This window comes from Rana temporaria, chromosome 2 (genome assembly GCF_905171775.1).
Source record: "Rana temporaria chromosome 2, aRanTem1.1, whole genome shotgun sequence".
In the NCBI taxonomy this organism is placed as follows: domain Eukaryota; kingdom Metazoa; phylum Chordata; class Amphibia; order Anura; family Ranidae; genus Rana; species Rana temporaria.
This window is the reverse complement of record NC_053490.1, coordinates 134288721-134360809: the sequence shown is the minus strand read 5'-3', so window position 1 is coordinate 134360809 and position 72089 is coordinate 134288721. Positions and strand designations below refer to the sequence as shown.

The 72089-nt window shown below is 44.1% G+C and overlaps 1 protein-coding gene across 1 annotated transcript; it reads right to left on the bottom strand.

Annotated features, from left to right (window-relative positions):
* Positions 1–33333: 33333 nt before the first annotated feature.
* On the bottom strand, positions 33334–69041 carry COQ10A (coenzyme Q10A). Its single transcript, XM_040341127.1, has 5 exons — positions 68756–69041; positions 48936–49091; positions 40228–40420; positions 36065–36166; positions 33334–33938 (listed from the first exon to the last, which is right to left on the bottom strand). Exons 1-5 carry the CDS (start codon positions 68878–68880, stop codon positions 33771–33773), a joined length of 744 nt encoding a protein of 247 aa, XP_040197061.1. The 5' UTR covers positions 68881–69041; the 3' UTR covers positions 33334–33770.
* Positions 69042–72089: the final 3048 nt, after the last annotated feature.

Genomic DNA, 72089 nt, shown 5'->3' with positions numbered 1-72089 from the left:
GCGTCACCGCTTAAGTACATGTAAAGAGGCGGTGCCAGCATTGGACACATGTCTCAGGTGACCATCCGTCCGCCATCTTAACTTAAAAAGGAAGGGCAAAATACAAAAACAACCTGGAAATGCCCAGAGACTGGAGGTCACAAAGAGGAAATTTACATACGCCAATCCAATGACCTCCTTTGCGTCCTAGAGCCTCAAAAAAGCACGGAATCCAGGTACAAACGAAAAAATTAATATAAAACAAGTGTTTTAAAACGCGGCCCGAAGCAGCAAATAAAACTCTAAACAGAATAACTGCATAATTAACTGATAAATGTTGCAGTTCCAAATATTTGCTAAACCGATTATGCGCTAGCAAAACTAGGTGAAGACCAAACTGTGGACTGCGGTGTGCATAATTGCAACACCGCAAAATCGCAAAAAACAAATGTCATTACAACATGCCACAGCAACTAACGTTGTCAAATTAATTAAATAAAGACAATGTGTCTCACACGTTGGTATAGTGTATGTGCAAATTAAATTAAAAAGAAAAAAATATAAATTAAAAGTGAATATAATTAAATATATACACAAAACATCTGTATAAAAAATCACATACATATGGTGGCTCATCTAGGCACCTGAGACCTATGTCCATAGTACAATAAAAAAAAAACATCACCAAGGCTATTGCCCCAATGAAATACATAAAATAAATATAAAAACATATACACAAAACATTACATCCTGTGTATTGCATACATCAAAAAATATTTAAAAAATATTTAGACTTGCAGTACAAAATGAGCCACTAAAAGACACCCCAATGGGTGACTGACTGAGGCCCTGATTATTTTAAAATTAGGGGAGGGTGGAACCCAGAAAGCTGGAACAGAGGCAAGTTACAATACAGGCCTTAACTAGAACTAGGAGTTATCGATGAAGCAGTTCACGTCCACTTCTATGTTCAAACCGTGCGGTTCGTAACATTTTAATGTGTGTACCCACAACATCTCGGTTCTTGAGATACTCCTCACTAGGTCACTGCCTCTCCATTGCGCCTGAAATTTGTCTATCCCCATACAAATAATGCCCTTAGGGTCTTTGTTGTGGGCCACCAAAAAATGTTTGGACACTGAGTGGTTAAGGAAGCCACTCATAATATTGGTTATATGTTCATTTAAGCGTATTTGGAGTGAACGCTTAGTCCTGCCCACATTATGGGAATTGTAGTTCCTGAACACCTGGAGGGCCATAGTTTGAAGACCCCTGTTGTAGACTATGAACCCATGGTATGGCATTTCTGTATCTAAAAATATTACTAGATGCACTTCCCTTCAAGGGTAATCGCAATTTGTGAATACTCTGCATAGTTGAGCCCCTTTCTTACCTTTCCTGGTTTTCAAGGACAAAATTGTTTTAATTGCAGACCTTAAAGGGGTTGTAAACCCTCGCTGTTTTTCATTTTGATGCATTCCATGCATTAAGGTGAAAAACCTCCTTTCCTGCAGCAGCACCCCTAAGCCCCCCCTTTACTTACCTGAGCCATGTAATTCCCAACAGGGGAATGGGCACAGCAGCTCTGGCTGATGTTGTGTCCTGAATGGATAGATTGATGGCAGTGGAGTCATTGGCTCCTGCTGCTGTCAATCAAATCCAATGCTGTGGGGGGCGGAGCCAAAGCCTGCTCTCTGTCTACAGATGCAACAGGACACAGGAGTGTGCCCAAATGGGCTGTTTTAGGCCTCATGCACACAGGATGTTTTTACAGCTGCTGTTGGGGGCGTCTGGCATTTTGTTTTCCTGCCTCTATACGCCCCTCTGTTAACCTAATGTGTCCATGCGTACGTGGCATTTTAGAGGTGGGGGGGACATCTGCCAGTGCGTCCAGAAGCAGCAGAATTTCGGCATGTGTGTTACCGCTAGGCACATTTAGCATTTGAGTGTTAATTTATTCTGGTCATTGAATTAATTTATTCTGGCTAATGAAATGTAATTGATGCCCAAGTGCTTGACGCCTGTAAACACACCTTAAGGCTTGTAAAAGCGTTAGACACTTTTACACGCATAATTTTTCCCTGCAAAAACACCTTCTAGGAGAGTTAAGAATTAAGTCTTGTGTGCATGAGACCTTAAACACAAGCTCTTTTTATACATCCAGAGACAACAGTGTTCCAAATGTAACCTATTTTTACTTTGTGCCACTTGAGAGCTGTCATGACAGGCCCAGGCCAATTTAAACATTGCTTTTAACATTGAGGCTCGATTCACACTGCTGCTACGGCAAAGTTGTACGACTTTGCCCAGTAACTTCCAACTTGGATGCGATTTATGAGCCTGTACAAGGGCTGAAATTGCCCCCAAGTTGGGCCAAAGTAGTGCAGGAACTTTTCCTGAAGTCAGAGCCACTTGTGTAGTATCAGTTAAGACAGCTATTCTAGGGAAACATTAATTTCGGCACATCATGCGACTTGGGTCTCAAAAGTCGGATCCCATGTCGCAGTAGTGTGGACCAAGCCTTAAAAGAGTTGTAAAGGTACGTTTTTTATTTTCTGAACACAGCGTCTTCCCACAGGGAAGTAGTCCCAAGGGAGGGGGTGAGCACGCTGACTAACCCCCAGCCAGAATGGCTCGGTTGGGGCAAGCTTACTGAGGAGAAACGGGAAGTGAGAAATTCAGGCAATGAAAAAAAACATTTAGAGGGAAAATCGAAGGAAAAGGTAAGTGAACCAACAATGCACTAGCTTAAAGGAACCTATTTAGAAAATAAACAAACCTTTACAACCCCTTTAAGCCGGGTACACACCAAGTGAGTTTTTTTTTTTTTTTTTTTTTTTTTTTTGCAAACTGAAAAAAAGACCCCGCCGGTCAGACATTACTAACCGTGCAAAGTTAGTTCAGCGATCTCCCCTGGTGTGCCCTTGTGCATTCTCAGTCAACAGTGCATGTTGATCAGGAGTCATCGTCTGCTTGTTTTCCAAGATGCACATCCTGACAGACCAACACACACGCGGAATGTCGGACATTTTATTTATTTTTCTAACTGGACGTGGTCTCCCGACATTCTGCCTATGTGTACCCGGCTTTAGGCCCCTTTCACACGGACGCTTCTGTGGAACGGAATCTGCTTGCTTAGCGGGGGATAGCTCCGCTGATCCCCACTGAGCAGGCAGCAGACGGGTCCGTCTTCACTCGCTGCAGAGCGAAGATGGATTCAGAACCGCTCTCCTCTATAGGGAAATGGACCGCCTGTCCTCTTAATATCCGATCTGCCAGGCAAATGGAAAATAGGACCACTATCCGCCTGGATTTTGCAGACAGGATCAGATAGCGGCAGATGTCAATTGACATGTCGTGGCTGACATCTGCTGCTCCATAGGGGGGACAGGTCTGCCTGAAAAAGTGACAGACGGACCTGATCAGACCGGCCGTGTGAAAGGGTCCCAAGTCTGCGCTGCAGAAGAGAGATGCATGTCTGCGCTGCAGAAGAGAGATGCATGTCTGCGCTGCAGAAGAGATGCATGTCTGCGCTGCAGAAGAGAGATGCATGTCTGCGCGTCAGAACTGAAAACAAAAGATACTTTTTTTTTTTTTTTTTTTAAATGTGCATTCTGCTTTCTGTGAGTGACTGTAAAAAGTGTTTTAATTAAAATTGTGAACTGGCTGCATTTTCCAGCTTGTGATCTCGCTTAATTTGAGTGCAATGCAATATAGAATTTGTATTTTTTTTTTTTTTTTCTCCTCCTGAATGTGAAGACCTTTAATCAAATGGGTGGAGCAAATGCCTTCCTTGTGCTGGTTTGCAGAGATGCACATCTACAATGTGCTTTGTGAACTATAGGCAGGCTAAAATATAAACAAAACGGGGTAAATTTGCAAAGTTGTATCTCTAGATAAATGGAGAGTAATGCGCTGATCACACTAGTGCAGTAATATGCATGTTAATTGGCACACTTTATGCATGTTGTGCTATTTTAGTCAAATAGATGACTATAGACGTCATTAGGACACAGGTTTGCATTCTGTTTGTAGTTAAACTACACTCGTGATTGAGTCCAGCCCCAGCTGTCAATGTTTTTTGGAGAGGCTGCACTTCACATACTGTATGACCTTTCATAGCGTATGATGCAATCTGTGTGAGTGAAACACTAGGCACGTGGCTGAAATTACAAACATTGTCTTGGAGCTTAAAGGATAAGTTCACTTTTCGGAACGCGTTGCATTCATATTCAGGGTGTAACCTGTTAAAGGGCCGGCCCCCGTATCTCCCTGATCTGATAACTAGCAGGGATCTCCCCCCCCCCCCCCCCCCGGAGAAGATCTAGAGTGCTGTGGTAGTTCATTCCCTCTCTTCCTGTCAGATTGTGTGTGTGTGCGTGCTTGCCTGTACTAGATGTACAGGCACACAGATGTACTGGCAAAAAGGTGCATTTATTATAATTTTTTTATTTTTCTAAAAAGTGAACTTCTCTTAAGCCAGGGGTAGGCAACCTTAAAGAGGTGGAGATCTACCTGAACAACATTGGAGATGTTGGATCACTGGGCCCAGTGTTTCCTCCTCACACTTGATTATACATCAGACAGGAGGCTCATATCTTATGCATTAATCCTTCTTTATTAATGCTCACAGCAGAAGTGTAAAACCTTTAACGAATGTAATAAAAGAAAAAACTGGTAGAACCACACCTCCCAGCAGTCCCATGGCCTAAACCACTCCCATTCCAGTCTCTATAAATGGACTGCTCTCACTAGAATCTTCCTCTTTCTTTCTGCTCACGGCGGAGCATAGATAAGTATACATGGATTATTAGATATTGATATTACTTATATTTATATTATATATATTTCTATGTCTTTGTGGTGCGATTTGAAGAGATCCCATATCTCCTTGATACCTAAGCTTTCTTCCAAGCTCTTTTATTTTTAATGTACTATACCTTACACCTACTTTATCCTTAGCACTTTTCTGTGCCTCTATATATTTTTTCCTTACCTCCGTTCCGCTGACACCGCTGATTGTCAGATCTGTCAGCGATCTGCGCACCCCTCCCTCTCTTTCCTTTCTCCCATGCGGCGCGCCATCTCGGGCAATCTTCCCCTTCTCTCCCCTCCATAGGACGAACGTGCGTCGCCAGGTAGGCGGAGCCTCCCCTCACTCCACTTCTGCAGAGCCGCCCCCGCCGTCCTATCGCTTCGCGCTCTGGACTCGGGAGACGTGCTCTCTCACACCTTCCAACCAATAGACGCCTGGGGGCCGTAGTCTCGCGAGACTTCGCCCCCAGAGCGCTCTCACTTACAGGCTCTCCTCCCGTCGCGTGTCAGTCGGCGCTGGTGACCGGAGGGAGAGCCTGGTATAGTTCTGTCACCGCATTTTCTCCTGGGAATTTAATTCCCATCCTTACCCTGTGCCCACATCCTACCGCCCCAGAACCTTTAGGTGATACCTGCCATATATATATATATATATACACATTATTTTTCAAACATCTGCAAAATTTCTGTGCATCATTAACCCTTGCACCGCTGTCTCTCTCCTTCATCACCATGACTGAAGAGGGCTCCCCCTCCCCCACAGGGCAGGAATTAATCCTGGAACCTACTCATCTTCTCAGTACTTCCCAATTACAGGACATCATTAACCAGTCTGTCCAAGCAGCACTAGCAGTAACTACCGCTTCTGGGGCTTCTCAATCCAACTATCCCCCTGTGTCCGTACCACCCGGCACAGAACCGGCCACAAAGAAGGGAAAATCTTCCTTTAAAAGGAAGAACGTGGTAACGGTTTATGACTCCCCGGCAGGGGAAGCTAACAATATGCTACGAGCAGATCCTTCCACGGACTGCCACCCCACGCATCCTACAGACCCTTTTCAACCTCTGAGCCTCAGAGAGTCAACAAAAAGGCATGGTTCCGCTAAGAGAGCCAAACCAGACTCTTACATCATAGAGTCAGACGACGATTCATCCGCCGAGTCGGATAAATCAGAGGTCTCAGGGTCTGATGATTATTATGAGGAAGAGGATGCGGGGGCTTCGGCAATCCTCCCGGATGCCAACCCTGACAAACAGGGCAAAGACGTATTAGACGCCACGGGGGAACCTCTTTTCAATCCTGACACTATCTCACATCCCCGCTCAGGGGACTGGTCTCCCCTGCCCCATGTGTCCCAGTATGTAGAGCTCTGGGCACGGAGACCATTGGATAAATCCAATCGCAACAAACTTAGAGCGGAGTGCCCCCGCCCGCATATCCCTATGAAAGCGGTTGTCACACCTACAGTGGACCCTATACTGATGAAATACCTGATTAAAACAGGAAAGATGCCTAAGAAAGGGATCGATCGGTCCTTCAATAATATCCAGGATCGTATCCTGGACCTGTTTGGCCCCCTGACAAAAATTCTGAATCTGGCGGAACAATCCGCAACAACTGGCCAAGGGGTTGACCTAAATCAACTGCGCGGTTGGGCCCAAAGAGCCATATGCCTTACGGGCAACGCCAACACCGCCTGTTCAGTCGAGCGCAGACGCTCAATTCTCATGCGCCTCGACCCGCAACTGGCCCACTTAGCAGAGTCCGAGCCAGGCCCCTCGGCAGAGGGCATGCTTTTTGGCGAGTCCTTAATAAAGGACATTAATAAATTTGTTGGAATGTTCAACAGCCTGGACAAGGCTCAAACATCTCTGAAGAAAACCAATAATACCAGAGTTTTTCCCCGGGCCGGCAGAAACAGGGGCCGTTCTGCCGGCCGATACAACACGGGCAGACCCTTCCAGAGGTCTTCTGCCCAAACACACTATAACCAGGCTCCCGCCCACTATACCACCACCGCGCAACCGGCACCATTCTTCCCCCCCCGTGGAAGACCCTGGAGAGGACGCGGCCAAAGAGGATACCCTCGTTCACGCCCGTATTCCGGTGAGTACCATTCTCATTCCCTTTCCCCTCATACCGGTGGGAGGCCGCCTAATGTTTTTTACACACGCCTGGTCTGCGATTACGGCAGATCCCTGGGTTCTGAACACGGTAACGGGTTTCCAGATAGACCTGGTCTCCCCACCGACTCTGGGGATAATACCTCCCCCTATCCATTTTTCAGAACAAAATGTGACCCTTATAGACACCGAACTTCGAGAATTGTTAGCCAAACATGCGGTCACCGAAGTCGTCACCCCTTCCCCGGGTTTCCTCAGCAACCTCTTCCTGGTCAAGAAGAAGGGGGGGGGGTTATCGCCCGGTCATAAATCTCAGAGACTTGAACCAACATGTCGCCTATCGGCATTTCAAAATGGAAGGCATCCACTGCCTCCGGGACCTACTCACCCCAGGGGACTGGTTGGTGAAGGTAGACCTGAAGGACGCCTACCTCACAGTTCCCATGCACCCAGAGTCTCAGCACCTCCTCCGCTTCAGATGGTGGGGTCGCATCTGGCAGTTTACGTGCCTACCGTTCGGCCTGTCCTCAGCCCCGTGGTGCTTTACCAAGCTCCTGAAACCGGTTGTGGCAGCTCTGAGGAGCAGGGGAGTTCGTCTGATCATTTACCTGGACGACCTTCTCATAATGACTTATTCCAGAAATCTGGCGTATCGTCACATGAACTGGACCATCGACCTGTTACAAAGCCTGGGCTTTGTAATCAACCGAGAAAAATCGGTTCTCGTCCCTGCACAGGAGATGGAATTCTTGGGTTTCTCTATAGACACCCAACTCGCTATTCTGCGACTCCCCAGCGAGAAATTGGCTCTAATCCGAAAAGAGATCAGGGCGGTTCTGCGCAAGGGTTTCTTATCCCTACGCATTCTAGCACGCATAGTCGGCCTACTAGCTGCATCCATACAGGCCATCTTCCCGGCTCTCTTACATTACAGGGCCCTACAGAGGTTAAAAATCTTACACCTGCGACGGGGCCTCCGCTACGCGGACGAAGTGTCCATATCCCCAGAAGCTCAGATCGAGTTACGCTGGTGGCTCCGCCACGCCACCGAGTGGAACGGCCGGACAATTTTCAACGCACAACCAGACGTTGTCATCGAATCGGACGCGAGCCGACATGGCTGGGGCGCCCGCTTGGGGCTACTGTCCACAGGAGGGATCTGGTCCAGGGAGGAATCCCTGTTACATATCAACGCTTTGGAACTCTCAGCGGCTCTGTTCGCCATTCAGAGTTTCCTGACAACACGGACCAACTGTTGCGTATTATTACGCATGGACAATATTTCAGCGGTTCAATACATCAACCGCCTGGGAGGTACCAGATCCAAGATTCTAGCGGACATCTCCGCGGAGATCTGGCATTTCTGTCTGTCTCGAGACATCTCTCTGCTAGCGGAATACATCCCGGGGGTCTCCAACACAGTAGCAGACTGGAACTCTCGATATCTGGTAGACTCCAGCGACTGGGGCTTGGACCGTTCGGTTTTCACCCAGATAAATTTACTTTGGGGACCTTTGGGCATAGACCTTTTCGCCTCCCGCCTCAACCACCAACTACCCCACTTCTTCAGTTGGAGACCGGACCCAGGGTCCTCGGCAGTGGACGCTTTCCGCCACTCCTGGACAGGGGGCACACATTATGCGTTTCCCCCCTTCTCAATGATCCCCAGGGTCCTTCGGCAAATCGCCAATCAGGGAGCAACGGTGGTTCTGATCACACCGTGGTGGCCAGCTCAACCTTGGTTCCCTCTGCTGCTGGACTCGATCGTCGACCACCCCAGAGTCCTTCCCCAGTTCCCTCGGATTCTGTTACACCCGACCAAGGGCATTCACCCCTTAGTGGAAGAAGGCAACCTACTGCTCCTAGCATGGCTGGTCTCTGGATGCCAGACCCGGGTGACGGCCTTTCAAGCTCGGCTAGAGACCTCCTCACCATGGCCTGGGCCCCGGGGACTCGGTCGGCATACCGATCAGCCTGGCTGCTTTGGGTACGTTGGTGTGACCAACGGCAAGCTGATCCCTTGCATGCCCCTATAACCATCATTGCGAACTACTTGGCGGAGTCTTTTGCCTCTGGCAAGGCTTACAGTTCCATCAATGTTTACAGGTCGGCCATATCGGCCTATCACTATCCAGTGGATTCCAGGCCTGTCGGCAAACACCCCCTGATCTGCAGACTCCTGCGAGGTATCAGGTTCAAACGACCCCCGCGGCCTAAGTATCAGTCCACTTGGGACGTTTCCAGGGTCCTTGCCATGCTCTCGAGCTGGGAAGACAATGAGTCACTGTCTCTTAAGATGCTGTCATTCAAACTTACCATCCTGCTTTGTCTGATTTCTATAAAGCGCGTTTCCGACGTTAGGGCCTTGGACATCTCTAGGCGACAATTTTCACCTCAAGGCGTCAAGTTCACGATAGTCCGCAGGACAAAGACCGGCCTACACTCGGTCTTTTATCCCTTCTTCCCTTCACATCCACGACTCTGTGTGGTTAGATGCCTACAAGCATACGAAGCTAGCACCGTGGATCTACGTAGTCCGGATTCCTCCCAACTATTAGTTTCTTACATCAGACCTCATCATCCGGTCACAACCGCCACTCTAGCGCGCTGGGTTAGGTCCACCATGGCGTTGGCGGGTATAGACATCACGCTATTTGGAGCACACTCGGTCAGAGGGGCCATGGCTACCAAGGTGATGGCGACCGGAGGCTCACTTTCTGAGCTATTAATGGCGGCTGACTGGTCCTCTGAATCAGTCTTCCGTTTTTTCTATTTCAGACCGGAGGATCATGTTGCCATGTCTGTTTTATGATGTTTGATTGCTATGTAATGTTTTGACCTTTTCTTGGTATATACATTTATGCTGTGTTAGCTTTGAACTTGCATAAGATATGAGCCTCCTGTCTGATGTATAATTCGAGATTTTCCTAGCTTGTGACGGAAAATATTGATTATATGAAGACAGGAGGCGAGTATCTTCCCTCCCTTCCCAACCCTTTCATGTTTTGGGTCTTCTATTTCAGGCTACTGATTTTTCGTTTACCCGGAGTCGTTCGTTCGGTTAACCTATGGTTAGGGTGATGTTCCCCTGTTCGGTTCAATCAACAAGTACTGTGGGTCGACACAGTCGGGTCCTACGACATTCCTCCTTTGAAGGTCTTCGGTTACAAATCGCGGGCTGACTGGCCGAAGAGTCGGTAATCGGAGAATAAGAAACGACACCTCCTACTCACGCAAAGAAAGAGGAAGATTCTAGTGAGAGCAGTCCATTTATAGAGACTGGAATGGGAGTGGTTTAGGCCATGGGACTGCTGGGAGGTGTGGTTCTACCAGTTTTTTCTTTTATTACATTCGTTAAAGGTTTTACACTTCTGCTGTGAGCATTAATAAAGAAGGATTAATGCATAAGATACTCGCCTCCTGTCTTCATATAATCAATATTTTCCGTCACAAGCTAGGAAAATCTCGAATTAAAACCTCTAATTGCTGTACTACCACATCACAATCGCATGCATTGCATGGCAATCAAGGGTTTAAATCAGGTGACCTATCGCCCCACACCACCTGTCAAACACACTCTGATCACTTTTCAGAGGAGGAGTACTGCTGCACTTGTGAATGAGTCCTTGCATTCAGCAGCGGCACCCTTAAGGCTTGTTTACACAAAGTTGTGGGGGGGCGAAAAACCCTGCTGAGGCAGCAGCCAAAGGTGTACACCATATGTGGGAATTAACATCCTGTTGCTTTGGCTGGGTGCTACAGCCTTCCAAAATTTGTCTTAACTATGGGGTTTTACCACCCCCACAAACTACCAATGTAAATTAACCCTTACTGTTTTGAGCCCCCTGTTAGGCTGCATTTACACTGATGTGCTGTGGTTTACCTGTGCCGTGGGGCAGTGCATCTGCACCTGTCCAACTGCTGCACTTTGCCATAGTCTTTTATGCTATCCTGCAAATGTGCACTTTCTAAAAGCGCACCAAAACGCCTGCATTCAGAAAGTACACCAAATCCACAGGATATAATAAGTCTATGGCTAAGCCCACCAAACCTGCAGGTACACTAAGCTGCACCTGCAGTGTGGATAGACCGCAGTACATCATGTGAAAGCAGCCTTATACTATTATGCCCAATGTATTGCTTCACACTGACATGAAGATATCTTCATTCCTGCTGCTGGCACCACTCTGGAGACCACTAACTGGGATAAGAGGTGGAGTATCACTGCATAGGACAGGAGCCATTGGCTTATGCTACTCTTGCTCCATACTCCAACTTTACAAGTAGTCCCTCTGCATTGCATTCTGCTGCTCTGGGATGGCGGGTGAGCAAGCCCAGATTGCGCTCTACTGGTTGCTGGCACCTGTTTTGGGCATTGTCACCCACCCATGGATTACCAGGTTGATCACTAGATTTAGCGGAGTACACCGGAAACATGGCACAGTTGGACAGATTTCAGAGTAAGGGGGAAAGGTGAGCATTCTCTCTGGGCACATAAATGACCATATTTCTGTACCTCTGGGATTTTCATCTGAACATGGGCAAAAAATAGATCTGGTGCCAGATTCCTATCATCCCTCACAGTAAACTACCACAAATGTCTTGAGGGCTTCTGCAAAAACTGTATGATAAAGCCTGACTATGGACAATTTGTTTAGGCCAGGGATCCTCAAACTATGGCCCTCCAGCTGTTGCGGAACTATACATCCCATGAGGCATTTAACACACTGACATTCACAGACATGACTAGGCATGATGGGAATTGTAGTCTCTGAACAACTGGAGGTCCATAGTTTGAAGACCCATGGTTTAGGCCCTTCAAGTGTTTGCTAATAAGTGGTCAGGGGTAGTTTTTTTTTTTCTTCATGTTGCTGCGCTACCAAAGGCCCCATTCTCATTTGGCGTGGCTTGCTTATGTACTCTTTTTTGCGTGTTTGTTGCATAACAGCACAGGGCAGCCCATTCACTTGCAACGAATGCAGCAAAGTAGTTCCGACACCTTTTTTGGGCAGTGAGCTTCATGTGTTTTTGGTACAGCAAGACAATCATCTGCTAGCCATGTATGTTGTGTCATTAATATTGTCAGACTGCCATCCTCCTGGTCTGCAGTGGCAAGGATTTGCAGACCTATAAAACTATTAGTGTTATGTTAAAAAAAAAAAATTCTCGCTAATTTAATGTGTGAATGTTCCCACAGAAGAAGGTATTTAGGCAGTGATATGTCTCCCTCTGTCTGCTGAGAGTGGAAGGGCAGCATCTTGTAGTGTTTTCAGTGAAACTGAAATTTGATGGTATAAAGACCAGTTCGAGTCAGACATTGATGAGCATACTGATGTACTAACAACCAGGATGGGGGGAGTGTGGTGAGCTGCACCCTGCTAGATGATATTCTCTGCTGTACAGGACCAACACTAAATGGACTCCACAACCTGCCCCCCCAAGACCAACTAAAAACCTGTGTAAGATATCCAGTGAGTGGCAAATGTGTGGACAAAAATGCCTGGTTGATGTCAGCGGAAAAGGGGGAAGAGTAAGGCCTGTGTACACACCGTTTTTCATGATGAGAAAAATGCTATTTTTTTTTTTAAATTGGTCGTTAAACGGTTGTGTGTAGGCTCCAGAGCATTGTTCTCGATGAGAAAAATGGACATTAAAAATGTAGAACCTGCTCCATTTTTTCACGTCGTGAAAAACGGTCGTGTGTACGCTTTAACGACGGGGGGGAAAAAAACACGCATGCTCAGAAGCAAGTTATGAGATGGGAAATTCGTATAATCAGCCCAAAGGGTGGTGCCATTCGAATGGAACTTCCCCTTTATAGTGCCATTGTACGTGTTGTATGTCACTGCGCTTTGCGCGAGCATTTTTTTTTTTATCACGATCGTGTGTATGCAAGGCAGGCTTGAGAGGAATCGCGTAGAGAAAAACGTTTTTTTCCATGACATGAAAAAGCATTACTGTTGCCTTTCTGTCATCTCGAACCAAATAACCACTTCTTACAACCAAGGTATGCAGAATGCCATCCCTGAATGCACAAGCCAGCGAACCTTAAAGCAGATGGGTTACAGCAGCAGAAGACTGGTAAGCTAAGCATAGTAAGCTGAGACTACAATTCACACAGACTTGCCAAAATTAGACCAATAGAAGATTGGAGAAATGTTGCCTGGCCTGATGTGTCTAAATTTTAGCTGCAATATTCAGATGGCAGGGTCAGAATTTGGTGTAAACAAACAGAACACATAGATCCGTTCTGGCTGGTGGTGTAATGGTGTGGGGGATATTTTCTTGGCACACTTTGGGCACCTTAGTACCAATTGAGCATTGTTTAATGCCACGGACTACCTGAATGTTGTTGCTGACCATGTTCACCCCTTTATGACTATAGTGTACCCATCTGATGGCTCCTTCCAGCAGGATAATGCACAAAGCTTAATTCATCTCACCACTGGTTTCTTGAACATGACAATGAGGTTGCTGTACTCCAATGACCTCTACAGAGCACCTTTGGGGTTTGGTGGAACAGGAGTTTGCATCATGGATGTGTAGCCAACAAATCTGCAGCACCTGTGTGATGCTACCATGACATAAACCAAAATCTCTGAGGAATGTTTCCAACACCTTTATTGAATGTATGCCACAAAGAATTAAGCAAAATGAGGTCCAACCTGGTACTGGTGCAGTGCACCTAATAAGCACTCAGAATTGGAATTAAGCACTCAGGCCCAGATTCACAACCGAGATACGACGGCGTATCTCCAGATACGCCGTTGTATCTCTGCGTTGCACCGTCGTATCTATGCGCCTGATTCTTAGAATCAGTTACGCATAGATGGCTGTTAGATCCGACAGGCGCAAGTCTCTTACGCTGTCAGATCGTAACTGCATTTTTACGCTGGCCGCTAGGTGGCGCTTCCGTCGAATTCTGTGTTGAATATGCAAATTAGGTAGATACGCGAATTCCCGAACGTACGCCCCTGGCCGACGCAGTAAAGTTACGCCGTTTACGTTAGGCTTTTCCCGGCGTATAGTTGCCCCTGCTATATGGTGGCATAAGTGTGGCGTAACAATGTTAAGTATGGCCGTTGTTCCCGCGTCGAAATTAGAAAATTTTGCGCCGTTTGCGGAACTCGTCCGTGAATGGGGCTGGACGTAATTTACGTCCACGTCAAAACCAATACGTCCTTGTGGCGAATTAGGAGCAATGCACACTGGGAGATTTCGACGGACGGCGCAAATGCGCCGTTCGTGAAAACCGTCAATCACGTCGGGTCACAGTACATTTACATAAAACACGCCCCCCTGATCCAAATTTGAATTAGGCGAGCTTACGCCGGCCGATTTACGCTACGGCGCTGCAACTTACGGAGCAAGTGCTTTGAGAATACAGCACTTGCCTGTCTAAGTTGCGGCGGCGTAACGTAAATCGGATACGTTACGCCGCCGCAGAACTACGAGAATCTGGCCCTCAATCTCAGTGTTTGATGATATCAAATTGTGCAAGAAAACAAATGCACAAGATGGAGCATCATTACAGGAAAAACTAGTTAGGCACCTACATGGCAGATAAGGTTCAATATTGAGAAGTATAAAGTTGTGTACTTGGTGCCAAAAATACACGTGCAAATTACACCTTTAGGAGGTGCGTTTGGAGAACAGGTGATGGAAAAGGATCTAGGGTTTGCCCGTAAATCAGACTTGGCAATGGCATACAATGCCAACCCGCAGCCAACAAAGCTAACAAAAATACTATCCTGGCAAATTGCCTGGGCAATCGTTTCCAAATGGCAAGATTATGGGAGGAAAATGGGGGCTTTCCCTAACACAGTGTTCTGTGCTATGGCGCATGCGCAAGATGAGGCCTATAGACATCTGCAGCCTATTGAGCTTGCATTGCACCACATTACTAAGGAAGTAAGTACTACAATAGTTTGTTTTATTATATAGATTTTGTTAATGTAGTCAGTTTAAGACCAGGTCTTTTCTGACACTTTATTTAAAAGTAAAAATTGATTTTTTTGCTAGAAAATTACTTAGGACCCCCAAACATATATTATATACAGTGCCTTGATTGTATTCATACCCCACTACTTCATAAGCCCTTCTTGGAACGAAGCAAGAACGCGCCTTGGCAACACATTTTTCCTGACGCCAGACATGGCAGCATACATATGATATAGCCCCACCCCTATATCCACCCACAAGACTCTTTTAACTCTCTATAATGACTGATCGCAACCTCCCCCCATTCTCCTTTTTGTCCTCAAAGATCAACACCTACAGACCGTTACACTTAGGATAAGCCCTTACCTGCCGACTATGTAGAAGTTCCGGCTGGGTTCAGCCTCTCCCAGTGCGAGGTCCCACATCTTAGGCACGCCAAACCCACCAACAAAGTGGGGAACCCCTTCTGGTGGTCTGGGGTCGAGGTGTTCTCTAACCAGTTCCCGACCCCCGCATGTACATATACTTCCACAATATGGCACGTACAGGCACATGGGCGTACATGTACGTCCTTGCCTATTAGCGGGTGGGGGGTCCGATCGGGACCCCCCCCCGCTACATGCGGAGGTCGGGTCCGCTCAGGGAGCGATCCGGGACCACGGCGCGGCTATTTGTTTATAGCCGCTCCGTCGCGATCGCTCCCCGGAGCTGAAGAACGGGGAGAGCCGTGTGTAAACACGGCTTCCCCGTGCTTCACTGTGTCGGCGCATCGATCGCGTCATTCCCTTTATAGGGAAGACACGATCGATGACGTCATTCCTACAGCCACACCCCCCCTACAGTTGTAAACACATACTAGGTGCACCCTAACTCCTACAGCGCCACCTGTGGTTAACTCCCAAACTGCAACTGTCATTTTCACAATAAAGAATGCAATTTAAATGCATTTTTTGCTGTGAAAATGACAATGGTCCCAAAAATGTGTCAAAATTGTCCGAAGTGTCCGCCATAATGTCGCAGTCACGAAAAAAATTGCTGATCGCCGCCATTAGTAGTAAAAAAAAAAAAATTAATAAAAATGCATTAAAACTATCCCCTATTTTGTAAACGCTATAAATTTTGCGCAAACCAATCGATAAACGCTTATTGCGATTTTTTTTACTAAAGATAGGTAGAAGAATACGTATCGGCCTAAACTGAGGAAAAAAATGTTTTTATATATGTTTTTGGGGGATATTTATTACAGCAAAAAGTAAAAAATATTGCATTTTTTTCAAAATTGTCGCTCTATTTTTGTTTATAGCGCAAAAACTAAAAACCGCAGATGTGATCAAATACCACCAAAAGAAAGCTCTATTTGTGGGGGGAAAAAAGGACACCAATTTTGTTTGGGAGCCACGTCGCACGACCGCGCAATTGTCTGTTAAAGCGACACAGTCCCGAACTGTAAAAACACCTTGGGTCTTTAGGCTGCATATTGGTCCGGGGCTTAACTGGCTAATCAGAGACGACAGTCCTGCCTGCGTTGGAGTCTGATTTAAGCAGCTGGGACTGCATGATGCCTTTTCTCCTATGAAACCCTTTCCAGGTCTGTCAATTTCTATAAAACTTTTTTTCTTTTTCTTGCTCTCATGTCTCTAAAGACCCCATACACACTGAAACTTTTGTTGGCTGATTTCCTTTAGATTTGCTGGGACCATGTGGTGCCTGCCTGATTGCATACAGATTGCATACAAGTTGATGCTTTTGAGGTTTGGCCTTATGTTGTGTGGTTTTGATAAATCTGAGGGGGGGGGGGGGGGGGGAGAATCTGCAGAAGATTGTATGGTGTGTAGCCAGCTTAAAAAAATGTCCTTTTGTGTGGATGGGCGTTGGCCCTCCTAATTGTATTAGCCCTTTTTTTTTTTTTATTAGAACAGAGGTGAGAGAGGGCTGAGTCTCTCTCAGGTGATCTAATTGCAGGGAACAAATGGCCAGGTAATGAATGCCTTTGCTATTCAAGCAACCAGACAGGCAGCATCTCCTTCTGAGGAACAGTCAATGACAGGCAGGGCCGGACTGGCCTACCGGGATAGCGGGAAAATTCCCGGTAGGCCGCCTGCTGTGTCAGTCAAATTTATCAGGTCAGCGTCAGCTGTGGGCCGCGGCCGCCATCGCGGCCGCACTTTACAATTGTACCCCTGCGTGCGATATGATTAGCCACTCCAGTGTGATATCTAAGCAGCGGCGGGCCGGCCGCCGGCGGGTTGCGGCCGCCATGCTCGCCGCTTCACTGACACTTTGCTTCCCGCGCCGCTGTGTGAAGTGACTGGAGCGATCATGCTGATGGAGGGAGGGGAGGAGCCGAGCAGGAGAACCGAACGTCCCATCGTCCCGTGCGGCGCCAGCACCGCCCACTATGTTTCTCCACGTGTGAAGGCAGAGCCGCAGAGGAGAAGAAGTGTACGGCGCGCGCCGGCCACCCTTGGAGCAGAAGGCAGAAAAGGTAGGTGCAGAGGGGGGGAGGGTGCAATGGTCAGAGAGATTATACAGGCCAGATTACAATTTGCAGGGGCAGCAAAGGTGACACAGAGAGGGGGGGGGGGTTGCATGGTGCACCCCCCTTTCTCTGTCACCTTTGCTGCCCCTGCAAATTGTAATCTGGACTGTATAATCTCTCTCTACCCTGTCACCCAGCCCCCTGTCACCCAGCCCCCTGTCACCCAGCCCCCTGTCACCCAGCCCCCTATCACCCTGTCACTCAGTCCCCTGTCACCGAGCCCTCTGTCACCCAGCCCTCTGTCCCTGTCACCCAGCCCTCTGTTACCCAGCCCCCTGCTGTCACCCAGCCCGCTGTCACCCAGACCTCTGTCACCCAGTCCTCTGTCACCCAGTCCCCTGCTGTCACCCAGCCCTCTGTCACCCAGTCCTCTGTCACCCAGTCCCCTGCTGTCGCTAAGTCCTCTGTCACCCAGTCCCCTTGCTGTCACCCAGTCCCCTTGCTGTCACCCAGTCCTCTGCTGTCAGCCAGTCCCCCTGCTGTCGCCCAGTCCAAGTCCCCCCTCTGTAACCCAGTCCCCTGCTGTCGCCAAGTCCTCTGTCGCCCAGTCCCCCTGCTGTCACCCAGTCCAAGTGACACGCTGAATCTGGTGAGGGGATGGGTGGCAAGTGACATGCTGAATCTGGTGAGGGGATGGGTGGCAAGTGACATGCTGAATCTGGTGGCAAGTGACATTTCCGAGTGTCTCCGAGGCTCTCCGGCGCCCCCCACCTCTGGCCACATGCGGTATTGCATGCAATTGAAGTCAATGCGGAACAAATTATTTTCGGTTCCATTAACTTCAATGCGGAAACTCACTTTGATATGTGAGCACTTTGGATTACGAGCTTCTCCTGGAACGGATTATGCTCGTAATCCGAGGTTCCACTGTGTAACATTATATAATCTCCCTAGCCCTATGTGCTTTCATATCTGTCTTATCTTTATATAATACACTCTTTAAATGTTTCTTTAAAATGTATGGTTTTCTCTTTTATGAACAAAAAAATAATGACGTTATGATGTTGGGCTGGTATAATAATGCTATGGGGCTGGTATGAAATGTTTTCCAGGGATGGTTTTTACTCCCAGTCCGGCCCTGATGACAGGTAAGTCTTGCTATCCCAGTAATGGGGATAGATGGGGGGGGGGGGAGAGAGAGGAGTAAGGAGCAATGTATTACTAGGGGATGGGGGGTTTTCCCAGATTTATTTTGTTTAAATTTGTTACTATTTTCCCCCCAAAAAAAGAGATGTATGTATATTTTTCTCTCTCTCACTTCCCTTATTTCTCTGTTGTCATGCAAGTCCCCCTTGCATCTTTCAGTTACTTCCATCAGCATGAGCCCACCGCCACATAATAAAGACCACCGCGCCATCAGGTAAAGGGCCAACTTTTGGTAAGTAAGAAGACACAGGAGAAAAGAGTGCATCGAGCCCTGAGGAGCGTGCCTTCTTATCTATTGCAACCCCGGCCGCTCACACCCGCTCAAGGAGGTTCAGAGGCCCTCTGGGTCTTCAGGATTTTTTCAGTGTCTACTCCAGTCCTGGCAGACCCCAGTACTAAGGGCGCAAATGTACGCTTAAGAGAACGCACACAGCTTCTCCTATGAGGGCTCAGCGCCTGAAAGGCAAATGTTGGTCATGTGGAGGCGACCCTATGCCTGGAAAGCTACTTTGCAGCAACTGCTTCAGGCAGCTTGCCAGAGACCAGGAGTTTGAGAGTCAGCAGGTGTCAACCTTGCTCAGCAAAATAGCCCCCAACCCTCTGACTGATTTTTCCGGTCATCTCGGGCAGCCAGGGACAGAAGTAGACGGACAGTATGGGCAGGTCTAAATCAAGCCATTTAACCCTCTCTAACTAGAGGGGTACCAGGGACTTCAGGGGTGACTCCAGCCCAGCAGATTAGGCAGGCTGGTTCCCCAGACCCAGTATTACAGCAAACCTTTCAGGCAGAGGGAGATGATATTGCCTCCTCCTCAACAGAGGATCCTGAAGGTTGAGGCTTTGTTTTACGCTAATATCACCATTCGATATGGCTGTAAAGCTACACTGGAATGGGAGGATCCGGAACCTCCTCCAAAGAAGGAGAAAACCTACACACACACACACACACACACACACACACACACACACACACACACACACACACACACACACACACACACACACACACACACACACACACACACACACACACACACACACACACACACACACACCATACAATCTGATTTTAAAATTGTGTGACAATCACTGTACAATATATGCATTAGGTGCCGTTATCCTTTCAGGGCACCCCAAATGCCATGCGATTCTGCTGTGATAGGTCACGTTGAAGAACGCACCTTTAAAACATTGTGCAAAGCTGGTCGCCCTTAAATAGGAGCAGGAGCTTCTTTTTGCACACGTAGGGCAACCAAGTGAATGGCCCGCACCCATGCGAGTTGCAACATTGTGTACAAATCGCTCTTTGAAAATCGTATTGCAGAAACACTGGTCCCCTCTAGGTGACCATATCAAATGCCTCTGAAAAGTGACCTAAGCACAGATTGCTTTTCAGTGCAATAGCAGATCCTGCTGCAAGTGTGAACAAGACTTTGGGTTCCATAGGAAGAATCTAAAGAAGCAGGTAAGCTACCTTTTCTCTTATGACAGAAATAAGAAGCCTGTTTCAGGAGGAATGAGAAAAGTGAGAGAGAAAATCCTCCGCAACCAATAGGTTGCAGAAGTTGTATCCACTAACGGAGAAGGATGCGACTCCTTTAGCTAACCCACCAACGGTGGATACGGTAGTCACCAGACTGGCCAAGAATGTGACACTTCCGATGGAAGACTCTTCCTCCTTTCACAATATCCTTGATTGACGCATTGCTTTAACATCCGTAGCAAGTGCTATGTGAGTGTGGGCGCAGAACATGGAGTATGCAATTAAAACCAGCTGCCAAAGAGAAGAGTCATCAAGGCTCTTGATGAGATAAAACTCTCAGTGGACTTTACAGGTGAGGCAGCTATAGACATCATTCAATGGTCATCCAGAGCCATGCTCGGCTCAGTCACAGCCAAAAGAGCACTGCGACTAAAATCCTGGACGGCTGGCCCACCCTCAAAGCAGAATTGCTGTAAATTGCCTTTTGATGGGAAGGCGCTGTTTTGCCAAAAAAACTGGAAACTATCATCTCCAGGGTTATAGGAGGAAAATCAGGTCTTCTACTCCAAGATCGAAGAGCCAGAGGGGGCAACCATACAGAGGAGCGCCAAACAGGTACTGGGATTTCAGGGGCTTTCGCCCATCCAAGGGCTTCAGAAGGCGTTGGAGGGGTACACAGTCAACCTTCGTAAGATTGCAGGGAGCCAAGACCCTTGCGGCTCCCCAAGATACCCAGAAGCCCTTTTAATGCCAGGCCTGCCCAGGAGGCAGTTGGAGCCAGGTGGCTCAAAGTGACCCAGTTCTGGCAAGAAAAATGGTGGTTTCAGTCCACAGTGGCGCAAGACCATGTAAGAAAAGAAATGGCTGCACATCCAGGAATTCCGATTGCCTTTTATTGTTCAGTGATAACACCAAAGACACCAACACAAGGTCACATAGACGCATTTCACACATTCATTTTGTGCTTAATCATTACCAATGGCATGGCTATTATTGGTTGTTCAAACGGCAGCCTCTAGAACTACCTCAAGAGGCTGAATTACTTTAAACGGATAGACTCAAGATGGAGTCTCTCCATACCATAAATCCATGTCATTCAACCGGGTTACTGGAGGATTTCAGTGGACTTGCAATATACCTATCAGCACGTCCCAATCCTTCAGTCATACCAGCAGTTCCTCAGTTTAGAGTTGAGGGGCAGGCATTGCCAGAACCAGCTGGAGCCTACACAGAATATGCTCTACCTAGGGGCCTGATTCAATACTCAGATGGCCTCAGTTTCTTTGCCACCTCAAACTCCCTAAAGCCAGAGAGACGTTTCAACAGGCGTTGGCTGCACCAGTGATGTCAGCATCCCAGTGCATGAGTCCTCTCGGGACAACGGCTTCTTGTATTCGGATGATCCTCTGGGCTCACTGTAAACTCAGTTTTCCAACAAGGCTTCCTGATGCAATGGAAGAGTTTATCTAGCCCAGCCAATCAGGATCTCCAGCCAGAGGGACGAGAGTTTCTGGTGATAAAAAAATTAAAATAGAATTGCTAAATGGCTTAGTTTATTAGGGCTGCAGCCATGGATCATTGTTGACACAGATGCCAGCACAGCAGGGTGGGTCACCACCTGTGAGCATCTCAATATCCAGGGCTGGTGGGAATTTCCCACTCAGGGCCTAGTTTCCAATATTCTGGAACTTCTACCACCATTTGTGACATTGAACACTTTACTGCCACTCATACAGGGTCTGCCAGTCCTACTCCGTCTTGACCACACGCCAGCAGTGTCCTATATACAGCAACAAGGTGACACACACACAGCCAATCCCTTTTTGGAGAGGTGGAACCAATCATGGCTTTGGCCCAGCAATATTTCTCAAATTTGAGGGCCATATATCTTCCAGGCTATCAGAATTTGGAAGCGGATTGTCTATCCGGACAATTTAAGGATCCCAACGAATGGTCCCTTCACCTTGAAGTGTTCCAAAGAATCATTCACGAGTGGGGGTTCCCGCAACTGGATCTGTTTTGCCTCATTACAAGGGGAACCGATTCCTTTCGCGCTACCCTCATCCATTAGTGGAGGGGACAGATGCCTGAAGGTTGAAGCTGTGACATTTCTTATATAGGGGATGCCCCCTCTGCTACGTCACTGGGGAAGCCCAGTCTTCCCCCTTGCGTCAGAGGGGGCGGGGTCACGTGATGGGTGGCCCCGCCTCCCCTATATAAGAAATGTCACAGCTTCAGCGGCGTCATTCGCTGGGCTGTGTCCAGCGGAGAGAGGAGTTCGGCGTGGCTGCGCTCTGGATGGATGGATCTTCTCATCGCTGGACCGGAGATCACACGTCGCTGGATACAGACAACGTTGGAGCAGGGAGCTGGGACCGAGTAGATTACCACCGCTGGATTTTTTTTCTTTTTTTTTATTAATAAAGGACTTTTTTCTACGGTGTGTGTGTGTGTGTGTTTTTTCCAACTATTTACACTTCCTTCGTGAAATGGTAGGGGTACCATGACCAATTCACATAGGGGGGGGGGGCAGGATCTGGGGGTCCCCTTTGTTAAAGGGGTCTTCCAGATTCTGATAAGCCCCCCGCCCGCAGACCCCCACAACCACCGGGCAAGGGTTGTGGGGATGAGGCCCTTGTCCCCATCAACATGGGGACATCCTCCCCATGTTGATTGCATGTGGTCTGGTACGGTTCAGGAGAGGGGGGGACCCGCACTCTGCCCCCCCCCCCTCTTTTCTGCGGCCGGCCAGGTTAACATGCTCGGATAAGGGGTCTGGTGTAAACTTTTAGGGTAACTCCACGCCATTTTTTTTTTAATTTGGGGTGGAGTGCCCCTTAAAATCCACACCAGACCTGAAGGGTCTGGAATGGATATTTGGGGGGAACCCCACGTCATTTTTTTTTAAATTGACGGTGGGGTTCCCCTTAATATCCATTCCAGACCTGAAGGGCCTGGTAATGGAATTTGGGGGGACCCCCACGCTATTTTTATTTTATTTTTTTTAAATGAATGAATTCTCTGAATTGCCAGAGCCTACAATTCATTATAGCCGCAAGTCAGTTTTAAATGTCTTTTTTTTCTTTCAGAAATTACACTTTGTGCAGAGACCGTTCTAAGTACAGGAAACATGCGCTATTTCACATGCTAACTTTACCCCCCCCCCCCCCAGGTACAAAATTAAGTAATATTTCACTTTTAGCATTATTAAATTCACTGCTCCCAAAAAAAACGTCCGTTTTTAAAACTTTTTTTGCATTGATACATGTCCCCTGGGACAGGACCCAGGTCCCCAAACACTTTTTAGGACAATAAATTGCAAATTCGCCTTTAAAATTAACACTTTAGATTTCTCCCATAGAATTTAACAGGGTGTTCCGCGGCTTTTCGAATTTTTCCGCGAACACCCCTAATTGTTCGTTGTTCGCCGAACAGGCAATGTTCGAGTCGAACATGAGTTCATCCCTAGCTGCCATGTCTGGTGTAAGGAAAAGGGAAAATTGTATCAAATACTTACCGTAATTTTCCTTTCCTGATGCCAAGACATGGCAGCATACAAACCCTCCCTCTGATCTTTGTGCTTTATACGGAGAATGGGGGGGAGGGTAGCTCTCAGTCAGACTTTTATAGAGAGTTAAACGAGTCCTGTGGGTGGAAATAGGGGCGGGGCTATATCATATGTATGCTGCCATGTCTTGGCATCAGGAAAGGAAAATACTGTATTTGATACAATTTTCCCTTTTATGGAAACTAAACAAACCATCATGAAGGCGATGCTCGCGGACACTAGGTAGACATTTTGTAAGACTTGCCCCTGACGTCTGTTCACTGTTTTGTGAGTTTGTCTTTAATCAATAAAAATATTGTGAAAGAAAAATTATTGCTACCCCTCAATTTTCCATATTTTGTCATGTTACAGCCAAAAAACGTGAATGTATTTTATTGGGATTTTGTGATTAACCAACTCAAAGTGGCACATAATTGTGAAGTGGAAGGAAAATTATAAATGTTTTTTACAAATAGCTGAAAAGTGTGACATGCATTTGTATTCTGCCCCAATACTCGGATACCTCTAACTTTAAATCCAATGCAACCAATTGTCTTCAGTAAATAGATTCCACCTGTGTGTCATTTAAGAAATTATATGTGTAATTTATGCTCCTAGAACGCCTGATGGTGCTCCCTGCATGTTGGGCCTCTGTATGTGGCTAAGCTGTGTAAAAGTCTCACACATGTGGCAACGCCATACTCAGGAGTAGTAGGATGTGTTTTGGGGTGTAATTTGTGGTATGCATATTCTACCTAATCTGACAATTTAGTGGGAAAAAAAATGACTTTGCAAAGAATTGTGGGGGGAAAAAATGACAACTTCAAAAAACTCACCATGCCTCTTACTAAATACCTTGGAATGTCTACTTTCCAAAAAGGGGTCATTTAGGGATATGTGCACTTTCCTGGCTTGTTAGGGCCTCAAGAAATGAGATAGGCCGTCAGTACTTCAGGTGTGATACATTTTCAGAGATTGGCACCATAGCTTGGGGACTCTATAGCTTTCACACCGACCAAATAATATACACCAATTTGGGGCTTTTTTTTTACCGAAGATATGTAGCAGTGTAAATTTTGTCCAAAATTTATGAGGAAATTTTTAAAATTTGCAACATTTTATAACAGAAGTGAAGAATTTTTTTTCACAGAATTTTCAGTTTATAGCGCAAAAAATGAAAAACCCAGCAGTGATTAAATACCACAAAATTAAAGCTCTATTTGTATGAAAAAAAGGGACATACCGTATTTGTCGGCGTATAAGACGACTCCCTAATTATCCAGCTAAAATGTTGGTTTTGGGATATACTCGCCTTATAAGATGACCCCCTTCCTACTAGTCATGCCTCGCCTCAATGTGCCACCATTACATGCCTCACTGTGCCCCATTACATGCCAGACTCACTGTGCCCCATTACATGCCTCACTGTGCCACTACATGCCTCACTGTGCCACTACATGCCAGACTTACTGTGCCCCATTACATGCCTCACTGTGCCACTACATGTCTCGGACGAGAGGGCCTCCGTGATAGGCGGAACACTGAACACAGTGTCTCCTGTGAAGCTGAGTATTCCGCCTATCACGGAACAGCAGAAGGAGGCACGGATTTTGAAAAATGGACGGCCGCGGTCTGCATGTTAGGTTACCGGCGTATAAGACAACCCCAAACTTTTAAGAAGAATTTCAGGGGTTAAAAAGTCGTCTTATACGCTGGAAAATACGGTAAATTTCATATGGGTACTGTGTTGCATGACTGAGTAATGGTCATTCAAAATGTGAAAGCACCGAAAGCTGAAAAATGGTCAGGTTAGGAAGAGGGTAAGTGGTTAAAGGCAAAATAAGCAAAATGAATACTAAGCAACACAAAATATAAAAAAAAAAAATAGATGTGACATGAGCCTAAAACCATGTACTGAGGAAATATGAAAGCTGACCTAGTCAAGTTTTTTTTAAAGTTTCCTTGATCATATTGATTTGATAGTTTCAGGCCTTCATTGGGAAGAAGTATAATCTGCATACTTTTTCAAGAGCAGTGACACTGCTCTTGTGCCTCTAAAGGCAAATCCACTTTGCACTACAAGTGCGCTTGGAAGTGCAGTCGCTGTAAATCTGAGGAGGACATGCAAGAAAAATAAAACAGCATTTTTGCTTGTACATGATTGGATGATAAAAATAGGCAGATCTTCCCCTCATATTTACAGCGAGTGCACTTACAGTGCAGAGTGGATTTGCCTTTAGTAAATCAACCCAATGTATGGAAACCTTTGAACCCATTTGACAACCAGATAACTAGCATTTTCAGAAGCAGGTCAGCAAAGGCATCTGCCATGTTCTCTCCGTACAGGTTTCCTTTTGCCTGTAAAGTTTGTAACCTGTGTGCAAGTGCAGTCTCGTATCGATACATGTACTTATGACAGGGCGACTATAAATAGCATCCTGGCGACTTGGTTTGGAAGGTGGGCAAAAAAATAAATAAATTGTTTTTTTTTGTGAGCTGGCGCCATCTGGTGGTAAGCCATTGGTATTACAAGTTATTACCATTAGATGTGTGAGCTGGCGCCATCTGGTGGTGGTGGCCGTTGGTATTACAAGTTAAGCATTACAAGTTAAACAGCAATTCTAATGTAATTTTTCACTGCCATCTTCTTCCCTCTAATTAGAACCCCCCAAACATTATATATATTTTTTATCCTAACACCCTAGAGCAGGGGTCTCCAAACTTTTCATACAAAGGGCCACTTTATCGTCTTTCAGACTTTAGGAGGGCCGGATTGTGGCCAAAAGGGGCAGACAATGTCACAAGCATAAAGTGAGAATAAATATGGCCTCAGGATTGATGGTTAAATGGAGGAGGAGTATTCCCCCTAATAGTAGGAGGAATAGTATCCCATCATTGGTATCCGTGGAAGATATAGTGCCCCATTGTTGGTGTCAGTGAGAGGAATAGTGCCTCATATCAGTGAAAGGAATTGTGCCCCAAGGGCCGGATTAAGGCTGGCAAAGGGCCACATCTGGCCCTCGGGCCGCAGTTTGGAGACCCCTGCCCTAGAGCATGGGTCTTCAAACTACGGCCCTCCAGCTGTTCAGGAACTACATGCCTAGTCATGTCTGTGAATGTCAGTGTGTTACAATGCCTCATGGGATGTGTAGTTCTACAGCAGCTGGAGGGCCGTTGTTTGAGGATGGCGACCGTTGCAATACTTTCTGTCACTCCGTATTTGCGCAGCGGTCTTACAAGCACACTTTTTTGGGGAAAAAAAATACTTTTTTTTAATTAAAAAATAAGACAACAGTAAAGTTATCCCCATTTTTTTTAATATTATGAAAGATAATGTTACGCCGAGTAAATTCATACCCAACATGTCACGTTTCAAAATTGCGTCCGCTCGTGGAATGCCGACAAACTTTTACCCTTTAAAATCTTCATAGGCGACGTTTAAAAAAAATCTACAGGTTGCATGTTTTGAGTTATAGAGGAGGTCTAGTGCTAGAATTATTGCTCTCGCTCTACCAATCGCGACGATACCTCACATGTGTGGTTTGAACACCGTTTACATATGCGGGCGCTGCTCACGTATGTGTTCGCTTCTGCGCGCAAGCTCGTCGGGACGGGGTGCGTTTTCTGGCTCCTAACTTTTTTAGCTGGCTCCTAGATTCCAAACAAATTTGTCGAACCCTGACTTATGAAGTTCTCCTATAATGCCAGCAGTGTGTTGTTTGTGAGACCCACCGGGTTCAACCCCCCCCCCCCCCCCAATAGGAGATGACAAATTATTCAGCCATATTTTTTTGAAGGGCTCAGACCTGGATTGCACTGCAAGGAATCGCATGTGATTTCCGTGTGTGTGTGTATATATATATATATATATATATATATATATATAAATACACAATCTTGTGGGCAGTTTAGAGCGCACACATTTTAGCAGAGGGAGCGCTCTTCCAGTAAGTAGGTAGAGACAGATTAGAAGTTAAAAACAACAATCATTTATTGGAAACTAAACAGACTGATGACATAGGTAAATAGATCACAAGCCCATGCAGGTAGTTTACTCCGCTGAGCCTAGTGGAAGGAATGGTTGCTTCTAACCCTGGAACTCCTGGGGGCAGGCAGTGAGGTCAATGGATGGAGCCGACAACGGTCGGTGCACCCAGAAATGACAGCTGTGGTCAGGGCTCATCACCGCCAGCCAGGGGAAACGCCAGGAGCATGCGGAAGTGCTCAACTATGGAGAAAGTACTATATGGGCAACTAATGAGGACGGCCATCGATCCGTCACCCATTGGGCTCACCGCCCAACCCCAGGAGCTCCAATTTTCCAATAATCAATTGCTGCTAATCTGTCTCTACCTACTTACTGGAACAGCACTCCCTCTGCTGAATTTTGTGAGTTCGAAACTGCCCAGTAGATGGCGCTTCTATACACACACACATATTCAGACAGTAATCGCACCACATTCCTATTCAAATTGCATGCAATTTCTTGCAGTGCAATTTGTGGCCATTCATTTTGTATTGACTCAAATTGCACCGCAAAGTATCAGTTTTGGTATCGGGAGCATTTGGGTGAGTACCGTTTAAATGCATGGCATCGATATCGATGCATCCCTAACAGCAATTTAAACTTCTGATCTGGAGTAATCTCAGTTCGTCATCAGTTCTGCAACATGTTTTCTTAGAATCTCTGTAGACATTTCGACTGGGGTAATGGAATTTAAGCAAAGAGAAAAGTTCAGGGAGGTTTAAACTACCGCATGACTTTCCCCTCCTTATGCCTGATATCATGTTGCTGTACAGTACGTACTTGAAGATCTAAGTATAGTCCCAATGCACCCCCCCCCAAACAGTAACTGGGCAGTCATGTCTAATAGCCAAGTGCTCTTCCGCAAATACATTACCTCTGTTCCACTGCCAACCTTTTATCTCATATCATAGAGAAGGTTTTCTAGGAGTCAGTTAGGAAACAAAATGTGAAAAAGAGGATGCATAGTTGTGTACTAGCTGGTGAGAGTGTATTTATTTGTTCACAACAATCAGCCATCATTTTATGACAACTGATAGCTTGAACTTACAACGTTGATTATGTTGTTTCAATGGCATCTGAAAGTCAGCAGGAATATATTAGGCAGCAAGTAAACATGGTCCTGATTTTGACATTTTGAAAACATAAAAAATAAAATGAACATCATAGTTTGGTGTGTATGGGGCTGCAGACTGGTCAGGGTGCCCATGCCTATCCACAAGCACCTACAATGGGCACATGAGTAACAGTGCTGGAGCATGGAACAATGGAAGAGGATGGGCTGGTCTGACTAATCACATTTTCTTTTCTGTCATGTGGATGGCCGGGTGCGCCGCTTTCCTGGAGAAGCAGCAGGATGCACTGGGCAATGTTCTGCTAGAGAACCTTAATCCCTTGGTCCTGCCATTTATGTGGATGATACTTTTCCATGTACCACCTGTCTAAACTGTGTTGCTGTCCAAGTCCATCCCGTCATGGAAACAGAATTCCCTAATGGCAGTGGCCTCTTTCAGCATGATAATATGTATGCCCTGACACAATGCAAAAATGGGTCAAGAATGGGTTGAGAATGGGTTGAGGTATCAACTTGGCCTCCAGATCTTAATCCATCGAGCATCGCTGGGACAACAAGTCCTATCTATGGAGGCCTCCTCTCACAACTTAAAGGCTACCGATGGCTTGGCAGCAAATACCACAGCATACCTCCAGAGGTCTAGTAGCATCTGTGCCTTGATGGCTCAGGGTTGTTTTGGCACTTAATCACTAGTGCGTGATCGGTCATAAAGAATGAGTGAGTTTGTTTTGATATCACACTCTCATCCCTGTAACTTTCAATAGCAATTACCAATTTCGTCATTAGGTTGACCATGCTGTCTGCTACAGCTCTGACATTATTAGGATTGGGATCCCCTTTATAGAGAGGCCTATATGTGAACTGTTTTTACGCAAAAGCTGAGCTCCAATCCATACAAATACTACCATTGAAAACTAAACATGGGAGATAAAAAAAAAAAAAAAAAAAAAAAAAAAGATTCCTGTAGCAAGGTGGATGCAGGGACACCATAGATTGATCAGCACTGTAGCCACTAATCAAATAAAAAAAAATATTCCAGTAGGTCCATTTGACAGAATCCAATCCAACAGTTGGCTTCTGTGCTACAAAGGTGGATGCAGGGACACCATAGATTGATCAGCACTGTAGCCACTAATCAAATAAAAAAAAATATTCCAGTAGGTCCATTTGACAGAATCCAATCCAACAGTTGGCTTCTGTGCTACACACAGCTGTTTCCTGCTGAGCCTGACAAAATTTAAACTGTATATCCAGGTTTACCAATTAGTGGGAATGCTTTAATAAGCATTCCCAGTATTGATATTCGTTTTTTATTATTCTTCTTAATTTTAATCCGTACGTTTTTTGGCTCTGCGTAACTTCTGCACACTTTCAGCTATTGAGACCATTCAACTATTTCAGCTATTGTTCAGCCAACGATGGAACTTCAAGTTTTTTTGTACCATTTATGACATCATTAGAGAGTGCAAAAGATTGAAAAAAAATTATCAAATTATCTATTAAAAAAAAAAAAAAAAAAGGGGGGAACAAATTGCTCTCACACCCACAAGATCTATTTGTCATACACAATTTATATATCAAAACGTAAGTATTTTTGTCTGGTTTCAGGCAATGTGGTCAGTTTTGTGATACGCATTTTACTTTTAGTTCATGGAGCTTCTAAAGGACAAGAGTCCCAAAATTCCTCCCATTGACTGTCATGTTAAAAAGTCTGCAAAACGCTCTTTTCTAAATCGCTGACATGGCCACATTTTTAAAGTTTATCAACATAAATTTCATATCGATGCGTTCACAAGGGCCGTGTCTTTCAAACGGTGAAGTTGCTGTATCGATCGCATGTACGGTTGTGGATTTATTAAGGTTTGTTTGAAGGCTTATTTCATGTATTTGGTGTGTGAATTAAAGGCGTTTGTAATGGTATTTCTTTCCCTAAATAGCTTTCTTTACCTCAGTGCAATATTCCTCCTCACTGACCGGGGGGGAGAAAACCTCTTTAGGGGGGAGGGGCGACCAGGAAGTCAGGACACTCTCTACTTTGCAGATAGAGAAAGGAGCTGTGTGTCCTAAAGATAGTGTAGTGGTTATGGTGAATGGCTTTGGTGCGGGCTCAGCTATTCCGCATTCCCACGCATTTTCCTCAGGAAATGCATTTTCTAGTATTCTCCCAAGTCCTTTACAGCTGCAGCATCCAGCCAAGCGGGGAGGTTTGTGCAGTATGTAGACCAGTGTTTCTCAACTCCAGTCCTAAAGGCACACCAACAGGTCTTGTATTCATGCTTTACATTATTTTGAACAGGTAATTTTATCAGTTTCACTGCCTTAGTAATTACCACAGCAGTTTCATCTGAGGGAAATCCTGAAAACATGACCCGTTGATGCGCCCTGAGGGCTGGAGTTGTGAAACACTGATGTAGACTACACAGAATGTTTTATAGGGATAAAGATAAGGTTACTACACAAATGCAAGAAAGAACAATGTCACCAACCATAAACTGACAAAATGAAAGTAATTTATAAACAAAACATTTATGAAATTATATATAATGTGTTGAATAATAAAGTGTGTTACTTGAAGCAATAATGTCCAAATGGCAGCTTCACAGTAGTCCATTCAGTTTTAAAATGTCCATTCTACAGTTATCAGTGCAAATCCACAAACGGGACGGTGTGTACCGGTTTATTTACCAAAAACAATTATTACTGTGGTCCTTCAGTTATTTTTTTTGATTCATATGCTATGAGCGCCTTCTATGAGAGGGCAAGGCTGTGATAACAAATTTAGGGTAGATTCACACTTGTGTGTTGTAGTCATATTGAATAAAAATTCAGAAGTGATGTAATTTCAAACTGTAGTGATTAAACAAAAAAATCGTACGATTTGGCATCGTATGAGAAAAATATTCGTGCTTGTCCGATCGGATATCATTGGATGAACTGTCGTGCCTGGTGTGTACCACCGATCAGATTATCATACAATCGCTCGGACAGCGGTATTTTTTTTGTACGATATTCTGATCTGATGTGTACGGGCCTTTAACACAAAAAGTCTCAGCGCTCAAAAGACTTGCACATGCAATGGTGTGAATAAGCTCTGGATAGTTCACGCCTGCAAGGCTTGTGCTTTCTAATATGATTGGAGCCAGGGCAGTTTTGTTAATAAAAATAAACAGGTTACCCCACCACATGTAATGTTTACAGACATTTTATTTATGCTTGTCCCTGTTGGTTTGTTTTACAGCTCTAATTTCTGATAAGCAAATGTTCCAAATGACTAAACATGACAGGAATAAAGACAATGGCACATAGGCTAGAGGCAACGACACGGCATGTCTCACAAGGACATGGCAGGACCACTGATCTATTTTTGCCATCACATTAAAAGCAGACACAACCTCTGCTATAATCCGGGAGAGGCTTGAGGCAGAATAATTGAAGACAAGTGGTCCCTGCTCTCTCCTTGCACCTAAGACAAGGCAACAGAGGGTCACCGCTTTCTAAAACGGAGTTCAAATGTTCTCCACAATGTTGCTTAGTCAGCCTTGACGATATACAGAAAGGACATTACCAAAAACCATACCAAAGCATTTATAAAGGATGATTATTTTCATTCTGCAAGTTCTAGGCTCAGGCAGCATCAGGAGCTGGATGGGCAGTATTGCACTACATTGTAAACGGTTTTGCCACAATCGCCCACAGCTTTGCATCTCCATTTGTGCCTATTGGGTCCAAGGTGAAGGTTTGCTTTGTTTCCATTAATCCAATGTGATCATTGTACCTCAGCAATCATACTCTAACTTTTATCAACATTAAAACTAAACCTCACACTCAAGACACCAGGAACCAAACCCTTTATTTATATTCACTTTGCAGCAAGTTTGGAGTCTCGGAGGTCAACTGGATTCCAGCTGCAGGCTCCCATGCATACAGTATTGGGCCGTGGCACATTCTGTCACTACTAGTCTTTCATCTAGCCCCAAATCCAGCATTGTAACTGCAAAGGTCCATTTGGCACAATGCCCCATGTCTCCCAGCATGTGGCATCCAGCTGTTCTAGCACCCAGATGTTCTAGCACCCTATTGCATAGATTGTTTTGTGTCACACACTGCCGGAGGGGGGGGGATGTCAGTGTATTGAATCCCTGTGTTACTGTAGTTTGTATCCATTATAGCAGGGATCTGCAATTAGCGGACCTCCAGCTGTTGCAGAACTACAAGTCCCATTAGGCAAAGCAAAACTAGGACAGCCACAAGCATGACACACAGAGGCAGAGGCCTGATGGGACTTGTAGTTTTGCAACAGCTGGAGGTCCGCTAATTGCATATCCCTGCATTATAGGGTAGGGCCACCATGCACTATATTATAATATACATATCCTTTCAAGATAATCAAATTACAGTAGTAGGTAGTTTAGGGCATTCCAAATGTACTCATTAATGAAAAAGTGTGCAAGTATAGCTATTGCAGATTAGGTGGAAGATGGTAGATTCTATAAATCACTAGGTTTACTTTTTTTAATCTCAGTATTCAGGGGGCTGGGACAGAAACTATTTAATAAAATCTTATTGTATGCAGTGAAACGGATAGAGGTGCTAGGTGAACAAGCAGATTAAGGCTAGGAACAGTGCACAGGACAGGCAAACCTGATTGCTGCACTGCAAAAAAAAATAAAAATTAAAATGTCTACCGTAGCGTGCACATAGCCCCGCTCTTCTAAAGTGTGCTATTTTTGCATATGAAAAGTCGTTTCACCAACTACATAGCGCCCCCCCAGAGATTGAAAAAGTAAAAATAGCTCATCACACATAAAACACCCTCCACAGCCGTAGCATGCTCACCTCACTCCTCCCACCGGACACAGATGATAACTTATACATATATTTTTTTTTCAGCACTATCAGATGTGAAATTAAATAAATATTTGTTTAAAAAAAAAAAACAACAAAAATAAACCTAGGTGTGGTTCTGAGCTCTTATGTCCCAGTGAGCGCACAAAGTTTTGAGACTCATGTTCAGTATACAATATGTGGACTTTGGATTGGCTGGCGTTGATGTCCTATCACGGTCTCTCCCTTTGCAGCGTAGCCAGTATGTGGTCATCACGTGTGATGGATTTCATGATACATGAGATCACGGGGAATGGGTGTTTCTGGACCATAAGTCTTCCCTGCCCGCCTCTCAAAAGCCGCAACCATTTGCTTCACAACTTCATCAAAAAAGACGGCGGCCAGTTGGGAATGCAGCAAAGAACGAAACTCAAAGGATATCTGGAAGGTTTAAAAGAGAAAAAAAAAAAATTAAGAATATACATAAAACACATGCAACCATTACTAATTAACTCAACTGATCTAAAGACATTACATTTTGATTAGGCTTTGTATAATTTTCATATATAAAACCATTCACCTTTAGTAGAAAAGAAAGCAGGACGCAGATGCGCACGTGGAAAGCATCAACACAGATCAACATTGCAGTCCACGCTTATCAGAACTAGATGCAGCCTGCTGCACACAGAAGGCTAAAAAAACCTTGAGATTTTAGAACCACTTTAAAATTAAAGCATAATGCTACCAGAACACCCATTTTCTGTATTTATCATTTATTCCAAATTGCATACCCCTTTTCTTACATGCGGAGGGCGGTTATGCTTCATTAAGCCTATGCCATGCAACTTCCTCCCATTCTGCTCAATATATAACCAGATTCAGCCTTCTAAGGCAGGTTTGAACAGGTCTGGTGGCTGGGAGAACGTCTTTGGTCAGACATTGTGCATTAGAGTAATAGCTTGAAGTGCATGCGTTTAGGATTAGCTATTCGCCCTTACAAATAAGTAAACAAAAGGCGATTCTAGGATTACCAGATGACTGGCAAAAAGGAGCAAGGACTGGTAACCAACAGCTATACCTTCAAGCTATTCTATCCAGCCAAGGCTTCAGATTTTTATAAAGTGTTACTAAACCCAGGAACCTGCATTCACTATATCTGGTCTCCCACAGAACCTTAAAATGCAATAGTCTTAGTAAATATAAACTGCAAAATACCTTTTCTCATCAGCAGTATATAGCAGTCGGGTGACTTCTATTGGTGTCTGGTTAAAACTTGTAGGAGTTTTCATTCTCCTCTTACTGTCCTATGAGGCTGCATGACCCCCTGACCCTCTGTCTGGACAGTGCCGATTTGGAAGTGCATGTGATCAGCACAGGGCCAGAGAAAATAAACACTCTCGCAATACACACAAAACTGAGCATGTGCACTTTGCCCCCAATGCTCTGTTCTATCAGCAGATGGATTGGGGATAGTAAAAGGGGAGGATCAGAACAAGAAGACAGGATCAAACAGCTTTTTCACACAATGCTGAGGATTAACCCCTTAGGTTCCTCAGGGAGTCTACCAAGCATGTAATTTTAGTTTAGTTTAATGCATATACAGACTGATTTTGCTGTTGTGGGTTGTGCAACTCTGATTACAGTGAACCTTTCAACCTATGACCAATTCATTCCAAATTACCTAACCAAAATGATCAGGAAGAAACACAACATTGAAAGTGTACAGGGGAATACCAAAGCATTATGTAAACAGTATAAACAGAAAATAAAATACAAAAAACATTTCACATTAGTCTAGGACAGCAAAACACAGAGATCTACCCCTCTTGGTGCCCAACCTGCGACCCTTTGGCACTTATTGTAGGGCACTTGGAGCCCCCTGTAGACAGTAGTGTGTCTTTAATGGCATGGTTAATGTATAAGTGTACCAGAATGTGCTGAGCAACAATGCAATGTCCTACTTTTTGTTAAGCCCACACCATTACAGCACTTTAATGTGAACTGAAGAAAGAGGACGTGAGGCAAATTGCTTTGTTCTTGTGTGTGAATGTGCCCTTAGACTGTGTTGGGCAACATGTGAGTAGCCGGTTACACCAGGCTCTCAAAAGTTTTAAATGACCAATTTCACTTACTTTTAATGTATTTATATACATCTCCCTGTTCAGTACCAGTGGGTGTTTTCCTAAAATTATAATGCTTAATACCTTCTTTGCAGAGCTCTGTTGTCCGGTCATGTGACCTTCCTCCAGATGTGAATACAGTGGGAGGGGCCGAGATTTGAGGAGACCCTCTGATGAATGCAAGCTGGCTGAGAGAGGTCACAAGACTGCATAGAGGAGCTCTGCAAAGAAGGTATTTAGCCCTAAATGGCCCAGTCCTCTAAAGAGGAGTACAATGGCCTATTAGGGGTAGAATTAGGAAATGTATAGCCATCTTTACTTTGGAGATCTTCCTACGCCACAGAACAAAGCAATAACCAGACTGGCTGCTTAGCGCCATCCTTAAATAAAATCACTTTGAAAAACAGTGTTGTCCAGTTCAATAAGGAACTATGAAATATAACATACCGAAAAGTCTACTGTGCAGGTACGAGGTTGGCCAGAGACGCCAGGACTAAAGCGCCAAACGGTTTCCAAATGGTTGAAAAGTCGGCCATCTGTACATATAGCCTAAAAATATAAAAACAAAAAATCAAATACTAAAATTTGTGGTATTCATCTAGACAATATGAACATTTAAAAACCACATAACAGTCTCCCAAATACAATTTAATAACCGTGTGCTTTCTTTATATGTTGAAAATATATCGGTTGATCCTTGAGTGACTCATTCTGCCTGCCTTGCGGCAACTAAATGCAGGCGCGTCTAGACTCATGCTCTGGATCGGTGGGGGGGAAATGCCATGTCTATGGCTTACTGTGCCCCTTGATGCACCCTAATGCCTCTGTCACAGGCAGCATCCTCTCAAAGGGAGAATCAAAGCTACTGACAGTGGCTTTCAGAGAGCCTTGCTGTCATTTGTTTTCTCACCAGTCCTGCAAAAGCAGATCAATACTAGGCTCTGAGCCCCTTCACCCCTAGTGCTCATATCACACAAGACAGAAAGTATTCATAAATGAGCTCATAAATCACTGATTAAAGTTATTTTTCAGGCATTGGTTGGATAACTATTCTATTGTAATAATCAAGTGCAACTGTAAAAGGATGTTTTTGTTTTTTTATTTGGCACTCTGTGGGTTTACTTGAGCTTTACGTGCATGTCCAGACATAATTTGCTTAGTTTTGGAAAGAGTAGGTAGGTAAAGAATTAGAAGCCGTTGGGTTTTTACTGCTATCCAGTGCTCCATAACAGATTTTATTCTACTTTTTATATCTCAGTGGCAACTATTTTACAAGACCGGAAATTAGATAAAATATGCAACAAAAAGCTGGTGGGGTTTTCAGCCTTCCCCTACTGTACTAATAAAAATAATTGTGTTTATTCCTCCCTTCCTGTCAGGCTGCACATACAAAAAAATAATAATAATCGTGTTTAAAGTACGATTATTCCCCAGCTGTAACTTTCCTGGCCTGAAGTAATCTTTAGTAATATGTTCTCTTCTCACGTCTTGTGACCTTGAAATCTACCTTACCCCTTAAAAAGAAAACCATCTGGAGTGTATCCAACCTGGCAGTGACCAATTTAGATTCACGAACAGAAGAGACGATATCAATATAAATATTCAGATGTTACACACACACACACACACACACACACACCCCAATATAACCTAAAAACAGTCATATATGATAGAAATATACACCAAATCTATGCTACCAATATTATATACAAAATTGACTCAAATGCCTGCCAGGAGTTTAGTCACACAAAATTTGACAAGCAAATCTCCACAGTATGGTTACCATTAGTTCCTGTTTTGAGGGGGTCTGTCCCTGGCAAAAAATCATCCCCAGCAGGTGCAAGGATCAACATAGTAATCTTCATGCGCAGGTGCCAACCCTTGGCCACATGCAACTCCATTTGCACTTCTGTCATTGTGACTACATTTGCATATGCGCAGAAATCCCTCCTGAGAGGCAGCATGGCCTTCCTTTTCTCCGGCACCACCCCAAGACTCGCACTATACAGGGGCCCACATATTGTGCTTGCACCTGTGCAGTGAAGCTGGCGAGTTAGAAATAAACATTTTGCCTTATCTGTAAATTCCTGGTCTTGGAATACAGCTGGATATTTATAGCCCTTGGTTATAATATGCCATCTTCAGATGGTTAAACACACCCCTTCCAAGAACTAAATGCTACATGAATCATTTGCCTCTACTAAAGATGGCCGCAGCCAGAAACGCTAGGGTTTTTTTTTTTTTTTTTTTTTAAAGTGATTTCTCAACAACATAAAGCGTGGAGATATGGGTGGATGGGCGAGTTTGCATTCAATTTAAAATAAATTAAAATAGTGTTTTTGGTTTGTAGTGTTTAGATGCAGTGAAGAACGGCTTTAATCAGAGCCAACAGTTTGAACCGGTCTTAACTTTTAATGTTGGAGGGGACTTCAAGGTCTAGGAACCATAGGCATGGACCACAATTCTGGATCTGTATAGCACCCTGCAATTAACTACAAACACTGCACTGTGTGCCGAGGTGAGCACCCACACAGGATCGAGTTCCCAAGGTTTCACCAAGGTTGCTTCTATTGCTGTAGTAGAAGGCAGTGAAGAGGTTGATTGAAGGGTAGTTTGAAGCATTTAAAGAACTAGTTGAGCATAGAAACTTCTCCATAAGGGAGACTAGGTCTATCACCTAAAAAACACTAGCAAAAAACTGAGGTCCCACAGAGTGGGGTAAGATTATTGGACAGAACCCCAAAGGGTTGTGTCCAAAGGCTATAATCCAGGGTCTACGAATATTCAGCTTGTGTCCTATACCATAATGTTAAGATAAAGTTAACTTTATAAAAGTATATTCTCACTGGGCATTACATACTCCCAACACCTGCACCCTGGGCATTGCATAGTCCTGACCCCTGCACATAGTGTGTTACTTATTCTTGGTGCAAAGCAGGCTAATGTTTTATTTAACCACACGGCTTCCCTTCCACTGTTATCGTAATCTGGCCTTATCCAATTTGCTGAGGCACCCTGCATCATTTCTTTACTCAGTGCCCAAGGCATTTTGTTCTTACACTTTGAATGTTTGCTTCGTGCTCCAAAATTCTGTGACCTATTGTTTGAGAGAAGGGTTGCAAACTGGTGTGGATTTGAGGTTGTGACTACAAACCAGGGTGTGGTTTTTGTGGGTGTAGTAAGAAGGGCATCCCTGGATATTTTGAAAATCTGGTAACCTTGGCCTACAAAGAGATAGAGTGCACTAAGGGCATATATGCCCTGCTACATTTACAAAAAATGTTTTTACTCATTTTAAAATTAGCATGTCAGTGTGGCTGTGTATATGTTGCAATACCCATACATGTTACCACATGTGTTAAAAGGGATGCTGTACTGCTGTACTAAATGAACACTTACAAATATAATTTTTTTTTAGTCTAGTCTCTATACTAGAACAAAAAGACAACTAGTGAAGCTAGAAATTTTGATCTGCATACTTGCTACTGGCCAGCAGCCAACAAAGTAATGAAGTCACTGGATCAGAGCATCACAGCCAAGCAATTAGCTCAACAGTGACAGCCAATGTGTTTCGCTCTGTAAAATGTTAAAATTAAATAAAAAAAAGGGGCAAAGAAGAGTAGTTGATTTAAAACCAACACATTCACAAAGCTAGCAACCTAGTCTAAAACTGAAACATGCTTGTGCATAAGGGTGCCCAACTTCACTGCGTGTATAGTTGCCCATACACTGGCAGGTTAGGCCACCCAAGGCTTCTTTCCAATAGGCAGCCCAGTATTCAACAGACTTGGCCATCCATGGCGATGGCTTAATTTTACAGGGTTGCTGGGTGCCAAAGAATACCTTATTCAACTGCATCAATTCTTTTTGAGTCAACACACATGCAGATTTCTGTCAGTCTTAAATGAGCCTCCCCTGTTGGTAATCTATACACATATGTGCATGTAATAATTATTTGCAACAGACCAACTATTAACAACTGTCCATAAATGAACTTGTATTACCTCTGAGTACCGAGTTCAGAGAAATTAAATGAAACACTGTACATTATACACACACACACACCAAATAATAGGTTTAGGATAAAAAAATAAAAATTGATACTTTGGGGTATGACTGACCAGGGGATCTGGATCCCACATTTTGACAACCTCTAGTGGACAGAACTTGAGTTGGATGATTTTGGCATTTTTGGGCAGGTAGAATGATCACCGAGTACCTGTCATCGAGCTCATAACATGCATTTGGGTACATGGTTCCTTACACGTCAGAACAGACTATTTCAATGAGACCTTTGAGCTTTTTTGGCAAATTACATTGCATGTGGAAATTAGAAAGAAAAAAAAGTCCATGTGTAAAAAATGACTTCTGCTGGCAACAGATTTTCAAGGAATGATGCCAACAGCAGCAGGCTTCAGACTACTTTCTTACTAATGACTTTATCAGACTATGTTCTGTAATAGAGCAACAAGTGGCATCTACTCTAATCTCAGACTCTGAATAAAATGTAGAATAAGACCTACTCAAAGAAATGCATGTATAGGATTTGACATCCTTGTAAATTTTACTCTTCTAATGGACAGCGATGTAGACATAATGAATTCACTTACTTTTACTAGATGAGGGCGCACCAGCGTGACGATGGATGTGTATTTCTCCATGATGGGTGGAAAGCCAACTTCCAGCTGTGCTCTTACATATCCTGTGCGCTGGGAGACAACAGTGGACTTTTTACACCACGGTACGAATAGTTTGTACTCTTCCACATTAGACACCACTTCATACATGTCTTGCATCGAGTAGCTGGAAATAAGATAAAAGTTCAGTGACATATTTTCATTTCTCCAGTTTGTCTTGTGACTCACAGCAGCAGATGGAGTTTTACAAATGTACTGTATGTAGTCATTAGGGCCTAAGCAAGTTTAACTAAGGCGCATACAACATTTCTTTTTAGCTTTGGCTAGAGAACAGAAAGGTTAAGACCATTGTCATTTTTTTTCTGCCGTCTGCATCCCATCAGGCAGATTTCCAATCATTACCTGTCCCAGAGATACCAACAGGAAGTGAGACGAGATCCCTCCAAAGCAAGAGGACCTTCGAAGCTACCAAATTTCTTCCCCTCATCTCCTGTTCCTTTAGGATTGTTCTACTTGAGACAATGGTCACCAGGGACCAATATTGAGGGCGAACCTACCCAGCAGAGACACAGACAGCAATAAAAACCTGACAAGGGTTTCAACCCTTACCTAAATCGATTCAAAATTAACAAAAGGTTTTAACTTCACATACACTTTAACACTAGAAAAGCTATAGCACAACCTCAAAAGTTGGGACTCTTTGTAAGCACAACATATAAACAAGACAAAAATGGGACATCTACCAAAACCCCAGCAACTGGCCTCCCCAGTTAACAGATATTTATACAGTGTTGTTAAAAGTAGAGGGGATGCTACACTGTGGTAAATAGGACCTGTCCCAACTACGAGACGTGTTGCTGCCACGATTGTCAAAATTACCTTTTTTTTCCCTTAAAATTGTAACTTTCCTCAGTTTAAACATTTGATATGTCACTTATTTTACAGTGTGAATATAATATGGGTTTATGAGATTTGCAAATAATTGCATTCTGTTTTTAATATAGATTTTATACAGCGTTCCAACTTTTTGGGGAATTTGAGTTGTAAAATATAATTACTGCAGTCAATACACACACACAGTTTATAAGCATGTTTTAATCACTTTTTTCTAGATTTGCATAAAGTTATTATTAGGGTTGTCCCGATACTGAGCATTTGCACGAGTACTTGTACCGATGCCTTAGCCGATACCTGGCAGAGTCAGCGGGCAGAGCGTCGAGCTGGCAGGGAGTGCAGAGTTCAGGGCGACCAGGGCCTTCACATTCGGTCGCAGAAGTGACGATCCGTGTTGCCGTCAGAGACTCATCTTGGTACACCCTGCACTCGGCCACAGTATACCAGTAGTGGACATCTTGTTACACCCAGCCCATATAGTTTGGGCTGGGTGTAACAAGATGGCCACTGCTGCTTTTATGCGGCCGAGTGCAAGGAGTACCAGGATGGGCGTTGCAGGCAGCCTTCCTGGTACTCCTTGCACTCGGCCGCATAAAAGCAGCAGTGGCCATGGTATTTTAGTGCCTGCCCATCAGTGTTCATAAATGTCACCTATCAGTGCCAGCCAGCCGTCAGTGCCATCTGCCAGTGCCAGCCATCGGTGCTGCAGATCAGTGCCACCTAATCAGTATTGTTTTGAGAAACTGTCACATGACATAAAAAAAAAATGTATCGGTATTGGCGAGTACTTGGAGAAAAAAAAAAAAAAAAAAAAAGTATCGGTACTTGTACTCGGTCTTAAAAAAGTGGTATCGGGACAGCCCTAGTTATTTTAAAAATAAACACTGAAGAGCCTTTTAAGGCCTCTTGCACATGATACTCCTGTTTGAGCATCTACTTTTTCAGATTATTATTTTTTTTGGTATATATTTGCGTGCATTTTCATGCATTTTGGCGTACATGCGTTTGCAAATTTTTGTGCAAATGTGTGAAAACTTATTCTCGCGTCCTCCATCTGCACAACATGCAAATAGGCATTTGCTTGACGAGTAAATTACTGACCAAAAAAGCAGGTTTTTTTTCGATTTATCTTTACCAAAGAATGCAGAGCGCTTGTTTATGCGCCTGTGTGCAAAAGCTCATTACAATTGGAGCTCAGTCAGTCAGATCCATACTAAAGAACAATGGTTCAATGTATTAAAGCTGGAGCAGCCACAATAATGAGCATCTGTGCATAGTACCCAATCAGCTTCTATCGTCAGCTTGTTATGGTCATATAAGCCTCGTACACAATCAAATTTTCCACAAAGCGTCAGACTTTTGTCCGCAGGGCGTGTGCCTGGATTTTGTCTTGCATACAAAACGGCACACAATTGTCGGCTAGCAAACACGAACGTAGTGACATACTACAGGTACATGGTTTTTCAGCTCTTTTCAGCCCCACCCTTTGGGCATCTTCTGCTAATGTTGGGTTTGGTGACCATTGCTTCCGAGCATGCGTATTTGTACTTTTGTCTGGATGGACTTGTGTACACACGATCGGAAAATCTTAAAGCCTGCCATCCAACATTTGTCTGTGAAAAATCCGCCAATTGTCCTATGGAGCGTATAAACAGTTGGATTTTCCGCCAACAGCCTGTCACGACACAATTCCCGTTGGAAAATCGGATCGTGTGTACGAGGCTTTAGTCTTGGTTTAAACCGATTCAGTCAAGGATTTGCAGCAATTTCTGTGCGTTTCCTGCACTGCTTCACAATAGCACTCTGTTCAAGCGAACCACCGCAAATATCAATGTTAAAGTGGTTGTAAAGTCAGGATAATAAAGCGCTGCCATCCCCTCTGTTTTAGCAAGAGCTATAGCACTATGGGGGTTATTTACTAAAGGCAACTCCACTTTGCACTGCAAGTGCAGTCGCTGTAGATCTGAGGGGAACATGAAAGGGAAAAATAACACAGCATTTTAGCTTGCACATGATTGGATAATAAAATCAGCAGAGCTTCCCCTCATTTCAGATCTACAGTGACTGCACTTCCAAGTGCACATGTAGTTAATTTACCTTTAGTAAATAACCCCCTACGTGTCCTTTTTTTTAAAATTCTAATCGCAAGTACCTTATCTCACAGCAATAATTTGTTGTCAGTGTCTTTCCTCTGCTCGGAAGAAGAATGCAAAGGGAGGGGCTGAGATAACCCTCTGACATCAGCCGGCCAGCAGAGGAATGTTATGTGACCGCTGTGATACAAGGAATTTACAATTAGCATTTTAAAAGAAGGGACACCTAGTAGTTAGGATCTTGATAAAACAGAGGGGATGCAAGTTATTTTTTAAAGGGTATTTTAAGTGACAGGGAAGAGCAGTAGGGGGAGGGGCTGGAGGAGATTGCCCTCACACACAGGTATCGGAACCAACAGGCTAGGAGGGAGGGGGAGAGAGTGATGACAGAAGCACGTAATCTGACCACTGTATCCTGGATCAGGAGCCATGATTATTGTGGTCAGCAGAGATAGGGGGACACAGGAACAGACAGTATCAGCCAGGTATTTCACATCATACAAAAAGGGACAAAACATGGCACAAGCACTGTGCTATTTAACATGCTTTAACAGGAGCAGGATATAGATATTTATCTAAATCAAAAATTTGGGTTTACAAACGCCTTAAGTTAATGACACCGCAAAACACAGGCAAAAAAAAAAAAGTGCCTGTCCCTTTTTCGTGCGGGTGCAGTGCGATTTGAGCCATACAAAATGAATAGGCTTAAATCGTATTGCAAAGAATTGCATGCGATTTGAACAGGAATGCGGTGCGATTTCTGTCCAAATCACATGCAGTTTCCCACACCGCATTAATGTGAACCAGGAATAAAAATGTAATCTGGAGCAGTTGTGCCTCACAACCAAAAAGCTTCTGTTTGCTCCAGTTTTGATGAACTGCCCTCACTGAGGGGATTATTTGACAGCAGACCCTGCCCACTGTCAAAATACCCAAACGGTGCCCAAAATCAACCGGATGCAGGCGCTGTTCAGCTTGGAATATTCCACCTAGCTCCTTTGTCTTTTCAATTGAGGGATGTTTGGTGGGATGGATCCAACAGGCCACCCGCTGAGCGAATTTTGTTCTGCGTTTTCCCAGCTTTGTGAATGCACACACATATTCAAACACCCTGCACAATTGCTGCAACAGGAGAGTAGAGGTGAGACAATGAAATAGGAGGTTGTTCATACAATAGGACTGTGTAAGCCCTGGCATTGCCTATATTTATCCCCAAAACCTCCCTCACCCCAACAAAAGCATTCTCTTTGTTTTGTTACTTTGTTCCTGTAGGGAGAAACCGTTTCATTACTCCCTGCGACATCACTATGCTAATAAAATTCTTGCAGAGACAGCTGATGGGATGTCCGTCTCTGCTGATGAAAACTACATCTCCCAAGAGCCCTTCCTCTACACACTGGATGTAGGTAGGCTCTTGGGAATCAAAGCAGTAACATTGTTTGCCAAGATATCAATGTATGCATGTGGAAATGGAGATACACAAGAATTCTGCAGTCTACAAAGCAGAGCCAACAACACTGTCTGGGATTTCAGTGTAGCAAAGGCAACATGTCAGACTCAGAGGTTACTAGGAACAAACTTGATAGAATATATATATATATATATATATATATATATATATATATATATATATATATATATATATATATATATATATATATATATATATATATATATATATATATATATATATATATATATATGTTTTTTTTTTTTTATAATAATAAAAAAATAAAAATAAAAACAGGGAAAATGTGCATGTGTAGCAGAGTTGTAACAAATGACTTCTGTTATTTTGCTACTTGCATACAAGTCAGAGGTTGCCGAATAGGCAGATTATTGTGAATTGTGTTAAATTATTTCATATCAGATTAAAAACATATTTTGCAAGAGGGGCAGCTGCATATTTACCCAGTGACACAAGAAAATATATATAAAAAGGGATTCCAAATCATGTACATCACTTGAATGCAAACACATGATGAAGCCAGAAACAGTCAGAGAAGCTAGATAATCATTGCTAATCTGTCCATAGAGAACAGCACCAGAGCTCTATTAGGTGGTGTTTAAGTGGTATTGAGGGTCTCAACATTACTAAACGTGACAGAGCAAAAACTGTACCAGACAAGTGTAGTCGGGAAAATAAAAAAAATCATCTTCTGCCCACACAATGCTGACATCAGCTGATTAGTAGAACATTCAAAAGCTTATCAGTATCTACCACAAATATACCCCCTCCGGCTCTAAAATGTAGTCAGCAAAATGTCAAAAGCACTTTCATTTTCTGTTTCAAATCCACCTGTATGAACTCTAGAGTCCGTCTGCATTTATGGGACATTTCTGTGTATAAATGCATCCAATAATTTGAAATGGGATAATGTATATTTAGTTAGGGGCATTCTACTTAAGTAAATTCCCCCTCATTTCTAGTCTAAATGCACCAAAAACACATGTTATACAATAAATGTGTAAACTAGGGTTGTCCCGATACCACTTAAATACCGAGTACGAGTACCGATACTTTTTTTCAAGTACTCGCCGATACCGAATAAAGATACTTTTTTTTAATTTCAGGTGACCGCAGCACATGTGTCAGTAGTTTTTTTTTTATCTTTAACAATTTGTTTTTAGTTTTTTATAATTTTTTTTAATTTATAATGCTCTCTTTTTTTAAGGGGGGGGGGGGGACCATGTCAGTGTGTTTTTTCTTTTTCTTTTTTTATTATTTTCTACAATAATTTATTTTTTTATTTTTTTAAATTATTATTCTTTATTTTTATTTATTTCAGCCCTGTTGGGGGGCTTTGGTGAGATATCAAGGGTCTTAACAGACCTCCGACATCTCCCCTTTGAGACAGAGAAAGGGGCACTGATCACTGACTGTCCATTCGGAGCAGTAAGGAGACGGATTTACCGGCTCCTACCCCGCTCTCCATCCTGACAGTTCCAGGAGGTGGAGGAGGAGCACGAAAGGGGAGAGAAACACATCGGGAATACACTATATAGCGGTGATTGGTGCCTGTAATTCCCCCATGCACTGATCACCCCTGACAGTACAAGTATCGGGTGCATTTGCCAGAGTAAAAGTACTCGGGCAAATGCTTGGTATCGGTATCAGGACAACCCTAGTGTAAACGCAGGTACATTTAAAGGCAAGATCAAATTATGGAAAGTATGTTATTTAATTCCCAGATCAATTTCTTTTGCACTTAAATAAAACAAATGCAGAAGCCCCATGTGAATGACAGCACACCAAAGGAAGAGATAACATTCTTTACATTTTTATTAACCTTTTCCCACCATAATGCCTATATGCGACCAACTCAATGGGGGTCTGTGTACTGACACCGCACATTGACCGAGCGGTCACAGCTCTCGCTTTGGGAGCCAATCATGTAACTCGAAAAACTGCTTTGTCTCCTGGCGCCAATATTTTCTTAAAAGGGCCACCGGGAGGCAACGGTGAGGGGTGAAAGAAATCTGAGCACCAGAGGTTAAGAAAAACTTTTACGGATTTTACTTCTGCATTAACTTAGCTGGTTCCTGTGTGAGGTTAGGCAGGGATGTTGACAGTGAAGTGACATATTAGAAAGCAAAACTGCAATGACTTTTCATTAGAATTAAAGCGGTAATAAACTCAAAACTAAAATGTTTATATATTGCAGCTTACTAATCCTTAGGTGTAGCGGCTGCATTATTTATTTTTTCAAGATTTTTCCTCTTGATTTTCAATTGGTGATTTGGCCAGTAACACACCTCCTGTTCAGGGATGAGCTCCGGCGTGTTCGCACAGTCCACGTGCAGAGCCCGCCAGGAAGTATGAATGGTGCTGCGCTAACCACAGGCAGGGAGACATTTTGCGATCTCTGCAGCCGAGCATCGGGAATATGTCTCCCTGCCTGTGATTAGCGTAGCGCCGTGCAGACTTCCTGGCGGGCTCTGCACGTGGACTGTGCGAACACGCCGGAGCTAATCCCTACTCCTGTAGGAGAGTGCCCCCACTCTGGATGAATGAGCACAGGGGGCACCTTTGGGCAGCAGCATTGTCAGTCAGGGTAGAGGGCAGTGTTAGATGTACTAGCAGATTTAAATACACTATCAAATTAAAGCCAAAACTCCAGATACTACGTCACAAGCACTTTTTTTCCCCTATTGGGATAACGGTTTTACATAAATAAAAGCCGAATAATTGTAAGCACCCCCTGTCAGTGTTAAATGGTTTTGTCTCATCTCACAATCTGCTGGAAAGATTTTTTTATGTTTATTTTACTTTCCTTCCTCAAAAAAAAAAACACTTACTGGCTGTATCAACAGATGAAAATAGAAGAAAGCCTAAAAAAAAAAAAAAAAAATGAATACAGCCATCACATCTAAGAATTGGTAAAGAGGAAGTAAACCCTGATGGGCTTTACTCCACTGCAAAGTAAAAGCCTAATGGGCTAGTATGCATCGCCCACGTTGTCCCCGCATCCATCTTTGCCCCTCTTCCTTTCCAGGGCCACAGAGTCTGGCGTCGCATGACGTCACATGCTTGGGAGCAGTCAGTCACGCCACTTGCTAGTGAAGAAACAGCATGAAGGGCCCTTTCTTCACAGCGCATGCGCCGATGACCTTGACATAAGCCTATATGGTAAATATCTCCTAAACCGTGCAGTACCTACAGGTATGCCTTATTATAGGCTTACCTGAAGTTACAAGTGGTGTAACTAGGTTTACAACCACTTAAGCTGCAATATAATAAATGTTTGCTTTTGGGTTTAATACCGATTTAAAAATCGGAACTTCTCCTCCTTCGTTTGGCAAGTTTTTTTTTTTTTTGGGGGGGGGGGGGGGGGAGATTACCTGGTTTCCAAGTGGAAGTGTGGCCTCCCTCTCCTTCCCCAGCAGCCTTTTAGGACATATCACAAAAAAAAAAAAAAAAGGAATCTGTGGGACCGTTCAGCTCTTGCACATGTGCAGTGAGCAGCCAGCTGTGAAGCCACAAGAAGTCACAGCAGGCTGCCCACAGTTAGTACACCGAAGCTTGGTGAAGAAACCAACCCGGGTGAGGGCAGCACTGGATCCTGGGACAGGTGAGAGTGTTTGCAGTTTTTGTAGCTGCTGACTTTAATTTTTTTTTCAAAAAGATAACTAAAAAAACTACTTTAAACCCAAGTGTGCCACACAGTTGAACTTATTGCTTTGCACATGCATGGCAAAGAAACAGGTTTAACTAAAATGCCACCCCTTGTCTGCTTATACAAACCGTATATAAAATTCCAAGTTCCTCCAGTCAGGCTTAGACAAGACTAGGAACTCTCTCTACTTGTCAGGGCTGGGGCCAAGGGACTGGTTACTCTGGCACCCAGTGCTGTATTAGGGGGAAGGGATAAAGAGTCAAAAGCTTCTAATACTCACAAGCACCAGATATTCAGGTATTTCTCTTTGTCCAGGATATTGGACAGGCAGGGAGGGGGGACTTTACAACAAGGTGACCATTAGCGGGGGTGGGGGTGAGTAATTAAGTGAACCATAGACAAAGCACAGGCTCACTTTAGGAGAGAATCAGCCATAACATTTGCACTATGATCAAATAACTATTTTAGGTTTACTCAAAAAAAAAAAAAAAAAAATTCAACACATCATCATGATTTACAAATACAGTAAGCTAACAAAATATGGATAAGTGAGAGATGAAATGAACCGATTTTTTACCCAATGATTCTCCTCTCCGAGTACTCCTTTCTCTTATTAGCGAATGGTCCAGAGAATCCCAGAAAGCCCCGACAGTGCTGGATACCTGGGTTACCAAAATCCTGCAAAATCATTTTTGGTGTTCTAGCCATAAGAATGCCACACGAAGACAAATGTCTGAAAAAAAAAAAAAAAAAAAAAAAAAAAGGCGAGTTAGACGAGCAAAACATCAAGGCTGAGGTATTTCATATCATGTGAAAGCCCGGTTATGGAATTTCTCAGTGAGGCTGTAGGCCAATAGTGAAGCTGGGCGGCTGCCAGCTGGGCAGTTTAAGGAACAGTCTCTGCCTGATTAACAAAATTATAGTTTACTCCAGTCTAATTTTATACATTCAAATGAAGGAATCAGTTTCATTTAATCCATGTGAAAAACAGTTACATACTCTATCAATATTAATCATTACAACATATAATTACAGCCAACACAGCCCAAAGAGAAAAAAAAACAAACAACACAACACAACACACACACACACACACACACAAAACAGACATAGGGAGATTTCCTCTTACATCCTTTTCAGGACAAGTGAAAATACATTTTTCCAATAAATAAATAAATAAATAAATAAATAAATAAATATATATATATATATATATATATATATTATCTCTCTCCATCTAATTTTTGTATATGCACATTTGGTTTTTTGTATAGCACTGCACTTATTTTGCCGTCACCCTACCCATTAGGGAAAAAGGGATAGTCTTTCAAGTAGTGAGCTGCACATTTTGACAGAAAAGACAAATGGTTTGCAAGAGGCAGAAAAAAGGCCAATTACATTCATTTGTAACAGCCATCCTAAACAGGGTTGTGAGCCTTTGACTCCATCTGTTACCCAAATATTGCATTTGAAAATAGACAGCCTGGAAGTTCAACACCTCCAGCCATGTAACTTGAATGATTATTGCCTGGTTGTATACTCTCCTGTATACTTTGTACCTATATGCAAGCCTAGAATAAGGCTTACCTGTAAGTACTGTAAATACCGCCTAAACGTGCGCCGTTTGAGATATTTACTGTATACTGCACCGATGATATCATTGGCGCAATCGCTCTGAAGGAACAGCCGCCCGAGCCGTTTCTTCAGGAGCATGTGCCGTGATCGGCAGGAGTGATGTCACACAGCTGGAGTCTGCAGCCCTGGGAAGGAAGATGGGGGAAGATGGATGCAGCAGGGACTACACGGGCTTCGTTTGCAGACAAGTGTCACATGATGTGCTAGTATGTAATGCATACTAGCACATTATGCCTTTGCAGCAGTGCTTAAAAAAAATAAAGAATGTGTTTATATAATATAACATAACAGGACATAACAGGAGGTTTTTATGAAGGTTCACACCCATAATGCGCTTGGACAATTAACTTCTGTCTTGACAGCTGTCATGAAGATTAGATTAAAGTTATAGTAAAGGTTCACGTTTATATAACAAACATGTCATACTTACCTCCACTGTGTAGTTTGTTTTGCACAGGGGGGCCCGGTTGTCCTCTTCTGGGGTCCCACGGCAGCTCTCGCGGCTCCTCCCCGCAATAGCTAACCCCCTCTGGGAAGCTCTCTCCCGAGGGGGTTACCTTGCGGGCAGGCGCGCTCCTGTGTCATACACACGGCGTACATAGCCGCCCGTCATTGGATTTGATTGACAGCAGTGGGAGCCAATGGCTACGCTGCCATCTATCCAAAGAGCCGAGAAGCCGTGGGGAGGACGACACAAGAACGCACCCTCGGACGTTTGGGGCTCAGGAGGGCCGGAGAGTGCAAGGTGTTATTTCACCTTAATGCAAGGGGTACAAACCCAAAACAAAAACATGTCAATTCTGCCGGTAAACCACTTCAAGGTAAAGACTTGTAAGAGGAAAACCTTAATATATGCAAACAAAGCATATGCATAATGAAACAGTCGAGCAGAAAAGAACAAAGAACAGAAGTCTGCAGTATTCAGCAAACACTGGCTTTATGTGAAATAATGGAAAGGTATTACATAACATGGCACAATATCAGCTATTCAGGTCTCCTCACCTTGATGTGACCTCTAGTTACTGCCATCTGTGAGAATCTGATAATAGATCTGTACTGCAGACAGAAATACAGACCAATAGGTTTCATAAGGCCATTTATTGTAAACGTATTAAAGCGGCAGTGGAACCAACTATTATTTCAGTATGTCCACAGGTCCCATCCACAGATTACTGAAGGGAAGCTGCAGTCCTTTCACACCTGTCTACTATAAGAAGGTGTACCGATCGAAAAGCATAGTCTACCCAAGAGAGTACCGGTATGTACTTTTCCAGTTAGTAAAGGCTGTTCGCTACCTCCCAATGTATAGGGTCACAGATGATTATGTAATATTTCACAGTCATTCCGCACACACAGTGCAGAGGCTAGAGAGAGCAACATACCTGCCCATTGGCTCTCCTTTTGTCTATCATGTACTCTGAACACAGACATGTTTACAAGCCAAGGCCTTGCTGGCAGCACTGCACATCCTAGCAATCTTTCAGCTCTGCATGTACGTACCATACCAAGGTATGACTTCCACTATGTTCCCCGTCTGCAGCTCAGTATTTTATTTAGTTTTTTTAAAACAATAGCAGCTAAACAAGAGTCTACATTTTCATTGACAAGACTTAAAAAAAAAAATTTCGGGTGAACCCCCACTTTAACATTAGTTTGAGGCTAATTATGTGAAGCAGAATCGGGTGTTTTTTTTTAAATCAATGCAGTACTTACTGTTTTAGAGATAGATGTTCTCCGTGTCTTCCGGGTATGATCTTCGGGACTGGGCGTTCCTATTTGATTGACAGCCTTCCGACGGTCGCATACAGCGCGTCACGAGTTGCCAAACGTCGGTGCGGCTCTATACGGCGCCTTCGCACCGATGTTCGGCTACTTTCGGGAACTCGTGTTGCGCTGTATGCGACCGTCGGAAGCCTGTCAAATATGAACGCCCAGTCCGGCAGCCCATACCCGGAAGCAGCGGAGAACATCTCTAAAACGGTAAGTACTACATTGATTTAAAAAAAAAAGAAAAAAAAAAAACACCCGATTCTGCTTCACATAATTAGCCTCAAACTAATGTAAAAATAGATTTTTTTGGGTGAACCTACACTTTAAGAAATGTTATTGCAAAAAAAAACAAAAAAACCTGGAATGGATACATCCATATAAACACAGAATATATTATATATCCCCCTCTCTCCATCTCATGTGGTATCCACTTCCCCCCTCCGCCCCCCGCTGCTTTATGGGAAACACACTGGTCCCAGGAGACAGCGGAGACCACTGGGAAGGCTCCGCACTACTCACGCATGCGCAGTAGGGAACCGGGCAGTGAAGCCACAAGGCTTCACTTTCTGATTCCCTCACCGGAGGATGGCGGCGGGGGCAGCAGAGAGACGAGAGATTGCTCAGCGTCAGCTGCCGACATCGCGGGCGCACTTGACAGGCAAGTGTCCATTTATTAAAAGTCAGCAGCTGCAGTATTTGTAGCTGCTGACTTTCAATATTTTTTTTTCGCGGGACCTCTGCTTTAAAGGAGCAAAACGGCAGCAGGCTGTAAAAGAGACCCAGTTTGGGAAAATTTACTAACCTGACAGCTTATTCTAAATAGAATCTTTAATATTTGACAAACAAAATTAAGGTTTCCCAACTACCAGCGGGAACAAGTCCTTACATTTAAAGAGCGCCTGTCATTTCAGCTACATCAGGGCAGCGACTGTTAGCGGGCATCCACTCACCTGCTGCCGCCACGCCCCTCACCTTGTTGGGTCAGCTGGCGATGCGGCAGAAACACATTAAAGTGAATGGGACAGTCAGTGAGTTAACAGCAGGTCAAAGGAGGAGCCACTGCGGGACAGAGATGACAGTTGCGCTTTAAAAATTATGATTTAAATCAAATACACCCTGAGAGAAAGCCATTAGCCTCTGTTGCGGTCAGTCAAATCTAGTGAGGGGATGGGAGAGCAGGATCAAGCAGCAGACTGTGCATCAATGGATGCCTACAGGTCGCACGAGTGCCCCATAACGGAGAAGAGGGAGGAGCCTAGAGTGCCAGCAGGGAACCCAAGAAGAGGTTTGGGCCACTCTGTACAATAGTATTGCATAGAGCAGGGAAGTATAACTCCCCCTCCCCCTTTTTTTTTTTTATTAAAATCAAACAACTTTAAATGACTGCTTGTGGATAAAAACTGTAGATGCTTTATTGTTATTTCATTGTATGTAACGTTTCACTGCAACGTCTATTAACAGAATTATATTGTTTCTGTAAAACAATTTTAGTGAGTAGCTGGAAAAGTAATATACCGGTAATACTAAATGCTAAACTACACTATGACTTGTCATACACAATAATGCATAGTTATTATACGAGCATAATTTGAACACTGGATAGTATCTGAGGTTTCATAAAATATATATATATATATATATATAATCTTTTGGCCCAGAGTGTACTCAACAACCATATGTACTCCACACAATTTGTAATGGTTGAGCTAAATGAGAACACAATTTGCATTGTCAATCACATACACTTTGTGTTTTTTTTTTTAACCAAATTTTATAAGGCCCCTTGTCAATGCTCATTCTGTCAGGTCAATTTTAACTTGCGATTAAATCAAAAATGGACTGCAACACACCTATGGGTAACCAGGTATACATCCATTTGTATCCAGCTCTGGTTTTGCAGACCTAAAATGTAAAGGAACAGATGTGAATGGCTATAAATGGACACACATCCATTTACTTCCAGCTGCCCCTAGGGATTACATGGGTCGGTTTTACTTCATTACAAGAGGGGGGAGAAACTAAAAACAGCGGCGCTATATCATCGGAATTGCCGCGGATTCGGCCGCTAGCGGTGCGGTATTAACCCCCGCTAGCGGCCGATAAAGGGTTAATACCGCCCACAATGCGCCGGTATACATACCTCTCGTCTCACCGCTCCAAAGATGCTGCTGGCAGGAGATTTTTTTTTTCTCCTGCCAGCACATCACCTCCGTGTGAAAAGCCCTCGGGCTTTCACATTGAGAATGCTGGGCAGGAGTTTTTCAGGCGGTATTTAGGCGCTATTTTTAGCGCTGTACCCCCTGAAAAACTCCTCAGTGTGAAAGGGGTCTTAATGGCATGACACAGTGTGCCCTAATTTCAGCGCATGTGCAGAAGAAATCTCCCTATGGCGATTTGCAAATTTCTAGATAGGGGTGCAACAGATCAAAAAACTCACGATTCGGATCGTTCCTTTGGATCTGAGTCACGGATCGGATCATTTTTCGGATCGGCAAAAAAAAAAAAAAAAAAACTCCACCACCAATATCCACATCCCCCCCCCCCCCCACTGTAATATCCACATCTCCCCCACTGCAGTGGCGTCACTAGGGTTGGTGTCACCCGGTGCAAAAAAAAAAAATATATGGCGTTATCCCCTCCACCAACTATAGTCCCCCTCAGTAAAGACCCCCCTCCCTAGGTGCAGACACCCCCACCTCATTGCAGACCCTCCCCAGCAGTACACCCCCCTCCCCCTCTCAATACAGACACCCCTGCAGTAGTACAGACATCCCCCCTCAGTATGACTCCCAGCGGTGTTTGTGTCCGAGTGCGGGCTCCTCCTCTGTGGGTGTAAATAGAGAGGGCCACCGCCGTGTGTACCAAGATGGAGCTCGGACGAAGCCGCGGCCTTTCCTAATGTTATGGCCGCGGCGGCAATCCGCGGATCACAGTGTGTGCCGATCCGAAAGGGGTGACCCGTTCGGATCAACGGTGATCCGTTGCACCACTACTCCTAGACCATGCAGGTCTGGGAGAGATTTCAAGCACCTTCCGGTAAGCCTTAAGGGGGTTGTAAAGGAAAACAAACAAAAAACAAAAAAAGTTTCCCTAAATAGCTTCCTTTACCTTAGTGCAGTCCTGCTTCACTTACCTCATCCTTCAATTTTGCTTTTAAAATGTACTTACTTCCTGTTCTGTCTGTAACTACACACTGTAATGCAAGGCTTTCTCCCTGGTGTGGAGAAAGCCTCTTGAGGGGGCGAGCAGGAGGGTCAGGACACCCTCTACTTTGCAGATAGAGAAAGGAGCTGTGTGTTAGTGAGCGTCCTGACACTCCTGCTCGCCCCCTCAAGAGGCTTTCTCCACACCAGGGAGAAAGTGTTGCATTACTGTGTGCAGTTGCATTACGGTGTGTAGTTACAGACAGAAGAACAGGAAGTGAGGATTTCTCAGAAGAAATAAGGACATTTAAAAGCAAAATGGAAGGATGAGGTAAGTGAAGGAGGACTGCACTGAGGTAAATGGAAGCTATTTAGGGAACAAAATGTTTTCCTTTACAACCCCTTTCATCTAGGCTTACCTGAAGGTTAAAGTGGTTGTAAAGGGTTTACAACCACTTAAATGGGCATGGATGTGGGATATTTGGCATCCATTTCTGTTTTGTTCTGGACTCAGCAGAGTTATCCGTCTACAGATCCCTCACTAAGATGGAACAGAGGTGCACGTGTGAGAGCATTTGGAAGGAGTTATTCACATCTAAGAATTTTCAAACACTGTTGCTAATATCAATGGAATCTGACAGGGCAGAGTTCACTAGAGTTGCTTTCCTTTCAGGTTATGTCTGGAATTTATGACCAAAGCTTGTCCTATTCAACCACATTCCATACCAGTTTTAACTGTCAATGAGCAAGTACCAGAAATACACATCAAGCACAACACAGGCATTTTCAGAGTATTTGCAAAGTTAATAGAACATATTCTGCTTCTTGTTGCAACCCATGCAACCCATACATACAAAGAAATCAAAACAAATAAAGTTCAGCAATTAAGTCATGTGTAAAAATGGTATGACACAGGGAAAAAGCAATGAACACATGAAGAAAGGGAGGTCCAAAAAAAAAAGGCATGAAAAGCCAAGACACCAGATGAAATCTATCAGTAATTATAAAGCAATGGGCAGGATTCAGTCTCAACCGATGGGTCTATAAAAAAGGTGTCTCATTACTAAGGTGTCACACAAACATCTCACGATGGGTTTAAGCAAAGCGCTCTCAAGACCTTCACAACCTTATTGTTGCAAAACATACTGATGGCTTTGGTTACAAAAGGATTTCTAAACTTCTGAATGTTCCAGTGAGCACTGTTGGGGCCATAACCTGGAGGTGGAAAGATCATCATTTCACTATAAACCGGCCACAACCAGGTGCGCCTCACAAGATTTCTGACAGAGGAGTAAAAAGAATCAGAAGAGCTGTCCAAGGACCTTATATGGAGAGCTTCAGCAAGACCTGGAATTAGCAGGTACAACTGTAAAACAATAAGGAATGCACACAACTACCATGGCCTGTATGCATGCTCACCGTGCAAGACTCCATTGCTGAAGAAAAAGCTTATTAAAGCTTACTTAAAGTTTGCTGCACAACATTTAGACAAGCCTGTGAAATACTGGAGAATATGGTCTGGTCAGATGAGAACAAAGTTGAACTTTGGATGCCATAATACACACCATGTTTGGAGGTCAAATGGCATGGCACATCACCCCAAAAACACCCAAATACCAAGAGTGAAGTTTGGAGGAGGGAACATCATGGTGTGGGGCTGTTTTGCAGCATACGGTACTGGCAAACTTCACATCATTAAATGAAGGATGAATGGAAAAATGTACCAAGACATTCAAGATAAAAATCTACCATCTACCAGGATGATGAAGATGAAACGAGGGAGGACTTTTCAGCAAGACAAAAGATTCCAAAGACAAAGCCAAGGAAACTCTCAACTGGTTTTAAGGATAGAAAATAAAGCTGCTAGAATGGCCAAGCCAATCACCTGACTTAAGGCCCGGTTCACACGGGTGTGTTTTGACATGCGATTTGGCATGTCAAAGCAGCAGTATTTGCTGCAAATTGCCGGCAATGGCACCGTTCTAATCGGTGCGTCTGCGGCGCTGCACCGATTTCAAAAAGTAGTTTCTGTAATACATTTCAGTTAGCGTGTTCAATACTCCCCCCCCCCCCCCCCGTTTCATTCCATTTTATTACACATAATTTCCTTCTTTTTTTTTTAACATATTAGTTTTGGTTTCTTTGTATAAATGGATTGTTACCAACATGTGGTGAAAATTAAAATGTAATGTCAATAGCACCTTTAGAGATATATTTGCCTAGAAAAATGGTGACGTGTTCAATACTTATTTTACCCGCAGTAGAAACAAATTTTATCTCAAAATGTACATGTATAGTATTTCACAAAAGTATCCAGTTCAGCTTGCAGCAATGCCCACACTCCCACTACAACTTTTAGCTCATCTGACTTCGTATGGGAAACCATTATCTGCAACGATCACTTGCTTATTATATTAAAGATTTTTTTCTCGCATCTACTGAAGTGTAGAAGTACGCACTTATAGTTTACATAAGAGCAGATTTCCTTGAAGTCATAGATTAAGCAGTGGCATGCATGCACAAGGACATGACATTTTCTGTAACTGGATTCTCAGGTCACGCTACTCTGCTTGAAAGCTGTCAATGTTCTTATATACCAGAGGTCTCAGCCCCACAATCAATTTGAAACAGCTGACTAAAACAGTTTTATCTTCACATGTTGTGTCTGGGTATGCTGCAGGTTAGCTATCAGATAACATTGCCCAATTTCCAGCTGCATAGGGTTACTGCATGTCGTATGGCAATAAGCTATCCTACACCTCACACCCCCTTGGCTTCCAACATTATCACGGCACATACGACACGGCTGCCTTTTATGAAGTACTACTTTTTTTTTTAAATTGCAAAACAAGACTTGCTGTTTGTTGTATAATATTATGTACAGTAGTTGCTGTATCCCCCCCCCCCCCCCCAAACACTACTTTTCTGTGACTTTGGTGCGATTTAAGTGCCATAGACTGCAATGTTAACCACGCTATAGTGCGGTCCTCCAGTGCTGGGAGGGTATCAATAGATGTCCTCCCAGAACCCCCACCTCCTGTGGTGCGTATTGGGTACGCTCTGTGACTGCTGTGTTCTTCAGGACACAGCTGATCCCAGATCAGAGTAAATGGCTAATCACAGCAGCTCTTTACCATGTAATCCGTTGTGTCCAATCACAGCTGATTGTCAACATGTAGACCTGCCAGTTCCTCCCACAGACACACCGTGGGAGGAAAGGAGAGCCATTAACTGGTAAGCTTTTCAGCACATCGTTTACACCGATGATCAAGGCACTGATCATCAGTGTCACGATTATTAGTGCAGCCCCATCAGTGCAGAGGAAAAATTAACGATTTACAAATTTATACATTATTTCAAAATTTGTGGGGGGGGGGGTGTTTGTTTAGAAAAAACAAACAAACTGTGGTGATTAAATACCACCAAAAGAAATCTATATTTGAGTAAAAAGAAAAATCATAAAAAATGTCATATCCATACAGTGTTGCATGACCACACACGTATAATGCAAAGGGCAACAGAACTGGGTGCTGAAAATAGGCCTGGTCAGGAAGGGGGTGAAAGTGGCAAGTGGTTAGTTAAATCACAAAAGTCTCAAGCAAGTCACATGATTTCAGGGTTGCAGCAGTGTAAACCAAGCCTGACATGACGGTAGACACTTTCACGTGCATTACATACAACTTATATTTTCATTAATCTGAAGTCGATTGGAAACACACAGTATGAGAAACTGCCAACTATACCCAGAAGCACTGGAGCAAAGAAAATCCAACCGAGCCAGCAAAGGTTAACTATTTTCTTCATTGGGTAATCAGTTCCACCTAAGCATTTTAGGAAAATGGAAAGCGAACTTGTTACGGTGAAAAAAAAAAAAATGAATATGTCTATTGCATACAGATATGCAATAATGGTCAGATGATCTGATCAACACACAAAATGTTCTGTAGAAAGAATAAATATGCATACTAAAAAGAAAGGCTTATGCAATGAGCTGGCACCAAGCTAAAAAAGGAAATTATAGTGCACTTTCAGTGAGCACATTTCGTTTTTACTGCAAGTGTTTAACCGTCAAGTACATTTTTCTAGGAGTTTCACATTTTTATGAGTACGTTGTTTTATACTTTTGTTATTGTATTAAAAATGGAGATTTGTAGATTAGCCCAGAGGAAGGACTGAAAAGAGAACTTGCTGTAGTTACTCTAAAAAACTGACATATCAGACTGAGGGTTTATTAAGGAGTTAGCAGGCTAAAGCTGGATATACAGGTATTGAAATTTGGCCAGTTAGTTCAGCAGCAACCGGATAAATCTTGATTCGTATGTAGCCCTGTATTCCAACAGTCCCCACTGTCAGACTAAAATAGCAAAGCAAGGGAGATCCCTGCATCCACATCACTTCACCACAAGTGACAGTCACATTTGCTTAATAAATATGGCCAATAATGTCAACATATGCAAATGTGTAAAAATAAAATAAAAATGATTTTAGGTTAAAGACACATGACTGACCTCCATTTTATGCATACATTCTATGTCAAGGGGAATAATTTGCACCATATTTATGGTGTAACATGACATACCTCCCTTCACACTGCCCCATGGTGCAAATGCCTCCCCTCCACTTTCACACAGCGCCCCCCACCCACAGCTGCTATAACATTTAAAATCAGCATGACTGTGCAGTGCTCCGTCCACGGATCCCTGAATGAATAGACTACATGTCCTCACTACCACCGCAGCAGATGGATGTGTAGAACTCAAAGGACTAGGAGTGTCGTAATCAGCGCACTCCCTTGAATCTTCCTCCAGCTGACAGAGGGTTAGAAGAAAACATTCCGGCTGCATTCACACATGAGCCTTCTCTGAATGAGTGCACAAGTGTCAAAATACATGGTTAAAAGACACACAAAACTCAACCCTCAAAAAAGGTACATTGGCTACTTTAGTGTGATTTTAGTGGGTAAGGCAGCCATTGAAATGATCGGGCTGCCCTATACATGTAGCACAAAAACAAAAGAAATATGCACATTTTTTCTGGCAAAAACTATATTTGGAGCAGGATTGAGAGTAAACTTTTAGCTATTCAGATTACACAGACTGGAGACGTGTCATTAAGGCCTCATGTACACTGTTGCTGGTAAACGGATGTTTAGGAGCAGTTGGGCGCTTTATTTCAGCTGCTCCTGAACTCTGTTATCTTATCAGTACATGTACACAGGGTTGTTTATAGGCAGTTGAGTTTAGAAGCTAATTTTTGTAATAAAAAATAAAAGGCAGCGCACACACTAATGCCAATATATTTTCCATTTAAAAATCCGAGATGGCCAACACATCAGTCCGGTGGCTTCAAACAATTCCAATTCACCGAACCAGAATATCTCGTTCAGGGAGTTCTTACTTTACTTGTTGCAGTCCAAGGCAGCCACACTAATACAATTTTAAGAAGACCAGCAGTTGAAGACTACACGTTCTCTTAAAATGCCCATAGATTAATCGAAATTCAGACAGTACAGCAAGGATCAGCTGAATTTCAATCCATGTGTGGCCGCTCCCGCTCAACAAAATAATGTTTTTTTTTTTAACAGGCTTGTTGGACCAAATTGCAGCCACTGATCAATGCACTCTAATAGCAGAGAGCCCCCACTGTTGGAATACAATGTCTCAGCAGGGAGGATTCCTCTATTCAAGCTACATTGTTTGAATGAAAGAATACTTTTTTTTGTTTGTTTGTTTTTTATCTTCAGCCTTCTGACTGAACAAAAAAAAAAACACACACAATTCAGCCTAAGTACAGTTCGTTTACCATAGCACATACAATGGAAGCCGTACACCTTTGCAAAGCATCTCTTCCCAAAGCTAACCGACACTAGTTGATATTTATTCAAAATGTTTAGTTATAAAAAGGTTCAGTTGATTTTTTTAATCACTAGTCAGGTTAAAGCAACATTTGTTTTTGACCACAGTGATTAGAAAATTCACAATTTCTAACAGTGAATGCGTTTTTTTGTTTGGGAAAGCCCATAAACAAATGTTAAAAGCAAACAAATTTTGACTCTATGGCGACATTTGTCAATTTATTGAATGTACTGAGAATTTTCGTACCAATGTTGACAAGAATATTTGTACAAACATTTGACTCTGAAAACAACTAGTATGGCCAGCATTGGGAAGAGAAGGTGGGCAAGTACTGGGGAAAACAATGCATATAACAAGTAGATCAGTGGATCTTAACCTCAAGTCCCCCCAACAGGCCATGTTTTGGGAATTTCTCTTAAATAAAATAACTGTCCAAAAAACAAGCCATTGACTCTGATTTAAAGCACCCGTGCAAGATAAAGGAAAACATGGCCTGTTGGGGGTACTTGAGGACTGAGGTTGAGAACCACCGATTTACGTGACTTTTCTTTAATTAGGGGGGTCATGTCCATCTGGTAAGCCAATATCCTATCACACTGGGTGGAGGTTGTGGATCCATTCTGGCACCTCTTGTGCCAAGAAATAGCTTCTTTTATCACATTTAAGGACTGTTATATTAACTTTATTGGGGACTTTCCTAACCTTTTAGGAGCTATCCTATACTACACTTAATATTTATATAGATTTATTCGCTTTTAATATTTGTCCATGTTTTTTTTTTTAATGGGCTGTATATGTAGCGCAACACTTTGAATGTATAGCCTTGTATGCAAGGCTAATAAATGTGGGCGGTGTTGCGCAATTCCTAAATTGCTTACAATCCAACTTGAAAGAATTAATATGAAGAATATGTGATGAAGTAGTATATAAATAAATAGTGATTAATATGGCTAAACACATATAGCTACAGCTAGCAAGTGTTGAAATTCCAATAGAGTGCTTGGTTTTTCTTAGGTATAGACAATACATCTCCGCATAATAAAAGATTTCAGTATGGGTCTGATTATCCTTCCTTAGGGCACCCTCCTCCTATGTCTCCTCTTTGTTGTCTAGAGTCTTTAATCTTTAGTTGTCCCTGGCCCATGCATTAGAATAAAATAGACAATATGCCTCCCATAGTTTAAAACTGTTTTCAAAACGTCACCATTTATAAAAAGACAAAGTGAATGCTTATATCAAATTAAGTTTAAAAACGAATTGGATAGTAAAACAAAAAACACAAGACAAGACACACAACAGGACATACAGGAAAGCTGACAAACCCAAATATCCTGATAATATACGCATACATTTTACTCCTATCAAGTGATATCACTGGGGCCTAAACAATGCCAGAATTTAGGGCCAGTTCACACCACATGCAGTGCAGTGCGTTTGTTTTATCTGCATTAAACGCGTGGAAAGGTAGGTTATATGATATTCAATGGCATAGTTCACACCAGTGCTTGCAATTCCAGTAAAAAACGAACATGCTGCATTTTTCCTGCACTGCAACGCTGTAAAATGCATCAAAAATTTACTGGAACACAAATGTCCTTTTTAACCACTTCCCATCCGGGCCAATTCTGGACACTACGCTCCTACATTTTTTTACTAGAAAATTACATAGATAGAACCCCCAAACACTATATATGTGTTTTTTTTACAAAGACCCTAGAGAATACAGTGGCAGTCATTGCAACTTTTTATCTTGCACTGTATTTGCGCAGCAATTTTTCAAACGCATTTTTTTGGGGAAAAATATAAAGTTTCATGCTTTAATAAAAACAAAACAGTAAAGTTAGCCCAATTTTTTTGCATAATGTGATCTTTCACATTATGCAAAAAAATTGGGCTAACTTTACTGTTTTAAAGTTACACTGAGTAAACAGATACCCAACATGTCATGCTTCAAAATTGCACACGCTCGAGGAATGGCGCCAAACTTCGGTACTTAAAAATCAACATAGGCGACTCATTAATTTTTTTTTACTGGTTACATGTTGTGAGTTACAGAGGAGGTATAGGGCTAGTATTACTCTCGCTCTACAGTTCGCGGCGACACCTCACGTGTGGTTTGACCACCATGTTCATATGTGGGCGGGACTTGCGTATGCTTCTGCGTGCGAGTACACGGGAACAGAGGCACTTTAAAAAAAAACTTTTTATTGTTACTTTTTTTATATTTTGACACTTAAAAAAATTAAAATTTGATCACTTTTACAAGGAATGTAAATATCCCATGTAATAGGAATATGACATGATCGGTCATCTTAAAGAGGAGTTCCACCTAAAAATGGACCTCCGCTTAACCCACTCCTTGCCCCCTTACATGCCACATTTGGCATGTAATTTTTTTTGGGGGGGGGGGGGGGGGGAGTGGGGGCTTCAGGAGAAGGGGGACTTCCTGTCCCACTTCCTCCTTCCGCCGAGGGGCTGAAAAGGCGATTAGCTTAATCGCCTTTTCACAGCCCCTCCCTGTAGGAGAGCGCCTGTCCAATCGGACGGCGCCGCTCGCGCATGCGCACTGCCACTCGCGCATTCGCAGTGGGTGCCCGGCCGTGAAGCCGAAAGCTGTCACTGCCGGGTGCCCACACTAAGAATGAAGACGCCGGCCGGCGAGGGGGGGGCGAGGAGCGGACCCCCCCGGCCAGCGCGTCGCTGGAGCCGTGGAGCAGGCAAGTGTCAGTTTATTAAAAGCCAGCAGCTACACTTTGTAGCTGCTGACATTTAATAAACTTAAAAAAAAAAAGGTGGAAAACCCCTTTAACAGTGAGATATGGGGCCAAAAGGACCCCACATCTCACCTATAGGCTGGGAAGCCTAAAATATTAATAAAAACGAAAAAAACAATCACTGCTTCCTAGCCGAAGCGGCGCCGTTTTTTTGAATGCCGAGGCCGGGCGTGACGTCATAACATTGCACCTGGCCTCTGGCGATCATAGAGACTCCGGCGACAATCTGGTCTGTCGGAAATCTCTATGATCAGCATCCGGGGCTGGCGGATCCCTTCACCGACCACACAGGTGAGTCGGTAGAAGCACCGGAAGGGCGGCAGGGGGGGGACGTCCCCTTTTGCCACCGGTAAGAACGATCAAGCAGCGGAACAGCCCCTATGATCATTCTAAAGGTGTAGGGAATCGCCGGCTGAAAAACGGCAATATCTGAATGATGCCTGTAGCTGCACCCATCATTCAGATATACCACCACAAAGCCCAGACCTGAGCATGTGACGTGGTTAAGATTAAGAAAAAAAAAAAAGGGCATGGGGGGGTGGGGCGAATGCACCAAAAATGTACATGCAGAAAAGCAACTGGAAAGCATCCAAAATGCGTTTCTATGGTGTGAACTACTGAAAGGTCTTTTTTTGCCTTTTAGTCCTAGAAATTTAGGAGGCATGGGGGTGTGGGAAGGGGGAAGGGCATCCTTATAGCTGCAGACTGCAAGGTCCAGAGAATGTATAGATCTGTAAATTAGCCACTACAATGACTCTCCCTAACAGATGTTGAGATAAGATATCAGCTAGAAAGAATGCATTGTTGTCATTAGCTGGTGGACACCACTTTTTAAGCACTGCACAGCAGGAGGAACTGTGAGCAAATGTAATGAGCAAATGGCAATATATTGGAGATCAAATGGGGTCGATTTACTAAAAATAGAGTGCAAAATCTGGTGCAGCTGTGCATAGAAACCAATCAGCGTCCAGATTTATTTTCTTGAACAAGTTGAAGTTAGAAGCTACCATGCATAGCTGCACCAGATTCTGAGTGCTCCTGTTTTAGTAAATCTCCCCCATTGCGACTATAGACTTCAGGCAGTTTCAGATAACATAGATTTCATGTCTTTGAGCACCTTCAGTCAGTCCTGCATATGCTTAACAGTCACAGTGGGTTGCCGTTTGATTATCTCACAAAGTGTGCTTGCACAGCTGACTGTAGACTCTAAAGTCTATTGGCAGCTTTAAAGCTTATGTACACTTCATGTTCCTTAGGACTGTGCTAATGTATAAAAAAAATTGAAGTATTGGAAAATCATGCTGCAGTCTCCATCTAAAGTGTATATACTGATGGATATGTGGAATCATACATACCTAGACAAAAGGTTCCTAGTAAATATTTGTATCTGATGCCTGGATACACAAAGGATTAAAAAAATGCCCCTTTACCAAGTGATGTTCAGGACTTATGTACACGTGACTAGATGAGTTAGATAACAGCGGCCAAACAAAAATAGCAGAACAATGAAAACAGTAATACAACAGCCTCTAGTTCACAAAGGGAGTTAGCATACAATGGGACTTCCTTTTCCATTCATTCCATAGCCAAAAATAAAAAATAGTGATTGATTACAGGGTTATTTTTTTTTCTCCACACCCCAACTAAAACCATTTAGAGCCCAGTCAAACTTAAGCTGGGTGCACACTAAACAAACTGACCTCTCCGGTCAGAGACACTAATAACCATGTGAGGTTAGTCCAGCGATATCCCCCCACTGAGTTATCGTGTTCTGACAGGGGGAACGCTGTGCGCACCCCCCCAGAACACTCCGATCAGCGCTCTCTGCCATTGGATGAGAGCACCTAATGACGAAACACGTAGGATGGAGACAGGTCATGTTTGACGTCACTTCCGCTGTGTGGAATGCACACTGGCTCCAGGGAGGTGCGGAGCAGCGGCAAACACAGATTCCAGACCATACAGCTAGCAGATCATTCCCAGTGTCGGGTCATGGCAATTTACCATGCAAGTGGTTTTGTTTAAAGTTTGTTTTTGTTTTTTTATAAATGGTACTAGGCCATGTCCTTTCAGCAATATTTTTGAGGGGGACTCCATGCCATCGGGTGGACATACATACACACACAAGCCTTGTAGACCTGCCTTGGCATAAGCTCAGGGGGTCCACACCTGCAAGTGGGAGCACCCACGTTTGATTTGCAGTGGCACAAGCATGGAGCACTTTGTTTGGCTAGTTTTGATTAACTTTTTACTCACTACTTTCACTGGAAACATACTTGCTTTTGAGTCTATGAACTGGATCCATTTTTCACTTTTAGATTTATAAGTAAATTATATGAACGGATGAATATTTTGTTGTACAAATGATTTATCACATACAATGCTAAGGAACCCCCGGCCACGATGCACTTGTGTGCTCTATGTATAATAATATCTAAGCAGGCACAATGCCAAGACCCCCTGGCTCACTCCACTAGTCTGCCCTACCAGAGCACACCCACAATGAGAACCACCCAACATCATGGTTGCTCCAGGGATTCTTGGAAAAATCTCCAGCCTGTTTGCTGCACTTCACTCTAGCTTCCGGTCGGGCACCGCACACTGCTATTGTTATAACAATCTGGGGCTACATGTCCACGCTGTGCATGCACTCCCCTAGCTAAGCACCCAGGTAGAAACAACGCAATGTACCCTGGCCACATTGTAAACCCTTACCCATGGTACCTAAGCAGGGGCAATGCTCAGACCCCCTGGTTTAAGGCACTTGTGCCCTATGCATGGTGCCAAAGCACACCCAGAATGAGCATGACCCAGGTCGGAGAGCATGCATCAAGGTTGCTCCAGGGAGCCCGTGTCCCTCTCCGCTGCACTTCACCCTAGCTTTTAGTGGGGGAGCACACACTGTGCTATTGTTATAACACTGTGGGGCTACATGCCCCATGATTCCTTGCACATGCGAGCTCTAAGCACAATAAAGACCCAAGCCATGCTGCGCATTCACTCCCCTAGCTAAGCACCCAGGTGAAAAAAATGCAATGTACCCCGGCTGTACTGTGCACCCTTATCCATGGTACCTGAGCAGGGGCAATGCTAAGACCTCCTGGTTTACTGCACGTGTGCCCTATTCATGGCGCCAAAGCACACCCAGAATGAGCATGACCCAGCTTGGAGCGCACGCATCAGGGTGGCTTCAGGGAAAACGTGGAAAAATCTCCAGCCTGTGTCCGGCTTTGATGTACATCATCTTAGCTTCCAGTCCGGATTGCACACTGTGCTATTGTTATGATTTTACACTTTGATGCCCAAGTGCGTTTTAAGCACACTAAAGACCCAAGCGACGCATGTCCTCCCCTAGCTAAGCACCCAGGTGGACACAATGCAGTGCAACTCGGCCACAGTGTGCACCCTTAGCATTGGGCCTGCTCGGGGTACCATAAATAAGGACTCCCAGGCACACTGCGTATACATGCCCTAAGCACCCAGGTGGACACAATGCAATCTACCCCCGCCACACTGTGCACCCTTATCCATTGTACCTGAGCAGGCACAATGCCAAGGACCCCAGGCACACTGCGTATGCACAAACTAAGCACCCAGGTGGAAACAATGCAATGGCCACATGGTACAGCCTTTTCCATGTTGCCTGAGCAGGCACAATGCTTATGCATGCGCTAAGCACCCAGGTGGACACAATGCAATCTACCCCCGCCACACTGTGCACCCTTATCCATTGTACCTGAGCAGGCACAATGCTAAGGCCCCCAGGCACACTGCGTATGCATGCGCTAAGCACCCAGGTGGACACAATGCAATCTACCCCCGCCACGCTGTGCACCCTTATCCATTGTACCTGAGCAGGCACAATGCTAAGGCCCCCAGGTACACTGCGTATGCATTCACTAAGCACCCAGGTGGACACAATGCAATCTACCCCCGCCACACTGTGCACCCTTATCCATTGTACCTGAGCAGGCACAATGCTAAGGCCCCCAGGCACACTGCGTATGCACACCCTAAGCACCCAGGTGGACACAATGCAATCTACCCCCGCCACACTGTGCACCCTTATCCATTGTACCTGAGCAGGCACAATGCGTATGCACACCCTAAGCACCCAGGTGGAAACAATGCAATCTACCCCCGCCACACTGTGCACCCTTATCCATTGTACCCGAGCAGGCACAATGCTAAGGCCCCCAGGCACACTGCGTATGCACACCCTAAGCACCCAGGTGGAAACAATGCAATGTACCTTGGCCACATGGTACAGCCTTTTCCATGGTGCCTGAGCAGGCACAATGCTAAGGCCCCCAGGCACACTGCGTATGCACACCCTAAGCACCCAGGTGGAAACAATGCAATGTACCTTGGCCACATGGTACAGCCTTTTCCATGGTGTCTGAGCAGGCACAATGCTAAGGCCCCCAGGCACACTGCGCTAAGCACCCAGGTGGACACAATGCAATCTACCCCCGCCACACTGTGCACCCTTATCCATTGTACCTGAGCAGGCACAATGCTAAGGCCCCCAGGCACACTGCGTATGCATGCGCTAAGCACCCAGGTGGAAACAATGCAATGTACCCCCGGCCACACTGTGCACCCTTATCCATTGTACCTGAGCAGGCACAATGCCAAGGCCCCCAGGCACACAAAGGACCCTGAGCACCCTGTGCCAAGGACTCCCCCAGCACCCACACAGGCACTATGAGAACCCTCTGGCACGCACAGAATGAGAACCAGCTGGGAGTATGAACACCATGGTAACTCCAAGGAGACCCTGCAGGGCAATGGAGCCACAGTTAGGTAGACATGAGTGCACTCCACCAGCCACAAAGTGAACATGGGTCTGCAAACACACCAGTGTGATCTATGGGAATACATTTCATTTTCCTATGTGCTTCTGGAGCAGACAAGGCCTTCCTCTACGAGAGCTGAGCAGAGAAGAAGGCGAGACCGAGCTACTCTACACACTTCTTCAGGAATATGGAGTCCTATGTCTACTATGATGGGAGAAGTATTAGGTGACACACAGGAAGGGATGTACTGAGAATGTTCCTTGGACTACATTGTACAAAGTTTTCCTCCTTCCAGGGCCCGGGGCCCTCACATAAACCCCGCCGACGCCCGCTTCCATTTTCCCAAATGCTACACAATATTCACGTGACTTCCCCCCAGGCCCCGCCTCGGAGCCGCGCGCCCCCCTAGAATTCCCCTCACCTGATTGGGTGACGCTGCGCTCGCGTCCTGCAGCCCCGGAACCCCTGGAATGTCGAGAGCCCGACGAAGTCGCTGAGGGAGCGCGCCCCCACACCGCTCAAGCGGCCAGCGCATTTGGCGGCCATTCGGGTTCTGAGAGGAGACGGCTGGATACCGTTTCAGACGGAGTGTTAGCTGTGGAATGGCCGCCTCTCGCTCCGGACTTCTATATCTGACCTCGGATAGGGATGCCGGTTCGGAACACTACTATCACTAGATCCTACGTCACCACGTTACCATGGCGACCCGTAGTGACGTGTGCTCGTGAGGTCAGGAGTGACGTTGGCGGCTGAGGAGCGCTTGGAATGCTGGGAGTTGTGGTCTTTGTTATGGTGATGAGGTTGAGTAAAATCCGTACATGGCGGGAGGTTTGGTGGTGTCCACCGTTATGTGGTAACAGCTGAGCAACGGAAAACGGAGATAATGTTTCCCGGACACACGGTCTTCTCAGCCGTTAGCTCACTCATTTCTGAGGGCGTTTATATCCTTCACAATGGTATTCTTATGAGGGGTCAGGTCCTTGGGATTTTCCCACCTCAATCCCCCTGATCCCAGAACATTTCCCCCAGCATCTCTCGGTTCATGTGGATCCAAAAGGCCATACAGCTGATTGAGGCCCTGTCCATATTTGGCGATTTAAGATCGCAGACAGCCTCTCCGTGTTTCCAAATTGCACTGGCAAATGTGCCATGCATTTTTAGGCGACATTAACTTTTAACCACTTCTTGCCCACACTATAGGCAAAAGACGGTATTTCGTCAGATTAAGCGACCCGTCAGATTTTGTAACAGAAGTGACGTTACATCACGGCCATCTTGCTACACCCCACACTCGGCCGCAGTGAGAATGGGGCAAGCGGACATATTTGTACACTCACCGGAGTCTTCTATTTCACAGTTATTTTTACCAGTAAACTGAGTTTAAAGGGAAGTTCCAGGCTTTTTTTACCACTTCAATACCATGCACTTACGCCCCTTCCTGCCCAAGCCAATTTTCAGCTTTCTGCGCTGTCGCTGTTTAGGGACCTTGCCTGTTTTTCAGATTTGGCGTTTACAAGATTAAAACAGTTTTTTTTTTTTGCTAGAAAATTACTTAACCACTTAAGGACCGGACCAATATGCTGCTAAATGACCCAAGGGGTTTTTACAATTCGGCACTGCGTCGCTTTAACAGACAATTGCGCGGTCGTGCGACGTGGCTCCCAAACAAAATGTGCGTCCTTTTCTTCCCACAAATAGAGCTTTCTTTTGGTGGTATTTGATCGCCTCTGCGATTTTTATTTTTTGCGCTATATACAAAAATAGAGCGACATTTTTGAAAAAAATCAATATTTTTTACTTTTTGTTATAGGAAAAATCAAATAAACTAAATTTTAGTCAAACATTTAGGCCAAAATTTATTCAGCCACATGTCTTTAGTAAAATGATCAGAAAAATGATCGCTTAGTGACACTGGCAATAGGGAGTGAAAGGGTTAACTAGGGCGGTGATCAAGGGGTTAAAACTTTATATGGGGGGGTACGGGGGCTACCCTGGACCTAACACTTTTTTTGGAAAAAAATCACTTTTTTGAATTAAAAAATAAGACAACAGTAAAGTTAGCCCAATTTTTTTTATATATTGTGAAAGATAATGTTACGCAGAGTGACACGCTCGTGGAATGGCGTCAAACTTTTACCCTTAAAAATCTCCATAGGCGACGTTTAAAAAATTCTATAGGTTACATCTTTTTGAACTGCAGGGGAGGTCTAGGGCTAGAAGTATTGCTCTCGCTCTAACGATCACGGTGATACCTCACTTGTGTGGTTTGAACACCATTTTCATATGCGGGCGCTGCTCACGTTCGCTTCTGCGCAAGAGGTCGTTGGAACGGGGTGCCATACATTTTTGGGGGGGTTTTATTTTTTGCTATACAAATAAAAAATACCGGAAATTTTGAAAAAAATTCAAGTTTTTCTTTTTTTTTCTGTTATAAAATGTTGTAAATAAGTTTTCTCCTTCACTGATGGGCACTGATAAAGCGGCACCGATGAGGCGGTGGCACTGACGATGGGCACTGATATGCGGCATTGATGGGCACTGTTGGGCAGCACTGATGGGCATTGATAGGCGGCACTGATGTGCACTCATGGGTGGCACTGGTGGGCACTGATAGGTGACACTGATGGGCACTGAAAGGCTGCAATGGTGGGTACTTATGGGTGGCATTACAAGGTATTTAGTAAGAGGCATGGTGAATTTTTTGAAGTTATAATTTTTCCCACAATTCTTGAGAAAATTAAGATTTTTTTTTTAGACAAAATTGTCATAATAACAAGTTAGTTCTCTCACACAACACATGCATACTTACAATGACACCCCAAAATACATTCTGCTGCTTCTCCTGAGTATGGTGATACCACATGTGTGAGACTTTTACACAGCCTGGCCACATACAGAGGCCCAACATTGAAGTAGCACCTCCAGGTGTTCTAGGAGCAGAAATTACACATCTCATTAGATGACAACCTATCACACTTTTGAAGGCCCTGGAGCACTAGGACAACGGAACCGCCCACAAAATGAGCCCATTTTGGAAAGCTAACACCCCAACGTATAATCTATGAGGCATAATAAGTCTTTTGAATGGTTTATTTTTTTCCAGACATTTTTGGAAAATGTGGAAGAAAAATGAAAACGCATTTTTTTTAAACAAAGTTGTCCATTTATAAGATATTTCTAACATACAGCATGTACATAGCAAAAATGACACCCCGAAATACATTCTGCTACTCCTCCTGAGTAAAACGATACCAAATGTGTGAGACTTTTACATAGTCTGGCCACATACAGAGGTCCAACATTGAAGTAGCACCTACAGACGTTCTAGAAGCATAAATTACACACACAAATTCCTGCCAACCTATGACATTGTTGTAGGTCCTTCATATTTCCAACCCATAGCATGTACTGTACATACCAATTACAAACCAAAATACATTCTTCTGAGCAAAGAGTAAAGAAAAGATTACCTGCGGTTTTAGTAGTGCAGTGGTCCACAGAGCATCGGTCCAGGTAGCAGGCAGATGTTGTCAGCAGCAGCCAAAGGATCGTCCATCCAGGTGTTCTAGGAGCAGAAATTACACATCTCATTAGATGACAACCTATCACACTTTTGAAGGCCCTGGAGCACTAGGACAACGGAACCGCCCACAAAATGAGCCCATTTTGGAAAGCTAACACCCCAACGTATAATCTATGAGGCATAATAAGTCTTTTGAATGGTTTATTTTTTTCCAGACATTTTTGGAAAATGT

Excerpts from the sequence above, each read along its gene's own strand:
- COQ10A (XM_040341127.1), bottom strand. The coding sequence starts at position 68,880 with ATGGCCGCCAAATGCGCTGGCCGCTTGAGCGGTGTGGGGGCGCGCTCC. Across the intron at positions 49,092-68,755 it reads GCGCAGCGTCACCCAATCAG|ACATTTGTCTTCGTGTGGCA; the intron begins GTGAGGGGAATT and ends TTTTTTTTTCAG. Across the intron at positions 33,939-36,064 it reads CCTGCACAGTAGACTTTTCG|ATATCCTTTGAGTTTCGTTC; the intron begins GTATGTTATATT and ends TAAACCTTCCAG.